Source organism: Primulina tabacum, chromosome 10, assembly GCF_025594145.1.
Source record: "Primulina tabacum isolate GXHZ01 chromosome 10, ASM2559414v2, whole genome shotgun sequence".
Classification (NCBI taxonomy): Eukaryota; Viridiplantae; Streptophyta; class Magnoliopsida; order Lamiales; family Gesneriaceae; genus Primulina; species Primulina tabacum.
Window position 1 is genome coordinate 25281629 of NC_134559.1, and position 72089 is coordinate 25353717.

General features: G+C 35.8%; 1 long non-coding RNA gene and 1 pseudogene across 2 annotated transcripts; one reads left to right on the forward strand and one right to left on the reverse strand.

Annotated features, from left to right (window-relative positions):
- Positions 1-31403: 31403 nt before the first annotated feature.
- On the reverse strand, positions 31404-38316 carry LOC142506172 (uncharacterized). 2 transcript variants are annotated; one of them, XR_012804528.1, is made up of 4 exons: positions 38031-38316; positions 37866-37936; positions 37145-37364; positions 31404-37028 (listed from the first exon to the last, which is right to left on the reverse strand). It is a non-coding gene; the product is annotated as an uncharacterized LOC142506172 (long non-coding RNA). The 2 variants fall into 2 exon arrangements; XR_012804527.1 differs by having other exon boundaries at positions 37008-37364; positions 38031-38309.
- A 32314-nt stretch (positions 38317-70630) lies between these two features.
- Positions 70631-72089, forward strand: part of LOC142506134 (thylakoid ADP,ATP carrier protein, chloroplastic-like) — a 4074-nt pseudogene continuing 2615 nt past the window's right edge.

The window sequence follows — 72089 nt, forward strand, 5'->3', positions numbered from 1 at the left end:
AGAGGAAGTTAGAAGATCACATGACTGTAAACTTAACTGAAAATTGCTCTGCATTGGTATCAAAAAATATCCCACCAAAACTAAAGGATCTAGGGAGTTTTTCTATTCCTTGCAAGATTAGTGATGTTATTTTTCATAAAGCTTTATGTGATCTTGGTGCAAGTATTAACCTTATGCCTTTATCTGTATTCAGGAAACTCTGATTGGGAGAGCCTAAGCCAACAAGGATGTCCTTGCAACTAGCAGACAGATCTGTCAAATATCCACAAGGAGTCATAGAGGATGTATTGGTGAAAGTGGACAAATTTATATTCCCTGCAGACTTTGTAGTGCTCGACATGGATGAGGATATGGAGATGCCCTTAATTCTAGGGAGACTGTTCCTTGAAACTGGCAAGGCCCTGATTGATATGCAGGAAGAGAATTTGAGATTGAGATTCGGAGAAAAAGAAATTACTTTTGACATCTTCAATGCTCTTAAGCACACACTGTGCACTGATGACTGATTTAAAATCGATGCTTTGGATTCACTTGTGAGTAATTTTGTGCAGTATGCTATGAAGGATCCATTAAAGCTACGCTCACGACTGAACTAAAGGAGGATGAGCTGGATGAAGAAAAATTTGAAATAGTTGCATATTTTAATGCCAGCCATCCATGGAAGAAGCAAGTGAGAATGAGACAAGAGGAATTGGGAGATCGAAGAGACTTAACCCCTCGGAAGTTAAGCATTGAAAAACCACCAACGCTTGAGCTCAAGCCATTGCCTCCGCACCTAAAGTACGTATACCTCGGTGAGAATAACAATCTATCTATCATTATTTCTGCTGCTTTGAAAGATGCAATTGAGGGAAAACTGTTGCAAGTTCTTAAAGAGCACAAGAGTGTGTTTTCCTGGAAGGTGGCAGACATCAAAGGAATAAGTCCATCAATCTGCATGCACAAATCCCGACGAAAAGAAGTATTCACCCCTCGTGCAACCAGAGAAGATTTAATCCAAAGATGCAAGAGGTAGTGAAGGCAGAAACTATCAAGATCCTTGATGCAGGTATTATCTATCCTATTTCAGATAATGCATGGGTAAGTCCTGTTCAGTGTGTGCCTAAGAAAGGTGGAATTACTGTCATCAAAAATGAAAATAATGAACTTATTCCCACTAGGACTGTTACAGGGTGGAGAGTGTGTATTGATTATAGGAAGTTGAATGATTCCACCCGTAAAGACCACTTTTCCCTTCCTTTTATTGATCAGATGTTAGAAAAACTAGCGGGGCATAAGTTTTCTTGTTTTCTATACGGGTATTCGGGATACAATCAAATCACTATTGCACCTGAGGACCAATAGAAAATCACTTTCACTTGTCCTTATGGCACTTTTTCTTTCCGACGTATGCCCTTTGGTCTTTGTAATGCCCCTGCTACTTTTCAGCGATGCATGACTTTAATATTCCATGATATGATTGAAACTTTTCTTGAAATATTTATGGATGACTTTTCTATCTTTGGTGCAACGTTTGTTGAGTGTTTGCAGAATCTAAATTCAGTGTTGAAAAGGTGCGAGGAGACAAACCTAGTGCTGAATTGGGAGAAGTCTCATTTCAATGGTACAAGAGAAGATTGTGCTAGGGCACATGATTTCTGAGCAGGGGATTGAGGTGCAGAAAGATAAAGTGGAGGTCATCAAGAACCTACCACCACCAGCATCAGTAAAGGGAGTTTGGAGTTTCCTACGACATGCCGGTTTTTACCTGCATTTCATTAGAGATTTTTCAAAATTTTTAAGCCCCTATCTTCCCTACTCATGAAAGATGTATCATTTGATTTCAATTCTGACAGTATGCATGCATACGAGAACCTAAAGGAGCGCTTGGTGATAGCTCTTGTGTTGGTGGCACCGGATTGGGATCTACCCTTTGAAGTAATGTATGACGCTAGTGATATTGCGGTCGGCGATGTCCTAGGCCAAAGGTGGAATAAGGTATTTCATACCATATACTATGCAAGAAAGACCTTAGATGAAGCATAATTGAATTATGCAACAACTGAGAAGGAATTACTTGCAGTAGTATTTGCACTCACTACAAAAAAATATATCATCAACAACACTCATACGATAACGGTTTTTATTAAAACCGTTGTGTTTTTTCTTTTAACAACGGTTTCAACAAAAACCGTTGTCGTAGCCTAAAAAACCCCGCTTATAGACAACGGTTTTTAAAAAACCGTTGTCTTTGATGTGTCTATGATAACGGTTTAGACAAGATAACCATTGTCTAAAAGCGTTTTTTTGGGCTACAACAACGGTTGTTACAACCGTTGTTTATGAGCGTTTTTTTAGGCTACAGTAACGGTTTTTAAAAACCGTTGTCTATATGTGTTTCTGTCAAGGGTCAAAGACAACGGTTTGTGTAAACCGATGTCTTTCAGTTGATTTTTTTCGTTGTTCTAATTTTTTTAAAAAATTCGGTTAAATTAAAATTTTAGCAATATTTAGCGACATAGCGACGGTATGAAACCGTCACTAATTTAAAATTAGCGATGGTTTTAACAAAAAACGTCGCTATATTTAGCGACGATTTTTATAAGACCGTCGCAATTAACCGTCGCTAAATATAGCAACGATTTTAAAAATGTACGGTTTCAATAAAACCGTCGCACTTTTAAACCGTCGCTAATTTAAAAATTACGACGTTTGTTTAAACAACCGTCGCTAATAGCGACGACTTAAGCTTAACCGTCGCTAATAGCGACGCATTAAGCTTATAAGCGACGGTTTAGGCCAAAATCGTCGCTAATAGCGATAGTTTAAACAAAAAGTGTCGCAAATTATCTATAAATATCCGCATCCTCGGTCATTTTCTTCACACAATAAGTTTTTCTCTCTTCTATGATTTTAATTTCGCTTCAATTCTTAGTGTTAAGATTATAAACATTATTAGTTTAGTAAGATTGTAAATTATTAAATTATAAAAGATAGTGTTAATTTTTCTCTCTTTCATGATTTATTAAATTATAAAATTAATTTTTTTTTATTTTACGTAAAACATTAGCGACGGAAATCATGTGAACAACCGTCGCTAATATAAAATACCTTCGCTAATTAACGACGGTTTTTATAAAATCATCGCACATTAGCGACTGTTTTTCAATATTTAGTTTAACAACAATTTTTCAATGCTACGACAACGGTATTTCACCGTCGACTTTAGACGTCTACGACAACGGGTTTTCACCGTTGTCTTTGAGAGCACCCTTTAACCATGGCCTTTAACATCGGTGTTACAAGACCTACGACAACGGTTTTTCACCGTCGTCTTTGAGCACACCTTTTAACTATAGGGGCTTTAACGACGGTTTTATTTGACCTAAGACAACGGTGAAAAATCGTTGTCTTTTGTCTTTTTTTAGTGACTTTATAAGTTTCATTCATACCTTGTTTTGTCGAAAGTCATTGTGTTTACTGACCACTCTGCACTTAAATATTTGGTTGCTAAGACAGGCAAAATCACGATTGCTTAGGTGGATTTTACTTCTTCAAGAGTTTGACCTAGAAATAAAAGATAAAAAACATGTGGAGAACGTGGTAACTGATCATATATCTATACTTGCGTATGTTGGCAAATAATGTAAATGATGAGATAGATGAATTGTTTCCTGATGAACAACTGTTATTGATGCAAAATTGTCCATGGTATGCATATTTCGCAAATTTTCTTGCCATAGGCTCCCCCAAAAAAAAAAAATTAAAATTTTACCAAAGAAAGAAATTATTTTCAGACATGAAATATTATTTTTGGGAGAAATATTTCTTGTTCAAAATATGTGTAGATGCCATGATAAGTAGATGTGTGGCGGAGGAAGAGATGAGGTAGATTATTAATCACTGTCATGACCACGAGGTAGGTGGTCATTTTGGACCCACACGAACGACATTCAAGGTACTTGAATGTGGCTTTTATTGGTCAACTCTATTTAATTATGCACGTTCGTTTGTTCTTGCTTGTGATAGATGCCAGCACACAGGTAACATTTCTAATCACCATGAGATGCCTTTAAATATTATTATTATCGAGTGTGAAGTCTTTGATGTTTGGGGAATAGATTTCATGGGGACTGTTTCCAACATCTTTTACAAAAAAAATACATTTTGGTTGCGGTTGGCTATGTCTCCAAGTGGGTGGAGGCGGAATCATATGCCACGAATGATGCTCACGTGATACTAAAATTTTTAAAGAAAAACATTTTCAATAGATTTGGAACACCACGAGCAATAATCAGTGATGGTGGCAATCATTTTTGAAATAAACTTTATGAAAAATTTTGGACAAATATGGGGTCACTGATAAAATCTCCACTGCCTATCACCCCCAAACAAGTGGTCAAGTTAAGGTGTCGAATCGAGAGATCAAGAGAATTCTGGAGAAGGCTGTGGGGGTGAAACGAAAGAAATGGTCGTTGAGGTTAGATGATGCACTTTTGGCGTATATGACTGCTTTTAAGACACCTATAGGCACTACACCTTATAGGATGCTTTTTGGTAAAGCGTGTCATTTACATATTGAGTTAGAGCATCGAGCTTATTGGGCAACTAAAGCACTGAACTTTGATTTTTCTCTTACAGGTGAACACATGTTGCTGCAATTGGACGAATTCAGAGGTCAAACCTATGAACTGGTGCTGACCTACAATAAACATACTAAGCAAGCACATGACAAACGCATTATCCCAAGGGAATTCAAAGAAGATGAAGCGGTGCTACAGTACAACTCAAAGTTGCGCTTATTTCCTGGAAAGCTTAAGTCAAGGTGGGCGGGACCATATATGATCACTAAGGTGTTCCCCTCGAGAGCTATAACTTTGAGAGATGGGTAGAATGAGCCGTTCATAGTCAATGCTCAACGACTGAAGCACTATTTAAGTGCCATAGTGGAGCCACAAATAGTAGTTACTCGATTCAAAAACTGTCAGAACTGAGAGGGATCTACAATCAGTTAGAGTAGGTGCCCGTCGAGCCAAGTGTTGGCCGAGGGTTCATGTTGAAACTCTATGTATAAACCATCTTTATTTTAATTATATTTTAAATTATTGTTTCGACACATCTTTATCCGTATACACATGCTTGTTGCATATATAAAGTCCTTGAATATACAAATAATAGAAAGAATATGAGATGCTCATATGATGAGTATCATGAAACTCATATTTGCAATACTTCATATTCTAAACAGTTCCTAGTCGATTCAACCGCCGCTAAAAGGATAAAGACAGCTCGAGTTGGAGACTAGTATCTGTGATGTGAGTACCATGTTTCATTGGTAGGGGACATTGTGATGTCCGAGCATGCAGATAGTTGCTCCTTGTAGAGTGCACTGAACAACCCTCCATAAAGGACTTTCCAAGTGGTTCTCACTTATCGAGTGGAAATGTCCTAGTTTATGGTCCGTACACCATTAGACCTTATGACCTGGGAGAACATTGAGACTCTATATGGTAGCATTGCACTTTGAATTGTTTACCGACCCTTATGGGATCATCAGGTGGCAAGGTTGGGTGTTCTGTCTAAACATATACGAGTCGATGCATTGTAATCGGGGATTCACCGCTTACCTTCGGGTATTGATATCCTATGTGATCTCATGTGTATGTAGTTTGAAATCTCTGATCAAAGTGTTGGCGGTAATTAAGAAAGGGGTTTCTTATATTACACCATCGATGCAACTACGACATGACACATAGTATCGATTTTTTGACAACTCTCGATATACCAATAGTTGTCGAATCGGTCGGGATAAATGAGATGAAGGGACCGTACTATGCGCTAACCATAATGGATTGGTTTTTGCAGGCACTATCATTTGATACCTAGGGAATCATGTAAGCGATGAGGCTAGGCGTTTAACATGATTGGTTGGGTACTATCAGACTTGAGTTCTGACGTTCTTATTATCAAGGAGTTGATTAGTAAGAATGGATCAACTTGAGTATGCTCATATAAGAACATGTTTAGTCCCGAATCACATTGAGATGTGAACCCATGGCTATTTGTCTCATTAAACCATTGAGAGTCACACAAGTGCTAACTTTCTAGATCCCGTTGAGAAGAAAAATAGTTTAATGTGTTGAACGACTTATAAAGGAGTTTATAAGCGCAAAGAAAAATAGAAAAATGACTTCTATAAGAAGATTATGGGGAATGTAACTTTTAATTTGTGGAAGTGTTCTTAAATCAAAAGATGACTCAAATAAATAATGTATTTGAAAATTGTGATTTTCATAAACATTATTATGGACTAAATTAAATTAATCCAAGTGTTTAACTAATTAAACACTAGTAGACCTAGTAGAGTCCAAATAATTAAATTTATTCAAGTGTTGAATTAATTAAATAACATTGGGTCTTGTAGATCCCAATAGAAAATAATTATTCAAATAGTGGGCTTGAGTAAAATCAAGTAAATTTTAATTGGTCTCAAATGTGTTTGAGATATTTAAATTTAAGTCCAAGTTCTTTGTAAATGTTACATGCCTAAATAAAATTGCATGCTTGGGAGGTGAAGGGTTGGAGGCAACTTTTTCAATAAACAAGGCATGACATGCACATGCAACTTTTTACTTTTCACACAACCAAAAAAAATTCTTCTCTCCTCCTTGCAATGCATATGGCCGAAACTTGTCCTCAATTTTTTCTCCATTTTTTGCTTCTCCAAGAAAAATACTCTAATTTTTCTAGTGCAAAATTAGAGTGGATCTACCTTGTTGGTGGTGGACCTAATTTGAAGGAAGTTGTCCATTCGAGCAAGGAGTGCTCTTGAAAGCTTGTAGATTGTCTACCCTCAAGAGCTAAGTTGTTTACAACTTAGTTAGAGCCAAAATATCAATCCTAGTGATTGATAGGAATGAAATTCTAAAACACACTATGTATGACATTTTTGTGTTTTTGTTATTTGCTACACAATATCTTGTGGTGCTCGGATTTTTCTTGTGAAAACATTATTTTTAAAACTTCTGTTGCGCTTTCGGACAACGTAACCGATCCCTTTTCACAATCTAGCTCTAGACTATAAATTAAGAACTAATCTTTTTCCCTTCCCACTCTTTTTTTTATTTTAATTAGTTGAGTTTTAAATTAAATTTTGGTTGTTTTTATTTAGTATTTCTTGATTTTTTAAAAAAATAAAAAAATTTGGAGAAATCAGAAGCAGAGGACCTCGCGCTAGGGCGGTATATTTTGACCGCCCCAGCGCGCCACACAGGTCTTTTGGGGACAGAGATCTTCGCACTAGGGTGGTATTTTATGACCGACCCAGTGCGACACACTGGTATCTCGGGACAGAGAGATTTGCGCTAGGGCTGTATAGTTCGACCGCCCCAGCGCGCCGCGTTATAAAGTCGTCTCTCCTCTTTCCTTCTCTCATTCTGCGCGTCAAATCCCCCCTCCCCTCCGTTTTTTATGTAACAATTCACCCTCACTCTCAACTTTTCACTCTCGATTTGGAGGTACTCCTCATTTCCTACGTTACCTCACCACTCAAGCATGTCGGTGACTCCATTCCCCTTTCAAAATTTGCAAGGCATTTATGGTGGCTAGTTCATCTCTCCCACATCCACATTCTTCCATGGCTCCCAAGAAATCTAAGGTAACACATGCCTCTTTATCTCCGTCGTCTCATAACAGGGGGAAATTTGTGAATGACGAGGCCTGAAATTGGTATGAACACGCCAAAGTGCATAGGTGCCCCATTCTCGAGCAGGGGTTTGATTTCTCCGCTAGATCGTTACATCTGCTGCATGATATTGAGGAACGAAGATGGGAATATTTTTGTGCTACACCCAAGGCTGTGGTGGTTCAAATCGTGCGTAAATTTTATGTCAACGAGGCTGAACGGACTGATGGAATGGCTATGGTTCGGGGTAAGTTAATTGCTTTTGATTCCGCCACCTTGAATGAATTGTTGGGTACCAATGTGGTTGATGAATCGGCTTTAGAGGAGTTAATAGCCAACCCGGATTTTGAGTTAATTATGCGAACAGTCTGTTACCCGGGGGCTATTTGGAAGACTCTGAGTTGTTTTCTCGAAAAATATTTGTTGTTTAGGCCCGCGATGTGGTATGCTTTTCTTTCCAAATGGTTGATGCCGGTGTCCCACACCAGTGACGTTCAGAAAGACCGAGCCACGATGGTCTATGCACTGATGATGGGTTTTCCGATAAATGTGGGCCAACTAATCTTCTCCCAAACTCAGCAGTCCATACACAGCTCCAACATTGCCCTATTTTTCTCCACTGTCATTACAGAGCTGTGTGTGCGAGCCGGGGTCGTCGTCAATGTGGATGATGAATTGTTGCAACCGATGAAGCCCATTGACGACTCGTGGATGAAGATGAAACGGGGTAAGTGCATTCTAGACTTTCCAGAGATGGTCGAGGATGAAGCCGCAGCTAGCCTCCCACCGCTACCCCCTTAGCCCATACGACGAGAAATTATTGATAAAGTTTACGAGTTTTGTGCTTTTGCGGTTCATCAAGATCAGTACAACACCGTCAACAACTCTTAAATGACATCGATGGATTCTTTGGTGCGCGGTATGGACTCGCACATGGGTCTTGACACCTCAGCCTATCCACCACCACTGTCATTTCCGCCTCCGTTCTCATTCCACTATGCTTATTCTCAGTCGGACGATTAGGAACTTGGAGTTGTGCCACCAAAGGACGACGAGGATGAGCAATGATCAGGGGAGTCTTCGTGTTTCCCTTTCTTTGCATTCATTTTATCTGTTTTCATTTCGATTGCATTCTGTTTAGCATCCATGTTAGTTCGCGCCATTTGTTTGTCTACCTGTTTGAGTGGTTTTGTGCACTGGGGACAATTTTATTTGGGGGGTGGGTTTTTATTTTGGTTATTTTGTGTTTAGGTTGTTTATTTAGTTCATTTTTCGTACCGCATTTGTCTCATGTTATTTGTATTGTCACTTGAGAAGTGGTCTATAGTTGGTGCTAGATTTGTATGTGGTAGCCAATGATGATGTTGAATGGGTCACATATACGCACGTCCATTTTTGTTACGACGCTAGTTTAGAACACGTGTTGTTCACAAATGAAAATCTTAATTGGATAATGAAATTTTCGGCATGTATGTTGGCAATAGAAGAATGCATGACATAGTGAACTTGGAAATTGTTTGTGGGGAATTTGAGATGCACTAGGTGACTTGAACTTGAACACGTATCTTGACACGAACACTGCCCAGCGACACGAGGATGAGTTAGGCACATTTCTGTTAGACCAATGCATTGGACTGAGCTTACTGATAATAATTGTGTTGCAATACTTGTTACCCATATATCTAGCCTTGTCTAGCCTCATTTATGTACCCTTGAGATTGGACTAAAGCCACACACCCATATTTCTTATTCCTATCCGAGGGAGTACAGAAAAATAAGAAAAGTATGATGCAAGAAAAAATTAAAAAAAAAAAAGAGAAAAAAAAGGAGATGTAAGGTATGGGGGAGCCAAAAAAGGAATGAAATTCTATTCCTAGGCTAAAAGGATGGAGATGCATGGAGTTGAAGAAAGTAAGATTCAAAATCTGAATGTGCTTAAATGATACACCACTGTACCTCCCTCATTTTCCCATTTCAGCCTAGTCGAGGTACCCCTATCATGTGTTGATTTATGCCTGACGAGTCCTAACTATCCGTGCTGCGAATCAGTAACTAGTGAAGAGGGATGTGAGAGAGGGATTGTTACACTGATGTGTTGATTGAAGTCTCTTATAGCGTTGAAAATTTTACTGTGGAAATGCATGATGCTTGAGCCAACATTGCACACACACACATTTTTAAATCCATGAAAGATTGTAGTGTTGAAACTTCGTGGTGAAATGCGGAACTAGCGTTTTCCGTTAGTGGATAAAATATGTGTTGATTTCATTGAGGCAGACCAGAACCATGAATGCACCTACATGCTACTTCTTGTGTTATTATGTCCTGCAACCTATTTTGATCGAGGGCGAGCAAAAGGTTAATATGAGGGGGTTGATAGAGGTCGTATTTACGTATTTTAGTGCATCGTGTGAGTCTTAGTTTGCATCGTTTTGGTTGCACATTTTGTTCATTTCATATTAAATTATTGCATATGATCACCGCTCACTAGATTGTATGAGTGTGCAGGAGAACGACGGAAAAGGAGAAAATTCAATCGGGAGTGAAACCGAGGACAGAGCACTTCACGCTGGGGCGGTAATTCTTGACCGCCCCAGTGCATGCAGAAGACAAGTAAGCAGTTTGAGAGAAGACCTCACGCTAGAAAATTGATATTTGACCTCCCCAGCGCGAGAGGCTGAAGAATCATGAGTTCAACATAAGACCTCACGCTAAGGTAGCAATATTTGACCGCCCCAGGGCGAGATGCAGGAGAAAAAATTATAGAAGACCTCGTGCTAAGACGGTAATTCTTGACCGCCTTAACGCGATTAAACAAGGAAATTTTCTAATTGGCTTGTTTCAAACTTGGAAGGTAGGAGGCTACATAAGAAAACCCTAGAGACGAAAATTAAGAGAATTCAGTAGTCAAAAAGTTGGGAGTGAAAAAAAGGATTGGAGCAAAGCTTGGAGCGAAGAATTCAAGATTTCCGAACATTGTTCTTCGTGTTTTCATCAAGTCTAGTATTTATAGCTTAAAACTTATTGTTTAAATATTGTTTTGCTTAGTTTGATCATGAATTATAGAAGCTAACTTTCATTATTTGTTGGGATTTAAGGGGATCCTATCACGACACCGTGTTTAGTTAATTTATTTATCGACTTTTGATTTACTCTTGATTGTGCTATTATTTTCATTATGTTGTTGAAGTGTAGCTAACTTTAATAACAATTTCATATTGCGAGTGAGTTCGAAAGAATAGCCCGTGATAGGAACGAGTAGCATATTCCGTGGATTTACAATTTACATAGAAATATGAATTTGGATACATGTCTATAGTCGTAGTCCAGTAGTTCGAAAGCTAAGTGATTTCATAGAACGACATACAATTCACCTTTGATACATAATTAAAGAGATTTAATTACTTCACTGGGTTGAATTATTTTGGCAAAGCTCGAGAGGGCGTGTTCAATTGGTTAGGAATTCCTGTCGAAAGCGTAGATAATTGTCGAATGAATTAAATAAATGAACGAGGGATAGGTAAACCGAGATTCCCAACAAATTCATTCCTCATTGAATCTTAAATCAATCATTTTAGCTTATTTCTTTCATCATTTAATCCGTGAATCATTTCATTGAGCTTTTATTTAATCATTGTAGTAGTAAACAATCATCCAAATTATCGTTGCTAAAGGTTTAATAACTGGGAATTAAAATTGCGAAATGCAGTCTCTAGAGGAACAATACTTGTACTCTTGTACACTATATTATTACTTGACATCGTGCACTTGGGATTATTTCGACCTTGAATATTATCGATTTATACCAAGGATTTTACAGTGCTAGTTTTTCTCGATCAATGGGAAAATATAGCAAAGCTGGATTGAGGTTTAACAATAATGTGTTTGAGTTGGAGAATCGTCCAACTCTAAATCTCAACCGATTATTTTTGTGAAAGAAAGTGTTGATACTGTTGTTCCAAAAGATACTCCTTTGGTCAAAACTGCTCAAAAGCCTAAACGAAATAGACAACGCTTTGCATGTCACTACTGTTTAAATGATGGTCATATCAAACCTTACTATTTTAAGTTGAGGGATGATTACATAAGCTATGAGGCAAATCAGATGTTGTACCAAGTGTTGCACAACACCAACTGCAACACCTTTGCCAAGAAACTTTCAGTGAAGAAGATTTGGGTTCCAAGGGCTGAAATTCGTTGTATTGATGTTTATACCTCCTTAAAAACTAATATTGCAGGTATTTGGTATTTTGATAGTGGGTGCTCACACCACATGACAGGTTCGAAGGACCACCTTACTAATTATGTTGAATTAAAAAGTGTCCGAGTAACCTATGGAGATGGTGCAAAATGAAATATTGCTGGAAAAGTGGCATTGAACATGGATGGACTTCCTAAGCTTCACAATATGCTTCATGTCGAGTGACTTAACTCAAATTTAATAAGCATTAGTCAATTATGTGATGATGATTTTCATGTTAAGTTTGACCAAAATACATGTGAAGTTTTTGATAAAGTTAATGTTTATGTTATGAGAGGTACTAGATGATCTGCTGATAACTGCTACCAACTGGGAGATGAACTTGCTTATAGACATACGGAGGTAAGTGAACGAGATTTGTGGCATCAAAAGTTGGGTCATGCAAACTTCAAGACACTGAATAATATAGGGAAATATGATGATGGGCGAGGTATGCCTAATTTAATCTCTGGAATACCTTATTTTTGTGAAGCATGCTAAAAAGGTAAGCAAACCCGTGTGCCACACCAAGTGTTACAACACTACGGGAAAACACGGTGTCTGGAACTTTTACACATCTTATGGGTCCAATAGAAGTTAAAAGCTTCGGAGATAAAATTTATTCATTTGTTTGTGTTGATGACTTTTCACGTTTTACATAGGTAAGATTTCGTAGAGAAAAATCAGATACTTTCATGCATTTAAAAAACTATTTGTTAGAATTACCAATCTGCACAATTTGAGGGTTGGTAAAATCAAAACTGACCACGGTAAAGAATTTGAAAACTCGTGTTTTTCATATTTATGTGATAAAATAAGTATATCAAATTAGTTTTCTGTCCCAAAGACTCATCAACAAAACGGCATTCCCGAGTTGAAAAACTGAAATCTGCAGGAGATGGCTCAGGTCATATTGAGTTTGAAAATATTTCAAAACATTTTTGAGTTGAGGCCTTAAACACAGCATGCCACATTTCAAATCGTGTGTATTTAAGGAGTGGTTCTATTATAACATCCTATGAGATCATCGTGGGAAAGAAGCCAAATCTAAATTATTTTCATATTTTTGGGTATGTATGTTATATGTTAAATGAACAAGATCACCTAGCCAAATTTGATTTCAAGACTGACAAATGTGCATTTCTCGGTTATTCAACGAATTGCCGTGATTATCGTATGTTTAATTTGAGAACTAGAACGCATATGAAGTCAATTAGTCTTGTGTTTGATGATCTTGGCATGAAATACGATCGAAGCTGATGCAGATGGTATCTTGGAAACATCTGAGTAACTGGTCAACACAGATGTTGTAACTGATGTTGTGACACCAGAGACACCACCTCCTCTGAGACGAACCTAATCCGAATATGATTATCAAAGCAATGAGACATAAGACAATTATGATGGTGTGAAAAATATTGGGAAAGATATTCCCAGCAAAATCCGGAAGGATAACCCCTCATTTCAAATCATAAGAGCTGTAAACGGAGACATGAAAACTCGATGAAAAGAGAAGGTTGATTACCGGAAGATTATTGGGTTAGTATGCATGACTCTCGTGTACTGTTAGGTTAGACACTCATGCTTTGTTTCACACATTGAACCAAAGAACATTAATGTGTTAGAGTAGTTGCCCGTCGAGCCAAGTGTTGGCCGAGGGTTCATGTTGAAACTCTATGTATAAACAATCTTTATTTTAATAATATTTGAAATTATTGTTTTGGCACATCTTTATCTATATACCCATGCTTGTTGCTTAGATAAAATCCTTGAATATATAAATAGCGGAAAGAATATGAGATGCTCATATGATGAGTATCATGAAACTCATATTTGCAATACTGTATATTCTAAACAGTTCCTAGTCGATTCATCCGCCGCTAAGAAGGATATAGGCCGCTCGAGTTCGAGACTAGTATCTGCGATGTGAGTACCATGTTTCATTGGTAGGAGACATTGTGATGTCCAAACATGCAGATAGGTGCTTCTAGTAGAGTGCACTGAACAAGCCTCCATAAAGGACTTTCCAAGTGGTTCTCACTTATCGAGTGGAAACGTCCTAGTTTATGGTTGTACACCATTAGTCCTTATGACTCGGGACAACATTGAGACTCTATATGCTAGCATTGCACTTTGACTTGTTTACCGACTCTCATGGGGTCATCAGGTGACAAGGTTGGGTGTTTTGTCGAAACATATAGGACTCGATGCATTGTAGTCAAAGATTCACCGTTTATCTTCGAGTATGGATATTCTACGTGATCTCGTGTATATGTAGTATAAAATCTCTTATCAGAGTATTGTGGTAATTATGAAATGAGTTTCATAGATTACATCATCGATGCAACTACGACATGACGCATAGTATCGATTCTTTGACAGCACTCGATATACCAATAGTTATCGAATCGGTCGGGTTATATGAGATGAAGGGACCGTACTGTACGTTAACCATAATAGAATGGTTCTTGCAGGCACTATCATTTTATACCTAGGGAATCATGTAAGCGATGCTACTAGGTGTTTGACATGATTGATTGGGTACTATCAGACTTGGGTTCGGACGTTCTTATTATCAAGGAGTTGATAATTAAGAATGAATCAATTGGGGTATGCTCATATAAGGACATGTTTAGTCCCGAATCACTTTAAGATGTGAACTCACGGCTAGTTGTATCAATGAACCATTGAGGGCCACACAAGTGCTAACTTTCTAGATCCCATTGAGAAGTAAAATAGTTCAATGTGTTGAACGGCTTATAAAGGTGTTTATAAGCACAAGGAAAAATTAGAAGCATGACTTCTATAAGGAAAATGTAACTTTTAGCTTGTGGTAGTGTTCCTAAATTAAAAGTTGGCCAAGTGAATAATGTATTTGAAAAATTGTGATTTTCATAAACAATATTATGGACTAAATTAAATTAATTCAAGTGTTGAATTAATTAAACATTAGTGGGACTAGTAGAGTCCAAATAATTAAATTAATTCAAGTGTTGAATTAATTAAACAATATTGGTCCTTGTAGAGCCCAATAGGAAATAATTATTCAACTAGTGGGCTTGAGTAAAATCAAGTAAAGTTTAAATGGTATCAAATATCTTTGAAACATTTAAATAAAATTTCATGGGCTTTGTAATTGTTACAAGCCCAAATAGAATTGCATGCTTGGGAGGTAAAGGGTTGGAGGCAACTTTTGAGTTAGTGGCATGGCATGCACATACAACTTTTTACTACAACTTTTTACACAACCAAGAAAAGGTCTCCCCTTCTCTCCAAAACACACAATGGCCAAAATTTTTGTATCATTATCTCCTTCATTTTGTTTCTCCAATTGTTGAGGATAGCACTCTCTTCTCAAAAGAAAAATCCTTTAATTTTTCTAGTGCAAAATTAGAGGGGATCTTCCTTGTTGGTGGTTGGCTTGATTTTTAGCAAGGAGTGCTCAAGGGAGGCTTGTTGATCAATCTACCACTCAAGAGCTAAGGTGTTTACATCTTAGTTGGAGCCATCATCAATCTTTTAAGATTGATAGGTAATTTTTCTTAAAACACCCTATGAATGTCATATTGTGTTTTATTGTGTTTGCTACACATCTTAGTGTTTAGGGTGCTCGGTTTTTGCTTGAAAATAATTTTTGAAACTTCCGTTGCGTATTTCGTGCACCTTAAACGATCCCTTTCAAGTGGTATCAGGGCTATGGATATTATTTTGTGTAGCATATACATGATATTATATTGAGGTCAATTTCTAACCGCATGAGACAATCAAAACAGCAAATCGAATGCCGGTTTTTTGGGGCATATTGGGCAGCAAGTTGCTACCCATTTCGGGCAGCTTGGGCTGCCTGAAATGGGAAGCAAGGGTATTCCCCGAACAACCCCTTCATTTTAATAAAAAAAAGCAAAAAATTTATGTTCATGTTGGCCGGAATTCAGCGACGGAGCTCCGGCGACGGCGATGACGACTAGGGTTTTCAAAAGTGTTTTGGAATATCAAAGTGTCATAGGCCTTGAAGTTGTTGGGCCATTAGATGGCTAATACAATTTTGTGAATTTAAATAGGCCAAAATATTTTTGGTGAAAAATGACTTTTTGGGCCCTTAAGTTTAAATCCACAAAAGTTGTACATATTTCTCATAAATTAAATAATTGAAGTTGGACTTTAATTATTTATAGTAAATGGTGATTTACAAAAAATTCGATTATAAATAAATTAATTAGAAAGTAGACAAAGGAGTTTGTATACTTTGTTAATTTAGTTTATAATCGTGGCGATTAGTGATTTGATCAAGATATATAATATTGGATCAATTGATTATTGTGATATTTAATTGATGGTGTATGATATGTGATATTATGCATGAAGAATGATCAAAAGCCCAAGCCCAATTTGCTAGGTGTATGCTAGAATATTTTGTGTTGAATGATTGTAATAATTATCAATTTATAAAGTGGGCTTGGTTTATGGCCTGTTCCCACCCCATTAGATGTATCCCTATTTTCCATGGATATTTAATTTTAAATATTAGTATAGTGGAAGATCAAGATTGGAAGATGGTGGCCTTGATGATTATGAAGATCGAAGACATGTAAATATTGGAAGCTCATGTAAAAGTTGCATTTGCATCCCATGTATTTCCCTAGGATTAGACCTATGCCCGTGTTTAGCTCACACGGGCCATTAGTATTGGGGCAAATCATCATCCTTGTTTTGTTTACTGTTTATAATATATGCATGATATTTTATAAATAATGAGTATGTGTGTTATTATTATGATAATAACAAATTTTCATGAATCCGGCAAACATATGATCAAACATGGCGAGCTTTTAAATAAAATTAATGATGAGACCTTTCAAAATTAAAAACTTTCATTTTGAATAAGATTCAAAATTAATATCAAGCCCAAAAAGGGGAATTATAAAAGTGTTTATAATTTTCATGTCTTCCATCGATAATGGGTGCATGATGAACGCTACCCGTGTTCAGGGCTCGACTCATTTTATTGGGGGAGCCCTGGACACCGGAAATTTGTGACACCCATTGACATGGTGATGTGAACTACGTGGAACTCCCATGATTTTGGCTCATATTATTGAGGGAACTCATGGCGACCGTCCATTAAGGTTCAACATCGATGGGTAACGCTTGACACATAAAAATGAACAACGTCATATTATTGATTCCTAATCAAACGTGAGACAAAAGTTTACGTAGAGGGTTGCATGAAGATGCAATTGGAAACTAACTTTTAGGAATTATGATTAGCTAATATTATTCGGGATCATAATTTGCTAATTGGACCTTACGTACCTACTGAGGAAAGGAGTTTCCCGTTTTCACTAGAGGGTAGTGAAAAATGTCAAAACAGTGGGAGCGAAAATTTATGAAGTAAAAGTCCATACTTTATATCTTACTAAACATGTTAAAATAGTCATTAACATTTATCTGTTTTACTTTTCAGTACAAATTTTGACAATGTCTTTGATTCGCATTCCGCTATCTGCAATACTCGACAAACACGTATTAATCGGACCTGATTACCTCAATTGGCTAAGAAATCTGAAAATCGTCTTGAATTCGGAAAGGATAGAGTATACACTTACTGAGTCGCCCCCTGTTGAGGCTCCGACTAGCTGCACTCCTGAGAAATTGCAGACTTACAAGGATAGGTGTGACCATGACTTGCGAGCTAAGTGTTATATGCAGGCTTCTATGAATGATGAGATCCAGAGGCGTTTTGAGGATGCAAAGAGTGTTGCTGACATTCATTTGCATCTCAAAGAGCTCTTTGGTGAGAAAACAGCGGCCTCTTAGGCATGCTACCGTCAAGGAGCTAATCACTTTACGCATGCGAGATGGGGATTCGGTCCATGAGCATGGTCTAAAGATTATTGGGCTCGTGGATAAGCTCGTTGGCATGGATCTTGCGTTGCCTTCGGAGTTGACCACCGACGTGTTGCTCTTGTCCCTGCCTAGCTCATTTGATCCTTTTGTGGTGAATTTCAACATGAACGAGCTAGATCCTACCCTTGAGGAGTTGGTGAACATGCTTGTGACCTTTGAAGCCACCATCAATAAGAGAAGTCGGTTCTTTATGTGTGTTCTTCATCTGGTGCGAAGACTGGTCCACATGGGAAGGGAAAGAAGAGTTCTTTCCAACGTCCCAAGAAGAACATGCCCTTGAAGAGGCAAGCTCCGAGTCCCGCTGTTGCAGCTACACCAGTTAAAGCTGACAAGACTGTTGATATATGTCATCACTGCAAGAAGCCTGGACATTGGTGGCGTAACTGCATAGAATAAATTGCCCAGAAGAGTTCTAGAAACGGTATGTTCTATATTAAAATAAACATTTCAATTAACTCTACTTCTTGGGTATTGGATACCGGATGTGGCTCACATCTCTGTAATGATTTGCAGGTAATGGGAAGAAGTAGGAGACTTAGGGAAGGTGAGACCTTCTTGAGGATGGCAATGGAGCAAGAGTTGCTGCCAAGGCCGTAGGAGATGTTTACTTGCTTTTGAACAATGATTTTAAGTTAATTTTAAGAGATGTTTTGTTTGTACCTGATTTGGTGAAAAACATTGTTTCCATTTCTCTGTTTGATAAAGATAGATATTCTTGTTTACTTAGCATGTTTGCAACATTTACAAGAATGAATGTTTAATAGGTACGGGTGAACTTGAAAACGATCTCTACAACTTAAAATTGAAATATATTCCACTAAACAATGTCTAAGCAATAACAACAACAAACAAGAAAAAACAAGATACTCTAAATTCAGCACAATTATGGCATGCTCGATTAGGACATATTTCCCTAAGAAGGATGAACAAGCTAGTGGGAGTCGGCATGTTTGATATGTCTGATATTAATTCTCTCCCAACTTATGAATCCTGTCAAAAAGGAAAGATGACCAAAATTACCTTTAAGGGCCATGTGGAGCGAGCCAAAAGGTTATTGGATTTGATCCATACCGATGTGTGCGGTCCGCTTAGCATCACCAGTAAGCATGGACATGCCTACTTCATCACCTTTACCGATGATTTTTCGAGGTATGGGTGTGTGTATTTGATGAAATACAAGTCTGAAGCCTTTGAAAGGTTCAAAGAATTCTGAAGTGAATTAGAGAAACAGTTGGGACGAAGCATCAAGTCACTTCGATGGGATCGAGGTGGTAAGTACTTGAGTGCCGAGTTCCAAGAGTATCTTAGGGAGAATGTGATTCTCTCGCAGTGGACTCCATCTGCTACACCATAGTTGAATGGTGTTTCGGAGCGTCGTAACCGGACTTTGATGGACATGGTTCGGTCTATGATGGGGTTCACGGAGTTGCCGCCATCCTTTTGGGGATATGCGCTTGAGACAGCGGCACTGTTGTTGAACAATGTCCATTCAAAGGCAGTTGATTAGACTCCATATGAGATATGGATGGGTAAGCCTCCCAAATATTCTTATCTTAAAATATGGGGATGACCTGCTTTTGTGAAGCAGACAGTAGAAGATAAATTGGATAGTCGATTTATTTTATGTTACTTTGTGGGATATCCAAGGAATTCAGTTGGATATTATTTCTATCATCCCCAAGAAACAAAAGTGTTTGTTTCTAGGAATGCAACCTTTTTGGAAAAAAAATTTCTATTGGATAGAAAAGGGGAGATGATAGAACTCGAAGAGGTTCGAGAGACACACACAATTGAAGAACCCACACCCAAAGAGCCAAGAGAGGAGATACAAGCTCCTAGAAGATCCGAGAGAGTCTAGAGACCACATATGTGGTATGGTCTGCTTCTTGAAGAGGGCCATGATGAGCCTAACCATGGATGTGATCCATTGACTTCAAGGAAGCGTTATCTGATGCCGATTCATCCAAGTGGCTTGAAGCAATGGAATCTGAGATGAATTCCATGCATTCGTAACCAAGTGTGGAATCTCGTGGATCCACCTGAGGTAACTGTTCCCATAGGGTGTAAATGGATTTACAAGAGGAAACTTGGGGCGGATGGGAAGGTATTGACCTTCAAGGCGCGATTGGTAGCAAAAGGATATACTCAAAGACAAGGAGTTGACTTTGAGGAAACCTTTTCTCCAGTTGCAATGTTCAAGTCTATAAGGATATTGCTAACCATAGATGCATGATATGACCATGAGATATGACAGATGGATGTCAAGACAGCCTTTCTTAATGGGGATATTAAGGAAGAGATTTACATGTCTCAACCTGAAGGGTTTACATCTGTCGAAAGTGAGCATATGGTATACAAACTTTAGAGATCTATTTATGGTCTAAAGCAGGCATCTAGAGTTAGAACTTTAGATTCGATAGTGCAATTAAAGAGTTTGGTTTTACTAAGAATCCTGAGGAACCCTGTGTGTATAAGAAGGTCAGTAGGAGTGCTGTGACATTCCTGGTGCTTTATATTGATGACATTCTACTCATTGGGAATGATGTAGGAATGTTGCAATCAACTAAAATATGGTTAGCGAGTAAGTTCTCGATGCAGAACTTGGGTGAAGCATCTTTTGTATTGGGAATACATATCTATAGAGATAGATCGAGAAGATTACTTGGTCTCACCCAGTCCACATACATTGATACCATCGTGAAGCGGTTCTCGATGGATGATTCCAAGAGAGGACGTCTACCAATGTGTCATGGCGTCTCCCTATCCAAGTCTATGTCTCCCAAGACTGATGCAGAGATAGCGGCGATGAAACGCATTCTGTATGCATCCGCAATTGGTAGCATCATGTATGGAATGATATCTACACGTCTTGACGTGGCTTTTGCACTAAGTGTAGCGAGTAGATATCAATAGAACCATGGTCTTCCACACTAGAAAGCTGTGAAAAGCATCCTCAAGTATTTGAGAAGGACCAATAAGTTGTTCTTGGTCTATGAAGTGGAGAAATGAAATTGGAAGGCTATACCGACTCTAGCTTCCAAAGCGATATCGTTGACTCGAAGTCAACCTCTGGGTTCATATTCATGCTCAATGGTGCTGATGTCTCTTGGAAGAGTTCCAAGCAAGACAGTACTGCGGAATCCATCACTGAGCAGAATACATTGTTGCATCAGCTGCAGCAAAGGAAGTTGTTTGGATAATGAATTTCGTCCAAGAGTTGGGCGTCATTCCTAATGGAGTTGCTTTTGTCCCAGTGTTTTGTGACAACACGGGAACTATAGCTCAAGCAAAGGAGCCAAGGTCTCATCAGAAATCTAAATATGTATTGAGAAAGTACCACATCCTCCAAGAGATTGTGGAAAGAGGAGAAGTGTCGATTGACAAAGTCGGCTCCGCAGATAATGTTGCTGATCTGCTAACTAAGCATTTACCTAGACCATTATTCGAGAAGCATCGCGAATCGATTGTTGAAGCATATGGGTAGTTGGCTCTAGTGCAAGTTGAGATTGTTAGAGTCGGTGCCCGTCGAGCCAAGTGTTGGCCGATGGTTCATTTTGAAACTCTATGTATAAACAATCTTTATTTTAATAATATTTGAAATTATTATTTTGGCACATCTTTATCTGTATACTCATGCTTGTTGCATAGATAAAAGTCCATGAATATACAAATAGTAGAAGAATATGAGATGCTCATATGATGAGTATCATGAAACTCATATTTGCAATACTGTATATTCTAAACAGTTCCTAGTCGATTCAGTCGTCGCTAAGAAGGATATAGGCCGCTCGAGTTGGAGACTAGTATCTGCGATGTGAGTACCATGTTTCATTGGTAGGAGACATTGTGATGTCCAAACATGCAGATAGGTGCTCCTTGTAGAGTGCACTGAACAACCCTCCATAAAGGACTTTCCATGTGGTTCTCACTTATCGAGTGGAAATGTCCTAGTTTATGGTTGTACACCATTAGTCCTTATGACTCGGGACAACATTGAGACTCTATATGCTAGCATTGCACTTTGACTTATTTACCAACTCTCATGGGGTCATCAGGTGGCAAGGTTGGGTTTTTTGTCGAAACATATAGGAGTCGATGCATATTAGTCGGGGATTTACCGCTTACCTTCAGGTATGGATATCCTATATGATCTCATGTATATGTAGTATGAAATCTCTTATCAGAGTATGGTGGTAATTATGAAAGAGGTTTCATAGATTATACTATCGATGCGACTACGACATGACGCATAGTATCGATTCTTTTATAGCTCTCGATATACCAATAGTTGTCGAATCGGTCGGGATATATGAGATGAAGGGACCGTACTGTACGCTAACCATAATAGAATTGTTCTTGCAGGCACTATCATTTGATACTTAGGGAATCATGTAAGCGATGCTGCTAGGCGTTTAACATGATTGGTTGGGTAATATCAGACTTGAGTTCTGACGTTCTTATTATCAAGGAGTTGATAATTAAGAATGGAGCAATTGGGGTATGCTCATATAAGGACTTGTTTAGTCCCGAATCACATTAAGATGTGAACTCACGGCTAGTTGTATCAATAAACCATTGAGGGCCACACAAGTGCTAACTTTCTAGATCCCATTGAGAAGTAAAATAGTTCAATGTGTTGAACGGCTTATAAAAGAGTTTATAAGCACAAGGAAAAATTAGAAACATGACTTCTATAAGGAAAATGTAACTTTTAGCTTGTGGGAGTGTTCCTAAATTAAAAGTTGGCAAAGTGAATAATGTATTTGAAAATTTGTGATTTTCATAAACAATATTATGGACTAAATTAAATTAATTCAAGTGTTGAATTAATTAAACACTAGTGGGACTAGTAGAGTCCAAATAATTAAATTAATTCAAGTGTTGAATTAATTAAACAATATTGGGCCTTGTAGAGCCCAATAGGAAATAATTATTCAACTAATGGGCTTGAGTAAAATCAAGTAAAGTTTAAATGGTATCAAATATGTTTGAAATATTTAAATAAAAGCCCAAGAGCTTTGTAATTGTTACAAGCCCAAACAGAATTGCATGCTTGGGAGGTGAAGGGTTGGAGGCAACTTTTGAGTTAGTGGCATGGCATGCACATGCAACTTTTTACACAACCAAGAAAAGGTCTCCCCTTCTCTCCAAAACACACAATGGCCGAAATTTTTGTAGCATTATCTCCTTCATTTTGCTTCTTCAATTGTTCAAAACACACAATGGCCGAAATTTTTGTAGCATTATCTCCTTCATTTTGCTTCTTCAATTGTTGAGGATAGCACTCTATTCTCAAAAGAAAAATCCTCTAATTTTTCTAGTACAAAATTAGAGGGGATCTTCCTTGTTGGTGGTGTGCTTGATTTTGAGCAAGGAGTGCTCAAGGGAGGCTTGTAAATCAATCTACCATTCAAGAGCTAATGTGTTTACATCTTAGTTGAAGCCATCAACAATCTTTTAATATTGATAGGTAATTTTTCTTAAAACACCCTTTGAATGTCATATTGTGTTTTATTGTATTTGCTACACATCTTATTGTTTAGGGTGCTCAGTTTTTGCTAGAAATTTTTGAAACTTTCGTTACGTATTTCGGGCACCTTAAACGATCCCTTTCATAATGAAGATTTAAATGATGAATTTTGATTAATGTTATGCATGAAGAACTTGAACAGGTTGTCGGCAATGATGTGTGAGATCTAGTTACAGGCCTGAACTTGTTAATGTAATTAGAACAAAATAGATTTTTAAGAACAAAACTGATGAATTAGGGAATGTTGTTAGAAATAAAGCTCGGTTGGTTGCTCAAGTGTATACACAGGTTGAGGGGTTGATTTTAATGAAACATTTGCTCTTATAGCCCGCATTGAGTCAGTTCGACTGTTGCTTGCCATTGCAAGTTATATTGGAATTAAACTTTATCAAATTGATGTGAAAAGTGCTTTTTTAATAGCATTTTGAGTAGGGAAGCTTATGTGAGTCAACTGAAAGGATTTGATTATCCACATCACTTGTAACATGTTTACAAGCTGAAGCATTGTATGGACAAAAACATGCTCCACATGCGTGCAGTGTAGGTTGACTGATTATCTACTTAAGATTGACTTCAAACAAGATGAGGTCGATAAAAATATTTTTATTGAAAGATCGAAGGATGATATACTCATATGTCAAATTTATGTTGATGACATAAATTTTTGTGGTTCTTCTAAGAAGCATGTTGATAACCTTTTTGAATGTATATCTTCAATATTTGAAATGAGCATGGTAAGTAGTTAAGTTTTTTCTTGGTCTTCAAATAAATCAATTACGTTATGAAATTTTTTTGTGTCAAAGAAAGTATGCTAAAACTCATGTGAAGAAATTCTCAAATGAACATGCTAAACATATGAAAACTCCTATGGGATCGAGTCAAAAACTGGGTAAGGATGATATTGCTGAAGGTGTTGAAAACACCATGTACCACAACATCATTAGAAGTATTCTTTATTTAATTGTGAGTCATCTAAATATAATGTTCAACATCTGTTTATGTGCTAGATATGAAGTTAATCCTATGATCACACACTCAAAAGGCTGTAAAACAAATTTTGAGATACATTGCAATGATTGTAGATCTAGAATTATGGTACACAAAGAAAACTAACACCAATTTAGTTGGGTTTAGTGATGCTGATTGGGATGATATGAAAAATACCACTGAGGAAATCTTTTCCCCAATGGTATTTTTCCTAGGCAATAATTTGGTGTCATGGTAGAGAAGAAAGAAAAATTGTTTCTCTCTTTCAACTCTTTTCCCCAGTGGTATTTTTCCTAGGCAATAATTTGGTGTCATGGTAGAGAAGAAAGCAAAATTTTTTCTCTCTTTCAACTGCTGAATCTAAATATGTGGCAGCTGGTAGCTTCTCTTCACAACTCTTGTGTATTAACCAAATGGTAAAGGACTATGGTTTCCACAGAGACCTTGATTGTTTACTGCAACAACTCGAGTGCAACTGAAATTTCAAAAAATCCAATAAAATACTCTCGCACAAAACACATTGACATCACACATTACTTTATTCGAGATTTTGTTGAAAATGGAATAATACAAATGAAATTTGTTGGAACTGATAACCAACTGGCATATATTTTCACTAAACCATTAGATTTTGAGAGATTTTTCAACTTTAGGAAGTCTTTCAGTTTGTGTCCATAATAATCACTCACTAATGTTGTCTCGGATGCTATAACATCTAGCACAACACCCAACATGCATAAGCTTTTATAGGATGATAGACATATTGCATTAAATCAGTCATCCTATTATGTGAAATGTTTATACTGTGATGGCTATTTCTTGATGTGCTTTCCGTTTTCAGTTTTATTTCAATCAACACACTTGACCACGAGATGTGCTCTGACTAAGTCATGAAGTAGTTGAGGGATGTTCCTATACTTCATGATCTTGTCTCATGTGAAAAATGACATGCGAAGATTGAGCAAAAAAAATAAAAATAAAATAAAATAAAAAAAGAAGGATTTTGTTCTGTATCATAAGAAAAAGAATGGAAAAAGCTACTTAAGAAAGTCCAGTGTAGACTGTTCTTTTAGTGTGAGAGCTACCTCTTCTGAATCAAAAACGAAAATCATAACAGAAGAAATAGAAAAAGCTATCTAAAAGAGTCCAATTAAGACCGTTCTTCTAGTGTGAGAGCTACTACTTCTATTTAAATATTAAAAAAAAAGTATAAATGATCTACGTGTGTGTGCAAGAAAATCAAAATTCTTTTTGAATTTGAAAGTGCTGCTAGTGAAATGTTACCCCCACCGCATATAAACACCTCATAATTTGATCTGATGCCTGACATTTCTTTAATATATCATATTCTAGACATAATTAAGACGTGCGTGTCAATGGTTATGTGATTTTTTTCTTGATCAATGTGTTATCATATTTGAACTTGGGACATTTGCATGAAACTTTAATCTTCCTGATTTTGAATATCTGTGATTTCTCGTGGATTAGTGGGTTGAGATGATGAGGCGTGAAATATGTATGATTTTCTTGAAATATGTCGGTTCGTATTTTTTTACCGTTGTGTGAGAGTAAAACTGGATTAATTTTGGGTATATTTTTCAGTAGGAGAATCTTTGTTACCATTGGAAGCTTTACTATTTAAATTCTTGCACAATTTTGTTATTACTAATTAACTTTTCTCTCTACTCGAACTCTATTTGCTTGCTTTTTTCTTGCTCTCATTCTTCGTGTTCTCTGAACGAATTCTTTTTCAAATTATCTCGATTTTCATATGTAATCTTCATTTACATTTTATAGATAGCTGGAACTGGATACCATCCTCTTGATATTTGAAGGAAAATGGATGCAAGCGTCGGTGTTTCACCCCGTGTGGCAACACCTCCTATAGAACCCCTTACTGTTGATTCTCTTCAAATGGTTGTGGTCACCGAAGACCAAATTCTGATTGAAGTCATTGCCCCTGGGGAGCCAGTTAATGCAATTGATGTGGAAAATCTGCCGGATTTTGAAGTGATGAATCGTGTCTTCCCTATTCCTCCGCAGCCAAGATGATCAATGAGTCAAGCAGGTATGACCCTGATTTTGTCCCATCCAAGAAGTTCCAAGGATTCTCCTCCACTGCCAATATTCTGGATCCTGATATTTCATCTGGAGATGACCTTGATGATGAAAATTTTGAGTTGGTCTCTAGATCAAAAGTTGTTGCGGCTGAAAAGAAGATGACCCCTACTATGAAAGAAGTTTGGTTTTTGAAGAACCAACTACCCCTTCTGAGGACGAAGAGTCCTTGGAAAGTTTCTTGCATGGTTAAGAGAAGAAAAAGTCTTGAATAAAGCCACATCAGAGGCTGATGAACGAGATGAAGAAATGTTTCAAGAGTTCGAAGAAAATCTCCCAAACAATTCTAATGGTTCTACTTCTAATTCAACTCCTGAATCTGACTCTGATGAATATTCTTGTGGTGATGAAGAAAAGTGATGATGCAGATGTTGGTCCTAATGTTGAGGACGATGTTGTCGACACCATGGCAGCAGCGATACTACAGAATATGACTTAAGTAAGTCATTTTCCACAAAGTTTTATTCTTAAGTTTCTCTCGCTTTGTGACCCCTCTACGACAATCAAGGACTAACCGATGAGAAGAACATTGATGCTGACTGACTTCTTTCCTTACAAATCGACGGCTGCTGTCAATGGTGACTGCAGTAGCACCATACTGCAGAAGGCCAATTCTGGAATTTTACTCAAATCTCTCATCCATCGTGGGTGATGAAAGATCTCCAAAGTTTTGACGAGTGTTTGTCCGTGATAGAGTCTACAACTTCAATCCTTCGGTTATCAATGCATTTTACAACGATATTAATTTACTATTGTCATCACTGGAGGACTTATTAAGATTTTTCCAGACCATCCCAAACGGATGTTTGCAACAAATTTAGCGTTTTTTATTCAGTGCTACACAAAACGGGCATTCGAAATTGGACTCCTTCAATGAATACAACAATAGTTACTAGACCACATACATTTGTTCTATTTGCAACTAGTATTGGGATTACCTTTAATTTTGGGAAGCTGGTGTTCCAAACAGTTCTTAAATTTTCTGAAGGTGGACTGAAATAAAAAAGCTATCATTTTCATCTTTAATCTACGGAATTCTAAAATCTCAAGATTTATCAGAGACATTGATGAAGATATTTTTGATGTTGGTGAAAAATGGAAGATTGTCCCAGCTTACTTTAAGGGGAATAAGAAGCTGGACCTTCAATTATTTGCTACTAATGTTGCTCCCGACGTTGGCAACACGGCCTCTTCATCTACTATGATCCCTGCTGACTTTATGATATTTTCTCCTTATATTCTACAGGCTCAAATTGAGTTTGACTTGAAGCAAATCAGCAATGAAAAGGACCTTATCGTGTACTATGAAAATTAAATAGATGAGTACGGTTTACTTCTGGAAGCGACGTATATTCTGGTAAAAATGAGGAAGTAGGAGAAGTTGCAACAAAAATGGAAGGAGAAGCAGACAGTGAAGAAGAAAGAGTTACATATGAGCTCACCGATGGAGTTGGAGTTAAAAATACTCAATTTTATTTATGTTTACTTATCTCTCTGCTCGTTGTTAGCTTTTAGTAATGATGTTTAGTTGTTGGTGGTGTTATGATCTTATTGAATAAACTGCTAGATGTTCTGGTTTCCCGTGTTGCAACACCTCTAACAACACTGCTCTAACAACATATGATTTAACATGGTTGAATTCAGGGGGAGACGATTCTCTAACTTAGGGGGAGTTATATGCTAACTAAATGAAGTTTTGCTGATTAACATTTTTGTGTTTTTTCCTCAGAAAGGCAAAAGGGAGTAATTGAAAAGAATATAATTTATTTTTTATTAAAAATTTTCTTTTGATAATATTGTGTTAATTGAATTATAGAGTTTTGTCTTTCTAGACCATGGATATTTATGATAAGAACTTTAGATATTATATTATTGTTTAAAAAGTTTATTTTCTAATAAAACTCTTGTTTCCATATCTTATAGGATTGTTTTTTAAGGAATAAAATCTATGACAAAAGAAGCATATAAATAAAAAAATATAGATGTTGTGGAACGTGAGCGAGAGAGAGAGAGAGTGTGTGTGTGTGTGATGTCGCAGGAGAGAAAGCACGAAAATTGAAGATTTACATCGAAGAGATCAAGTTCTCAAGCCAAGATGTATTGTTGTGCTGTCGTGGAGTGTTGAAGACACGCAGACACAATGCTTCATCACAGTGCTAATTAGTGTGTTGTTCATCAAGAAGATTTTCGGCTTCACAAACGCTGCCTCCATAGTTTTGTTCATTTAGTTTAATAATGTTTTGAATGCACTATGTTCCCTCACTCTGTTAAGAGAGTTAGCTTTTCTATATTCACTAGTATTAATTTGGTAATTTGACAATTTTTCAAGTGAATTTTTTGCTCTGAGACACCGCACATATGTGTAGACTTGTGCATAATTCCCTGTGTCTTGTTTTACTACATAAAGTTTTGTTTGTTGAAATATTCTGCTGCATGTTATGTTTGGTGTTACAATATCGTACAACACTTAACTCTGAAACACACAGTCACTTAAATGCACAATACTTTTATGTCATACAAACCAAATCTCACGTTTTTCTAACCCAAGGCCAAAATAAAGAAAAATTTAATGTCATAATTTTATTAATCTTTTTCAAAAAAATTAAACAAATATAATGCGTTCAATAAATATTAATTACAAACTAGCTAGCGTAGGGGTGGTATAATATATCGTACCGAAAAATACATACTACATACCGTACCGAAATTTTCATTATGTAAAATTAACATATTGATTATAACAAAATGTAGTATATATAATTAGCATACCGATTATATCAAAAAATAAAACATTTTATCTGAACAATAAAGGTCATTTGCCACAATTGCTACACATGGATATAAATATTCTCTTGTTTATTACATTTTTTAAACAAAATCAATAGTTTATTTCTATAAGAGTATGGAGATTAAACTTGTCCTCCTCTGTAAGTCTTCTTTGGTTTAGGTCCTGTACTCGGGCTTGGTTTCTGCAAAGAATTCTTCATTTTTTAAAATCAAAATTTGAAGTTGAGCTTGAGCTTGAAATTGAGGTTGTGGTTGAGGGAGTTCGTGATTATGGTATTCCACTAGTTGATTATTCGAATGTCGTTGAACGATATACAGTGGATAGTGAATCATTAGATGGTGAAGAAGTTTCTACTGTATATGCTATGGAGGTGGAGAGTAGACATGGTGAAACTTTGGTTTATTAATGTGTTGAGAAAAAATGTATATCTCTTGTTCAATTGAATCCAAAGGTAGTTCTTGAGGATCAATTGAAATTTATTGAACTGATTGGAAAGAAATGTGAAATGGCCGAAAGAAAGAGTGAACAAACAGCGAGGTGGGCATAGAAAGAAAAAAAATATGAAAAAGAAAAAGAATCCAAACAAAGATAAAAGAAAAATATATTGATGGTCCAAAAAGTGAGGGTGAGAAAGAATTGATTTTATACAAACCCATTCAAATAACTTTGTGCAAAGAGGTTTTATTCTCATTGTGATGATATAGTCGGTTCAATCTCGAGCATTATTAATTTTTCTTTCCAGGATTATGGAGATGTCATGATGAGAAAGCAAACGAGTGTCGGTGATGGAGGAATGCCAGGTGTTGATTTGCATAGTTTCAAAAGCAATCAAGGTGAGGTAAGAGTAGTTGACAACACAACAACTATGAGGTATGTCTTGCTTCCTTACCTTAATTATATGTTGTCGTGTTTCTAAGATTTTGGAGGAAGTTTTGTAAATGCGATATTTAAGAGATATGACTTTGATTTAAATTGTCTCTAAATTTCATGGAGGTGAGAGTGGTGAGACATTGCATGCATTAAGTTAAAATGTTATTGATTTTGGTTTCTCACAAGTTGCAAAATTAATGAGACTTAGTAGTAGTAATGACTCGTATGAATTAGAATTAAAATCTTGTTATGTGTTAAATGATTGCATGGATGGTTCATTTGGCATGTTCTATTTGCATGATTGTTACTTGTTTGGTGATTATATGATAATTTCTATGTTCATGATTAATATTTGTTTAAAGAGAATGAAATTTTCATTCTATATTCATTGCATGAGCTATTTGACAATGAGTCACATTGTTGTGATTTGATCATTGATGTAATGCATGATTATATGTGTTGGTCGCATATGAAATGAGTTGAGTGGGGGGGTTGTGACAGGTGCACTGCATATAGGAGATTGTCATTTTGGCTAGGTTCTTATATCATGCATAAACTATATCTTATTCCTAGTGAGCAAATTTCGTACATTTGAATGGAATTTGTTATTATTGTTAACTAGGTTTAAGTAGAGGAATCTAATTTTTGTGATGCATAATGATGTTTTATTATTATCGTTGTGTGTCATTTGCTATTTATCAGCTGCTGTAATTTATGAAATAATGATGAATGCAACCGTGGAGTTGAGATTTCTAGGGCTGATGGAGCGAGTGTATGATAGTGCCTACAAGGTAAAGTTGAAAGGTAAGCATGTTGATAATGTAATTCTTTTAAATGTTAACTTGCTTGATTTTTGTATAGGTAGCAAAGATTTGAGGATAAATCTTTTTGAAGAAGAGGAGTATGACATGAATCTGATTGGGCATTACGAGCTAACTTTTGGTAGGAGTTTCTAGAAGCGATGTTGTCTCAATACTACAAGCTTGAAGGTAATTGAAGATGAAGAATCAAACATATTCAAGCGATTGAAGGAGTTCAAGGAAGTATTAAATCAAGACGCATCGAGCAACCAAGCATTCGAGTTCGAAATTACCTCTGAAGGCATCCCAAGCGCGTCTCAGCGATATTTTGCGTAACCACGGCGCCCCAACAAGTTCTACTCGGTTAGAAGTTCAGAAATTCATGATTTGACCAAATTAATTTTATTGTGTTCAGTAGAAAAACAATTTAGTTACTTTTTAAATATATATATTATATATAGATATATATATATATATATATGGGTGAAAATTGTATAATAAATTTTTTTTTTTGAATGGGGTGCATCGAAAATTTATTTGCAGTAGAAGCACTAAATAATTATATGTAACGTTTTAACCAATACCTCAAATTTGTATGATAATCATATTGAAGATTTAAACATTTCGTCCCGCCTAAACTCATCGTTACATCCTCTAATCTTGAAGTTGTAAACATATCCGATAAAGAAATATGGATGAAAAAAACTCTATCGCTGAAATATGCCTACTCAGATTCAAGCAATATCAACAGGAAGAACACAAAAAGTATCTACCTAACAAGATCCCCCAATAAATTTTATGAATTCAACATATTTAGACAACTTTGCTATGATTATTGACACCAGCGGCAAGAACTTAACCAGCACATGTCTTTCACTTTGTTCAAAACAAAGTGATTTATTAGATGGATATTATACTGAATTTGGCTACTGTCAAACTCTGATACCAAAAGGTTTAAATAATTTACATTGAAACTCGTGAGTTTTGAATATCATACTAAAGTTTGAAGTTTTGATGCTTGTGGGTACTCTCTTCTCGGGGATCATGATGTGTTTAAGTTTCGAGTTTCATACTTCTCCGTTGAGAATTTTCAGAACAAGAAAATTCAGGAAGTTGCTATCTTGATTGATTGGTGGTTTGGGAGTGAAAAATATGATGAAGCTGAGGAATCTGCTGTTTTTGCTTGTAGAAAAAATAGTTTTTGTGTTGATTCAAGCATTGGTCTTGGAGGATACCGATATAATTACACAGCAAGGTAAGAAGACAATCCATATCTTAGTCTAGGCTGCACAGAATAGTTTATGTTTTTTTATTTATTTATATTGATATTTGAAATAGTTTATTTGAAGGAATAATTACAATTGATTAGCCAACCTACATTATTTATATTCAGTTTAACCCACCAAACATCAAATCTTGATTTCTTGACATCTATGTTAACATGCATTCTTGGGATTTAAGTATATGGAAGATGAATCGATATAAATATGTTAAAGAAGAAGTTCGAATTTGAGTTCACTTACAAGTTTTTTTCCATGACAATATGACATATCAATTTTTTTTTGTCTTGCCACATGTTGCATATGTTGTAAACTCGTAGAGAGATCTTGGAATAATTAAAAAATAATGTTTTCTTTCCAAGTTGCTCCCACCAGACATCTCTTCATTCTTTGTGACATATATAAATGAATGTAATGACAATCGATGCGATGCAAATGGTATTTGTTCGAATATTCAGATAAGTTTTAACTATGCTTGCAAAAAGAGGTACTCTAGTGATGGGAGAAAGGATGGACATGGATGTATTCTTGTAAATTCTCAGTTTCCAATAATGAAACCCCTCATAGGTAATTTATTTTGCATGCTTGTACCATAATATTGTGAAATCATATATATATATATATATATATATATATTTGTGTGTTTATATAAAATATATAAAAGTAAGATTTAAGAAAAATGATCACCCCAACCGACCAAATTTTACACCTTTTTCTTGTTCTCGATCTTCATGCATAATTTTCATGTTGTCACTTGATATTTTAGGTTTCAGTATTGGACTACTATTCATTTTTAATGTTATCACCTGGCTTTATTATGAAATGAAGAAAATAAAACTTGTTAAAATGAGAGAGATTCTTCCGACAAAATGGTGGACTCTTTTTGAAGCAACATACTTCATCTCTTGAGTATGGAGTCGAGTCGAGTCGAGTAAGATAGTATCTACTAAGGAGCTAGGAAAGCCCCTAACAACTACTCTGAAAATCAGATCTTTGGCAGAGGCTTTTGTGACGTAATATACAAAGGAATTATACCATATCAACGGGTAGTCGCTATCAAAAAATCAAGAATCATCGACCAAAACCAAATCGAACAATTTATAAATGAGGTGTTCGTTTTTGACTCGAGTAATCCATCAAAATGTCGTTAAGCTTTTAGGATGTTGCTTAGAGAGCGATGTTCTTTATTTATTTATGTCCTAATGATAATGATGTGTTGTGGCAGGTTGTGGCGGGCCCATCTCAACCAGCCAAATTACGTGACATAAACCAATAAAATAACTTCACTATCTTAGCAACATCCTAAAATCTTAACGACATTTTGATGTTTTACTCGAGTAAAAAAGGAAAACCTCGTTTATACATTGTTCTATTTGGTTTTGGTCGATGATTCTTGATTTCTTGATAGCGACTACAAGTTGATCGGGTATAATTCCTTTGTATACTATACCACAACATCCCTTGCCAAGTATCCGGTCTCTAGAGTAGTTGTTAGTGGTTTTTCTAGCTCCTTGGTAGATAATATATTACTCGACTCGAATCCACACTCAAGAGATGAAGTCTGCTGCTTCAAAAAGAGCCCACGATTTTGTCGAAAGAATTTCTCTCTCATTTTAACAAGTTTTCTTTTCTTCATTCAATAATAAAGTCATGTCATAACAATAAAATGGATAGTAGTCCAATACTGAAACCTAAAATAGCAAGTGACAACATCAAAATTATGCATGAAGAGAACAAGAAAAAGGTGTAAAAGTAGGTCTGTTGGGGTGATCGCTTATCTTCAATCTTAACTTTAATATTTTATGTATTACACACACAAACATATGTATACTATATGATTTCACAATATTGTGGTACAAGCATGTAAAATAAATTACCTATGGGGGATTTCATTATTGGAAACTGAGAATTTATAGGAATACATCTATCTCTATCCTTTCTCCCGTCACCAGAGTATCTCTTTTTAAAAGCATAGTTAAAACTTCTCTGAATGTTCGAACAAATACCATTTGCATCGCAATCATTACGTTCATTTATATATGTCACAAAGAATGACAATAGGTCTGATAGGAACAACTTGGAAAGAAAACAACATTATTTTTGAATTATTCCAAGATCTCTCTATGGGTTTACGACATATGTTGCAAGACAAAAAAGAAATTGATCTGTCATATTGTCATGGACAAAAATTTGTAATTGAACTCAAATTCGAACTTGTTCTATAACATATTTATATCGATTCCTATTCCCTATACTTAAATCTCAAGCATGCATGTTAACATAATATCAGGAAATCAACTTTTTGTGTTTGGGTGGGTTAACTAAATATAAATCATGTAGGGCTAACCAATCGTAATTATTTCTTCAAATAAACTACTCCAAATATCAATATACAACAAATAGAGAAACATAAAATATCATGTCCAGCATAGACTAAGATATAGATTGTCTTCGTACCTTGCTGTGCAATTACATTGGTATCTTCCAAGACCGATGCTTAAATCAACACAAAAAACTATTTTTGTACAAGTAAAAACAGAAGATTTCTCAGCTTCTTCACATTTTTCAGGTCCAAGCCAACAATCAATCAAGATAGAAATTTCCAGAATTTTCTTGTTCTGAGTATTTCTTATCCGAGAAATCCAAAACTTGAAACTTAAGCACATAATGATCCCCGAGAAGAGAGTACCCACAAGCATCAAAACTCAAACTTTAGTATGATATTCAAGACCCATGAGTTTCAACGTAAAAATTTTTAAACCTTTTGGAATCAGAGTTCTACAGCAGCCAATTCCAGTACAATATCCATCTAATAAATCACTTTGTTTTGAATAAGGTGAAAGAAATGTGTTGGTTAAGATCCTGCCGCTGCTGCCAATAATCATAGCAAAGTTTTCTAAATCTATTGAACACATATAAGTTATAGGGGGGCCTTGTTAGGTAGATACATACTGGGTTCTTCCTGTTGATGTTTTCTGATTTTAAGTAGCATCTTCTAGCGACAAATTTTTTTTATCCAGATTTCTTAATCGGATATGTTGACAACTTCAAGATTAGAGAATTTAATGATGAGTTTATGTGGGACGAAATGATTAAATCTTCAAGATGATTATCATACAAATTTGAGGTATTAGTTAAAGCGTTACATGTAATTATTTAATGCTTCTATTGCAAATAAATTTTCGATACAACTTTCACCCATTCAAAAAAAATATTATTGTAGAGTTTTCACCCATACATATTTAATAAATTGTTTTTCTACTAAACACAATAAAATGTGTGGAATAGTAGGTATGATAATTTAAATTTTAGAAATTGGAATTGTTACATATTCCTTGAAAACTTAGCCTAGGTTATAGGTCGCCTTTCAATTTGCTCATTTTAAAATTAAATCCAAAATTTGTACAACCTAACATGTCTTAGATTTTGTTTTCATGTGAATCATCTTGGAAAAATATATAAGCATTTTTTTTAAAAAAATAATATTTTATGGAGAAATAAAACTTTGTTGATTAATGTTTTGAAATTTCTGTACATTCACGAGTTTCTTCTAACTTAATTCTCATGTTTTTCGGATTTAAACTAATAATGATAAGGAAAGACTATATTGAGGATATAAAAAGTAGTTAAATTGATTAATGATGATGAAGAGAATTTAATTTCAAGACAGATTTCTGAATTCAGAAAAATTTACTTCTCTTGAGAAAAGCAAAAAATGTACTCGCAGATCCTTGTTACAAATTCTTTACCACATGGTTCTCTTTTTACAAATTTTTGTCAAGTAATGATGATGACCTTGTAACCATAGCGAATAGCATTAATGATCCTTAAAAATAGTAATATAAACAATGATGAGGTCTCGCCGTGGCAAGTTGTCTATCCTTGGCATATGCATTCTTACAAAAGAATCAAATAAAGGTCACCATTAAATTTTCTTGCCTCGTATGATCCATTATAATCACACAAAATTAGTCGGAATCATATGTTTAGATTGTAACAAAAGAAACCACAATCGATTCCGGTTCAAATAAAATAAAAACAAACTAGACAATGGTTCTTAAAGCTTGTCTTTAATTAAAAAAACGTTCATAGACAACACACTTTTTTAATAAAAATGTAGTCTTCTGACTGTTATCTATGACCATTTTTCTTGTTGTGTCTCTCAAATATTTAAACTGAAATTGTGGATTCTAGTCAATGAATCTAAAGGTTGATGGGTTTAAATGGTTCATTTTTTATGTTTGGAGCACGTAGACATGAGTTGTGTGAACTTTACCAAAGCAACAAATTGGTTACAGGTCATCAGCACACTCCTTTCTTTAATAAATCTACATTTCACCCTTGTGGTCTTGGTAGCATTCATCTTTAGATCATGTCAACCTTTCTTTTTTGGCGGTTCTTGATCTTTCTGACATCGAGTTTCGATCTACTGCTATTTCAAGTTGGATTTTCCAACTCAAAGAGCTCATTTTTTTCTCGATATTAGCCTATGTGTTTTCACGATACAGGTCCAAGTGTTAGCAACATTACCAAGCTTCAAACAGCTATCTTCCAGGAATCATTTCAATGCCACAATATCATATTGATTTTACCTAAGCAATCATCTTCGGTATACTAACATGGAACATGTTTATTTTCATGGTATGATTTTAGAATCCATATCTAAGCTCCCTAAAAAGCCTCGATATATCCTTCATTCGACTTTTAGGGAAAATACCACGAAAACTTTCAAAGATACTAATGTTAAATATTGAAAATGGGCAATATTTAACATTAGTATACAATGATTTTTGCCCGTTGTCCTTGACATTAAAAAACAATGGGTTAAAATCGTTGTCAAACCGTCTTCTTCAACTTAAAAGACAATGATTTAAAACTGTTGTAAAACGTTGTCTTTGAGCGTACTAATAACAACAGCATCAGTTACAACAATTTTGACCCCCTAAAAAAAACGGATAAACTCCATTGTCGTTAAACGTTTTTGTTGCAGTTAGATTTCGTATATCATAAGGAATGTTTTCGTGAAATCCCTGTTCCCTTAAATTAAAATTCACGAATGAAGGAAAGAATTGTTGCTCCCAGATAATTCTGGCTCGAGTCAAGATATTGAAGACTGAAGAGAGAGGGATTAAACGCTTTACCTGAGTTTCCCAAACTATGTCTCAGGTGAAGTTCAAGCTGCTGCAATCAAATTGATCGGCAGGAAGATAGTAAATTGGATGGATTAGAATAGGTATGATGCATGATTTTTGCAACATATTTATAAACAAATCACTCAATTGATTTTCAACCCAACTCCATCTGAAAAACTTGGTCCCCATCTTCATTTTCTAGTGATCAATGGAACGCAGAATTTCTTGGCGTTTATTTACTAATTATGCTTTTAAAAGGCTTATATTTATATGAAAAATTATGTAAACCCGTCTCTGAATGACTAAGGAAGGGAAGCTTGGTTTAAAAGAAGCAACAATTGAAAGAAAAAAAGGGAAAAATTAGGGTTCGTAAAAAAGAACACATTTGGTTCTTATGGAAACTAAATCATTTTAAATCGTATAACTTAGCCCAATTTATTTTTCCAAAAAATATCAATGGGACTAATATTTACAAATAATTAACTGGTCAATAATAAGAAAGTAGCAACACGTAAATTAAATACTCAGATAATCAGAGAAAGAAACTCACTTTGAGCTAGCCTCCTCCATCTAACAGCTCTTGGCTTCAAAAAAATCAAATCCAAACAAAACCCTTTTCGCCTGAACACCAAATATAAAAATTAATCGACAAATCAAACTCCAAAAACAAAAACCAGACACGAAGAAATATGAAGCATGAGCATCTTGAAATCACCTCTGATGCGTATAAATATGCATGCTTCCTGTGTCTCTTCTTCTTTCGTCGATCTCTCTCTTTTTTTCTGTTTTTTTTTTTTTTTTGGGTGAATTTTGCAAGGTGCGGGAAGCTTTACAACAAGAAACAAGCAGAGAATAATGAAAAGTGTGCTGGAGAGAACCGGGATGGGTGCACACCGTCTGGTTTGTGCTTGTTCTTAATTAGGTATGAAAAGAAACCGTGTGTAGACCTGTCAATTTGTAATTGGCGTGCATGAGTACCCGTGTACGTAACACAAATATTGATATAAATGACGATTTTAAAAATAAATTATATATTTATATGTTCAGGAATCTATGTCCGTAAAATAGATTGAAACGGCGGATATTTATAACGAAAAATAATATTTTTTTAACAAATGAGGTCGAATAGGAAATCTGTCTCCAAATGTCAATGGATAATGTATGTTTCTTATAAATAATTTGAGCTAAAAATATATTTATTTTTTCTTGGAGTATACTAGATATATTATGTGAATTTTTTATATATACTACGGATCGAGACACACGTGAATGCATGTGTTCCGTAAAAGAAATAAAGTATTTTTAAATTTTAAAATAAAAATTATTAATTTTTGAAATTGAAATTGTAGAAGAGAAAAAATATATATATATAATCAGCAATAAGATATTCGGCTAAGTAATGATTTTATTGATTTGGGAAATACTACTTATCGCACAGTCATGAAATTGACTATAAGTAGAGCTTAGAATTAATTACGCGCTAATTAAGTGATTACGTGAGCATCTCATATTTCTATATCAGATGTTCTCATATAAAACTACACAGATAATAAAATTTTCGTTATAGCAATGACAAAGTCGTACATACATATAAAGGTTTCATTAAACTTTATAATATGGGGATCACAAATAATTGCATAATATTATTTAAAAAATAATGATAAAAACAAAACTTTTATAAAATGATTTCACATGATAATTTTATGAAATGAATCTCTTATTCTATCTTATCAATTTTCGTCTGAAATTCTTGTGATTCCACTCCAATTCACAAATGCAAGGGTAAAAATGTCCAGAAAGAGTTTTATTTATTGTCCAAAATAACATAATTACTTTTGGAGAATCAAATTGACCCTAAGACCAAATTTTGGATTCTAATTAAATGAAACATAATATAACACAAAATATGAGTTTAAAAAACACAAAAAAAAAAATGAATTTTTTTAGGCTAAATTCCAATAATCACTTTGTTTAGTTATTACAAACACAAAAATGATTTTACCATTTAAATTTATTTCAAAAGATATCTTAATATCATCAAAGCATCCAAAAAATCTTAATTTTACTTTTGTTATGAATTTATTTGGTTAAATCCCTTAAACTATTTAAACATAATTTGTCTCTTTACGATTTTTGTTGACCCACGATTATACTATAGGTCATACAAACGCATTGTCCTAAGTATGGACATTAATTAGAATTAATTGTAAGCAACCTTACATACTATTAAAACATTATAGTTTGATATTTTGCTAACTTGTCTTTCGTCCATAAAAGTTTAAAACCAGTACTATTTTATTTTTGGTTCTACATAATTTCTGAATAACGATACAAATACAGTATATTTCTGAATAACAATTAAAATTATCTGTACGCCAAGCATTAAACGCAGGATATCATTTCCTACACATGCATACTGACGTATTCATTAAATGGTCCGGCTCGAATGCTTTTTTCCATCAAAATTAAAGGATCTTCGGTGGGGTGTCACTGTCAATTACAAACTTGGTTGAAATGTACATATCAATCAACAATTATTTTCCTAATAAACTTAGACATTTCAATTAATATCACACCGATAATCAATTCCAAAATACACAGTGTTCTATTTTTGGGGGACTTGAGATTTTGGAGCTTTATATATTCCCCGTGCTTAAGATCTGGTGCGTTACTAAGCGACCAATATTAAGTCCATACGACTTCTGAAACGTCTGCTATTCGGTTTCTTAGCTTGTACTAGAAATATTTTTTTTTTAAATACCATTACTAGCATCGGCCGAACACTTGCATAAAATAATTAAAGTATTTTTTACGTCGTTTTAAAATAACTCAACCAACTGACATTTAAAATCCAAAAGAAATAGTTTAAAACATAAAATCGTCAAACGTTTTACCAACCTAAAAACACCATTTGAAAAGTATAGTTCATACTATAACCTCTCAAAAACCCCTCATAAACATAAATATAAGTCATAAAATATATTTAACGTAATCTTAAAATCATAAATCATCAACTAGTGCGGAAAACTAGTGTCGGTCATCGGGTTATGTGCACCTTCAGTCCAGCAAAGTCAACCATCAAGACCTCCCTTAACATTATTATCATAATCACCTGCATCAATCATACCTAGTGAGTCTAAAGACTCAACACACCATAATCTTGATAACAAGTAATACATATACAGATCACATGCAACAGTGAAAAATACTTGTACTTAAAATATCGTTTTCATGAAGATGCATAAACTTTAAGTATAACATTTTCGTAAACATTTTCATGATGCATAAACTTTAAACAAAAACATTTTCATGATGCATTTTCATTAACATTTTTGTATCCTCATAAACATATTCATATGAACATGCCAAACTTAAACCTCAACCTTTTTCTTTTCCTCATTTCATAATATATATCATTTCATCATGAGCATATACATTTTTCTTTTTTATTGAATTCAGATCATTAATTTTGACTTTCCTCATCCTCAAAAATTCGATGGATCCATCTAAATGTAATCACAGTGCTGGGCGGCGGGGACATCAGCGACACTCTCACCCGTCAACTGAGCCTTGGTCTATCCTCATCGAATGGAAATACGATCGTCGGGCTCCCTCTGAGGCCTTCTCCCATAGACAAGCGCCCTCTGGGGCCTTCTCCCACGAATGAGTTCCCTCTTGTTCTCCCGTAAATGGTCTCCTTCTGAGGCCTTTTCTCACGATATCCCCATTCTTATCCTCATATCCTCAATAGTTACAATTACTTCACCTCCTCCAATGTTTAACATTTTCATCACTTTATAAAATCATGCATTTTAATATCATTTCCCTTTTAAAAACAAGCATGCAACATATCTTTTAACGTTATCACTTTATCATAAAAATCCATAATCGTTTAAAATAAACATTTTGACATATTAAATCATAAAATTTAACATTTTGACATGTTAAAGCATATACATTTAAAATGACATTTTGACATATTAAATCATAACAATTCCATAAACATTTAAAATAAATATTTTAACATATAAAAATCCATAAATTTTAAAATAAACATCTTGGCATATTATATCATAAAACATCCATAAAAACTTGAAATAATCATATTACCATATAAAACAGCATTCAGGACACTGCCATGACGTTTACTAATTTTTAGGTGTAAAATTACCATTTTACACCTAGACGTAAAATTTCACGTTTTTGATATTTTCTTATTTTCATTGACTCTAATATGTCCCAAATAATTATTTAATATTACAAGAATTTTATCATTTTTTATTTAGCTTAAATCGAGGACTTTTAATTTAATCTGTAAATATAACATATTAAGGAGTTTTAATCCGAATTAAACTAAACCTTAATATAAAATTCTCAAATTAAAAACTTAGACTTTTAATAATTATTTGAGCTTAAATATAATTTTCCATAATTTTATTAAGCTTAAAATAGGATTTTCAATTAATTCTTTAATTATTGTTTCGTGCGGTGATAAAATACCGGATAAATCCAAAAGTCATTATTTTGATCCTAATCTTTAAACATAGCATTTTTATTATTTATTCTACCCTTGTGAGCCCTGAACCACACTCGTGGACCCATGGTTCCAATTTTAATCTTTAAAATCTCGTTTTATACACATTATCAAACCACCCGAGCCATCTCCCGATTTACTCGAGCCACGACCGAACCACCTCAAGCCAAACTCTAGCCAACCCACCTAGGGATCCCTTACTGATCAAGCTCAGCCCAAAGAACTAGCCCTGGCCCGCTCAAAAACCTCCTGGAACTCGACCCCAATTCTGCATGTGTTGTGCGTGTGTATCCTAGGGACCTTAGGACTCCTATCTAGACTAGGACCCTGTTGGGTGTAATAATTGTCCTTGTTTGATAGAGCGATCAAACCATGGTGCTTGAGCTGTTGTGCGGTTTAAATATTTGAGTTGCACCATTTTCCACCAGCTATAGATTTTGGTAAAGAGGTAAGCACTCGGTCCTAGAATTGGTATCAGAGCCAAGGTCACGGGTTCGATTCCCATTGATTGCAAGGAGTGCAATTATTGGGAGGGAGATTGTTGGGTGCAATAATTGTCCTTGCTTGGTAGAGTGATCGAACCATGGTGCTTGAGCTACTGTGCGGTTTAAAAATTTGAGTTGCACCATTACCACCAGCTATAGCTTTTGGTAAAGCGGTAAGCACTCGGTCCTACAGACCCCTTGCACTCGGTTCTACAGACCCCTTCCAGCCCTGAACCACTTGACCCCTCGTGACCCTATCCATCCCTGACCACACCCAGACTCGACCCACACCAGCCCAAGCCCCTGGACGTGAGTAGCGAACAACTGAACCAGTGGCAGCAGCCATCGCGCCTTGCTTCCCTCATGTTCTCTCGTTTCCTCTCGAGCCAGCAGAAACCCAAGACACACCAGCCCCTTTCCACACCCTAATGCACCCTCTTAGGACCCTAAGGACCTAACCTAGCCTAGCTCAGAGCCCCCCTGGCCGAGCCCCTTAACCTTGCACAAGCTTAACACCTGCGCTACCCCTTGATCACCTCTCAGGTTGGAGTCCTAGCTTGCTAGGAATCCTCCCCAGCCCTGGTCTCGAGTCCTAGTGTGGCTAGGACTCTTCCCTAGACCCCTCACGTGATTCTAGCCCAGCCCTGGTCCAGCCGAACCCAAGCCAAGCAACCAAGTCTCCAAAACCGTGCCTCACATACTCCATGACAGAATTATGGTTCCAGCTTTGTTTTCTAGCTTGTTGCAGTGTTTTTGGTGTGTTATTAGGACCCTAAATCTCGTGTAAAACCATTCCTTAACATCCTAATACATGGCAGCCCCTTTAACAACACAATAATCATGTTTTTAAATCAACACACAAGTTTTAAAAATCATATAATATGCATGTACGAAAATCTTCAAGTTGTATGCCTTGTTTTCTTTCAAAACATGTTCAAATAAATATTATGATGTGATAGATGTTTGAAGGAAAGAAATATGGCGTGCCTTTGCATTTTAAACGCACGAAAACATTGGCGATTGAAGAACGGCGACGAAGAGACGATGGCTTGCTTTTACCCTTAAATTTTCGAAAGTTTCTCCTCAATAATCTAGTGTGTGCCAAGAAGTTGAGTTTTGAGAGAATTTTGATTGTATTGGGGATGTGGGCGTGTATTAGGTTGGGAATATAGGGTGGGTTTTATTTTAAATAATGCTTAAAATCCTAATCAAACTCTAATTGCTAGCTTAGGCCCATTAACCATGTTAATTAGGCTCATTTAGCACATTACTGTTTAATTAAAATATTTTGTTTAGAAAAGTTTGTGAATTTATTAGCCGGGTTGCCAATAGGTTCGCATTTTTGTTGAAAATCCAACATCAATAAAAATTACGTCTCGGCGTATAAAATCACCTCAAAACTCCTTATTTTCAAAAATATGAAAAAATATCACCCATATTTTTAAATAATTAAGAAACAATTATTTAATAAAAACATTTTCTATTTTTCAGTCATCGTTCTCCGTTCCTCGATCGCAACTCGAATAACCTTTAAAAACTACATTTTAATGCAAAAATGTAGAAAATTATATTTTAAACATGTAAATATGCACAACATATTTAATCTATGCAATTAAAACATTTAACTAAAATACAAAGAAATTTAATAACTTATATGCATGTGGTTCAAGTGGACCTTAAAATTTTCGGGGCGTTACAACGTTTTTTGGATCCAAACACAAATCACAATTGGGTAACCAGGTTTGGTTTTTTTTTTTTCTATAGGCCTTGAACCTTTTAGAAGGTTTCCTTATTATTATTATTTTTAAAGAAATTTTGCCCACCATATGTTAAGCACAACACTGACAGTAACAACTTTTGGTCTATCATGATACACCAAATTTTTTTTTTCCAAAATAACCTTTTCTCATAATACTGTTGTATTTTAAACGAAGCAAAATAAAAATTAATTAAGTAAAACCTTATTATTAACTTCAAATATTACTTTAGTATCGTGATATTTCACATAAAAACTAATTTTATATGGACAAATATTTTATATTCAAATTAAATTTCTTGTACTGGGATTGCATGTAAAAATTTTCCAATACTAATTCAAACGTCCACTACTCGTTTTTCTATAAAATATACTAGAATTTTTTTTCCTTTCTAATTCATTCGGCCGAAACACTTAACATTTAAAATATCAATACTATGCACCATTTAAAAATATTCAACTAACTATTACTTGAAAATCTCAAAAGAAAGTAATTCAAAGCATAAAGTCATAAAACGTCAACCAACCTAAACTAAAATTATTTCAAAAAAAAAATTAACTCAAATATCCTCTCAAAAACCTTTCAAAGCATCAAAAGTCATAAAAATCTTTAAATAATCATAAACATAGTTTCGTTTGCGGAAAACTAACGACTGTCATCGAGTTGTGTGCACTTCAGTCCAGCAAGATCAACCATCAAGACCTCGATTATTATCGAGCTCACATGCATCGATCACACCTACTCACCTAGTGAGTCTATTGACTCAGCAAATCTTAACCATGATAACAAGTAATACATATACAATCACATGCAACAGTGAAAATACTTTTAATAAAATAGTTTTTCATGAATATGCATAAACTCAAACATTTTTCTTTCAAGATGCATAAACTCAAACATTTTTCTTTCAAGATATCATATCATTTTTCCTTTCATCATATCATATCATGTTTCCTTTCATCATATACGTATACGAGTCATTTTCATTGAATTCGGATCCTTAATTATGACTTTCATATCAGTTGTAGGTCCATGGATCCATCTACGTATAACCATGGTACCAAGCGGCGGGGACATCAGCTGACACGCGCACCCGTCGACTGAGCCTTGGCCTATCATATCATCATATCATGTCGATGAAATACGATCGTCGACCTCCCTCTGGGGCCTTTTTCCATAATCGGGCTCTCTCTGGGGCCTTTTCTCTCACGATATCTCCAATCATATCATCGTATCATCGTAATAGTCACAATCAATTCACCTCCATCAAATTTTCATCTTTCCATCACTTATAAAAATTCATGCATATATAAATCATTTTTCTTTTAAATCAAGTATGCAACACGTCTTTTAGCATTAACTTTTCATCATAAAATTCCATAAATATTTGAAATAAAAATATATAACATTTATTACAGCATTCAAGGCACTGCCAAGACGTCTAACATTTTTCAGGTGTAAAATGACCGTTTTGCCCCTGAAACTCTAACTTTCCCAATTTATCCTTAGACCTTAAAATGACGACCCAAATCAGTTCCAAACTTAACATAACACCTTAAAATATACTCATAAATATTTCTTAGACGTAAAACTAAGCTTCTCGTAATTTCTCAATTCGTTTTTAAACTTAGACGTACATCCCGATTTTGACTCTTATGGACTCGAAATTTAACCAAACTTTACCAAATTTGAATCAAAACTTAATAACACCTAACTATACCATATACAACCCAAATGAAGCCAATTAAGACCTTTGAAAAAGCCTAGAACCTTGCTGGAATTTCTGCACCTACTATCTCAAACCCTAGCTTGCATAGACCTTCATGCCCCTCGACTCCAGCCCTTAACCGCCATTTGCAGACCTTAACTCACCATCCTAGGACCATGACCAAAATTTAGACAAGCTACTGGAACCGCAACAATTGTGCCCACCTAGAACTCAAGTTCGAAACCCTAGGACTCTAGAATCCCATATTTTCGTTCATCCTCTTGCCCTAACTTTTTCAGCCCTTAAACATGCATTTCATGACCCTTAAACATGTGGAAAAATGTCTCATCCAGTAAACCTACCATGACAGCCCCTTTGTGCATCATTAACATAAGTTTTAGATCATAAAAACACAAGTTTTGTCCATGACATGTCATAAAAACGAAAATATAAAAAGTGTATCATGTTTTTCATGCAATCATATATAAACACATGAAATTGTGTGAAAGATGAGTGAAGGAAGATTAAGGCGTGCCTTTGCGTATTTGACGCACGAAAAACAACTTGCGATGAGAGGGACGATGGCGGAGATACAAGAGAAGAAGCTTGCTGAATTTTTCTTCAAACCTTGCATAAATTTCCTTCCAATTCGTGTGGTCGTGTGTTGCTGATGGAGAAGAAGAGTCCTGGTAATATTTTAGGTGAATGGGCGTGAATTGTGTGGGGTATTGGGGAGTGTTTTTGGCTTTTTATTTTAATTAAAACACTATGTGCAAGTTTAGATCCATTAACCTAGTATATTAGGCTCATTAAGCCCATTAATTAATATTTAAAATATTTTTTTAGAAAAGTTGTGAAAATATTAGCCGAGTTCTCGAAAAGTTCATATTTTCGTCGAAAATTGAATACCGTTTAAAAATACTACTCGGCGTATAAAAACAACTCAAAACACCCCATTTTCAATAATTCCATTTAAAATACACTACTCATTAAACCATTAAAAATAATCATTTAATAAAATATTTCTCTCATATGGTCCATCGGTCTCCGTTCTTCGATCGCGTCTCGAATAATCTTTAAAACACAGTTTTATGCATTCATGTAGAAAAGTGCTTTTTAAAGATGTAAACATGCACACCATATTTAATTAATGAAATCAAAACCATTTAATTAAAATACATAAGAAATTTGATAACTTGCATGCATGTGGTTCACGTGGGCCTTCAAATTTTTGGGACGTTAAAATATACCCCTTTAAATTGAATTTTGTCTCCGAAATTCACTTATCCTCGATAATCAAAAGTTTAGACTTAATTATAGTATCCCAATAATCCATGCTTACGTTGCGCCGCTCTGATAAATAAGTTTTAGAATATCCTTATGTCTCCTCAATCTTAATTAAATTTGCCTTCAAGATCATCATTTGCGAACCGCAACTTACAACAACTGAAGATCATGTGCTGGTGCCTTTGAAGGCATTTGAAACACAATATTCTCCAATGAGCTGCAATAGCTCGTGTTCTAAGAATGTTAATATCGATGAATTAAATCGAGTTTGGTTAAAAACCAAGCGGAAGAAACACGAAGTAATATTTTGTGAAGAAGACTGTTAAATTAGAAAATATTTTAACTTATGTAAACTGAATAACTGACGGATGCTCTAACTGATCAAGTCAGTTTGAAAACAGCAGTTAACCAGTTAAATACACAAGATATGTTATGAATGTTCAGAGACTTTAACTGCTCCTACGTCACCCCTTCTACCACCTTGGGTATGATCCACTAGAAGACTTTGATTTATACAACTACTTGTACAAACACACCCAACTTAGGACTTACCCACTGCCTAACTGAACTCCTAGTCTAAACTCAAGGCAGCACCTTTAAGCCAACACTTCTTTAACGTCTATGTAAGAAAGACTACATACACAAGTTTAACGTCTTTGTACAAGACTGTATTTGGGAGGTGGTGAGTATGTCCGTGTGTGAGAACTGAACAAGGATGTTCTCACACACTGAGGGAAGTGAGCTTCTAAACTAAGCTGATAAAGCTTGAGTATTCCCTCTGGGCTGAATGCTTCTTCAAAGCTGACAGATAAATAAGTGTGTCCTTTCTTTTACCACACTCTCACTGGTGTTTTCATTGTTGCTCTTGTGTCTTTTTGTTTTTTATATCTTTCGTCTTCACTGATCTTCTCTTTATATATGAGGGAAACTGATCGTACAGTGAGACTCAATTATTGTATCTATTGCATTTTGAATTCGTTCCTTGGACTCTGTGTCTCGAATTTTCGACTGCCTTTCTGAAACGTTTGTTTTAATGCTATGATATTTCTTCACTGATCTTCACGCTCTATTTATAGGCGCGAAGTTTGATCGTACAGTGAGACTCAATTATTGTATCTGTTGCATTTTAAATCTGTTCCACGAAATTTGTCTTGTTCTTTCTGGAACACTTTTGTCTTTAACATCTGATGCAACGTCCATTATTGTCCTTTGACTAGGACAAATGTTTTTGTACCTTTGCGCACAGCTGGATTCCACTTATATCAGATTGTCTTGATCTGCAACTGATTGCTCCTAACTCATGTTCTGAACTGGTCAGTTGAACTGGTCTTTAGTTGGGCTGGTGAAATCAGTTGACGCGTCAGTTGAACTGATATTCAGTTGGGCTCTTCATCAGTTGAACACTCATTCAGCTGGCCGGACTTCTGAGGTTCTCCTGCTGAGCCACTTATCAACAGAACAATTAGTTGAACTCATTTACGACACATCAGTTGAACTGGTTCAGTTTGGTTGATCAGTTGATAATTTCAGTTGGTGTCTTCGACAGCTTCAGTTTTGGTTCGTAACTGATTATTTCAGTTTCAGTTATCTGCGCACTAAGGTAGATTTTTAAAAACAAACAAACAAGTTTTTTTCACATCAAAATTAAGATTGCGAACATGAAATGTTCCAATATTCTTTATTGTCCTTTGACTGGACAATTGCTTTGTACCTTTGTGTATAGTTGGAATCCACTGAATGAGTTTGTCTTCATCTACAATTGAAAGATTCTTAACTGAAACTCCGAACTAGTCAGCTGAACTGATCTTCAGTTGGGCTGGTGAAATCAGTTGACTCGTCTGTTGAATTGATTTCACTCTCATTCAGTTGAACTGATCAGCTGGATTTCTTCATCAGTTGAACACTCTTTCGGCTGGCCGGGCTTCTGAGTTTCTCCTACTGAATCACCTATCAACTGGACAAGAAGCTGAACTACTCATTTGATGTATCAGTTTGCCTGATTCAGTTTGTGCGACCAGTTGGGTTTTCAGTTTCCGATGTAAACAGCTCGTAATTGATCATAGCTTCTCCACACTAAGGTAAAACATTAGTAACACAAAATAACAAGTTTTGTTAACATCAAAATTAAGATTGCAAACTTGAAAAGTTCTAACAACAACCTATGGCGACTTAGTTCTATTTTATTATAACCTCGAATTTCGACTTTTCTTATAATCCCGATATTAGAAATGGCTGGCCAAACTTATCGTATATTACTTTTCTTATATTATACCCAAGATTTTCATCAACATATTATATTTCAACGTTAAAATCCCAAAAGCATCTTTTCTTAATTTTATTGAACTCAAGGTATGCTAAGGCTTTAAATCCAAAGATTAGGATATATGCATTTCAACTTAAGAGATCTTAACACCAAAATTTACTAATCGACTTCTATCCTGAGTAATACACTTAATAGTTAAACCTTATCTCAATCCCATGATAATATTAGTCTAATATCCTTGAATTCAATCTTTATTTTACGACACCAAACTAACATAACATAATTATTTACAAGTACATCACAATTATAAAATTTCTGCAAACTTAAATTTCACCCCGAATTTTCATATAATACATATCTCATAAACTTGTAATTCACACTTACACAACCCAAATAGTCTTAGATAATACAATTTCAACACACATATCCACTTAATCCCAAGTTTCTTAATGAATTTCAAAAATTACTCTAGGCATGATGTTTATCTCACTTCTTACACGCGTCTTTCAAATAACATAATCATCAATCAAACCCAACCTTCTAAAAAAAATTACCCTGACAAATGTATAATTTTAACTCTTAAGATCATGACTAAAACTTATAATATATCAAACCTTAAGTTCCCAAAAATATGTTAACATAATGTATAATCATATAAGTTAACTAATTGATCATTTTTACCTTAAATTGTCGTTACTAAATTTTTAATTTGCCCCAATATTATTCCATAATGCTTAGATTTTCAAGCCCAATATTTATTCATTCTACAATGGCCTTGATATTCATTCCTTATAGCATTATAACCAAGATATCTCAATGTTCTAAATATCCCTTCCAACCAAAATCATCGAAAATTCCAATCATTTAAACCATTCGATTCTCATTTATTGCTAAACTAGTCCCCAAATTTCTTAGCTATTGTAAAATTAATTCCTAATTTCCTCGAAAATTATCCAGTCGATCCTTAATTTCGAAAATTCTACAAATAACCATAAGTTATTGGAATTCTTAATTTCATTCTCTAGGTTTCCCGTAACATAAAGTTCAATAATTTTAAGCTTATTAAACCCAACATCAATTCTCATAACCAATTTTACTTTTCCATCAAAACCTAAAATCTCAAATTATACATTTTTATACTTCTAAAGACCGACGCAGTCTTATGATCATTATTCCTTATATGTAATTCTCAAAAATTAACTAAATTAGTAACCATAAATCATTGGTATTTTCTTAGAAATCTACATGTCCCAAAAGCATTCATAACCTTCATGATTAATTTATGACCCAAAAAGAAGAACGTCAGTATTAAAACTCAAAAATCAATATGGTCAAATCATTTTCAACATTTCATAACGCCCATTAACCCCAATTCTTAAACATGTCTAATTTCACTACAAAGTCAGTATGCTATAATTTCTAATTCTATATCATAACATGCATAAAAATTCTAAAGCATCTAATCTTTTAGCGTGAGAAGAATCATGCGACCATGCAAGTTTATTCATAAAAATCATTTATCATGCACTTAAACATAAATTTTTTTAACTTCAAAAATTGTTTAAACATGTAGCTTGAACGTATGTACCATGTAAGCATAGGTCATAACATTAAAACATTTAAACTTACAGACTTGAGGCTTGACGACTGAGCTTTCCGGAATTGGTGATGGCACAATCTTTTGCAGGAACATTGCTCTGATACCAACTGAAATGTCCACTTATCGTTTTTCTTTAAAATATACTAGAAAATATTTTCTCTTTCTAATTCATTCGACCGGAACACTAAACATTTAAAAAATGAATACTTTTTACCATTTAAAAATAAACCAACCAACTATATTTGAAAATCTCATAAAGTCGTAAAACGTCAACCAACCTAAACTAAAATTATTTCACAAATAAACTTAACTCTAACATCCTCTCAAAAAACTCTCAAAGCATCATAAGTAATAAAAATCTTTAATAATCATAAATCATAAACATAGTTTCGTTTGCGGAAAACTAGCGACGATCCTCGGGTTGTGTGCACCTTCAGTCCAGCAAGATCAACCATCAAAACCTCCATTATTATCAAGCTCACCTAAATCGATCACAACTAGTGAATCTATTGACTCAGCAAACCTTAACCATAATAACAATTAATACATATACAATCACATGCAACAGTGAAAATAATTTTAATAAAATAGCTTTTCATGAATATGCATAAACTTAAACATTTTTCTTTCAACATATCATATCATCTTTCCTTTCATCATATCATACCATGTTTTCTTTCATCATGTACATATAAGTGTTCCTTTCATTGAATTCAGATCCTTAATTGTGACTTTCGTATCAGCTGTAGGTCGCTGGATCTATCTACGTACAACCAAGGTACCAGGCGACGGGAACATCAGCGACACTCGCACCCATCAACTGAGCCTTAGCCTATCATATCATCATATCATGTCGATGGAAATACGATCAGTCGGCCTCCCTATGGGGCCTTCTTCCGTAATCGGGCTCCCTCTAGGGCTTTTTCTCCTCACGATATCTCCAATCATATCATCGTATTAGTCACAATCAATTCACCTCCTTCAATTTTTTATCTTTCCATCACTTTAAAAAATTCATGCTTATATAAATCATTTTTCTTTTAAACCAAGCATGCAACATGTCTTTTAGCGTTAACCTTTCAGCCTAAAATTTCATAAACATTTAAAATAAAAATTTTAACATTTATTACAGCATTCAGGGTACTGTCAGGACGTATAGACATTTTTCAGGTATAAAATAACCGTTTTGCCCCTGAAACCTTAACTTTCTCAATTTATCGTTAGACCTTAAAAGAAGACTCAAATCATTCCAAACTTAACATAACATCTTAATTACGCCCATAAATATTTCTTAGATGTAAAATTAAGGTTCTCGACTAATTTCTCAATTCGTTTTTAAACTTAGACGTACATCCCGATTTCGACTCGTATGAACTCGAAACTTAACCAAACTTTACCAAATTTGAACCAAAGCTCAATAACACCTAACTATACCATACACAACAAAAATCAAGCCAATTAAGACCTTTGAACAAACCTATAACCTTGCTGGAATTTATGTACCTACTATCTCGAATCCTAGCTTGCATATACCTTCATGTCCCTCGACTCCAACCCTTAACCTCCATGTCCAGACCTTAACTCACCATCCTAGGACCATGACTGAACCCTAGACAAGCTACTAGAACCGTCTATACAGCTCCTGCACTTGCAAGCTCCTCAACTGTAGCCTACATGCCTTGCTCCCCCAAGCCTTTCGTTACAGCCCCTTCCCATTCAAACCAGCCTTTCCTCCCTCAGCCTAGGGCCCAAACTCAGCCCCTTAGGACCCCTGGACATGTCCATATAGCAGCCAGCAGCCCCACCATTCAAGGAACCGAAAACCGAAACCCTAGCTTCCCCTCAGACCCCAAAACATGCAGCTATCTCCTAGCTTGCGTCCAGCCCTGGCACAACCCATCTAGGACCATGTCTAGACTCCGTTGGGACCCTTGACCACATAACAAATAGCCGCAACAGCTGTGCCCACCTAGAACCCAAGTTCGAAACCCTAGTACTCTAGAATCCCATACTTTCTTTCATCTTTTTGCCCTAACTTTTCCAGCCCTTAAACATGCATCTCATGACCCTGAATTTTTCTTCAAACCTTGCATAAATTTCCTTCCAATTCGTGTTGTGTGTGTTTCTGATAGAGAAGAAGAGTCCTAGTATTATTTTAGGTGAAGGGGCGTGAGTTGTGTGGAGTATTGGGAGAGGGGGTGTTTGGCTTTTTATTTTAATTAAAACACTATATGCAAATTTAGGCTCATTATCCTAGTATATTAGGCCCATTAAGCCCATTAGTTAATATTTAAAATATTTTTTAGGGAAATTTGTAAAAATATTAGATGAGTTCTCGAAAGTTCATATTTTTGTCGAAATTGAATACCGTTTAAAAATACGACTCGGCGTGTAAAACACCTCAAAACACACCATTTTCGAAGAATTTCATTTAAAATACACTACACATTACACCATTAAAAATAATCATTTAATAAAATATTTCTCTCATATGGTCCCCGGGTCTCCGTTCCTCGATCACGTCTCGAATAATCTTTAAAACACATTTTTATGCATTCATGTAGAAAATTGCATTTTAAACATGTAAACATACACATCATATTTAATTCATGCAATTAAAACTATTTAATTAAAATACATAAGAAATTTGATAACTTTCATGTATGTGGTTCACATGGACTTTCAAAGTTTTGGGACGTTACATTAGTTATGCAAAATCACGAGAAACTGAATTTGGTATGACAAAACCACATCAATTATCTTTTCTATTTTACCCTTATACATTATTTATCAAGTAGTGATGTTACCAGGTAAATTGGGTGAGTTGGGTGGGTAATTTATCTGGTCAGAGCGTGTTCCTTTCCTGAGAATACTAGTAACCGGGCAAAAGGATCCTGGGTTGAGTGACCTACACACTTGGAAAGCAAAGAACGTTAGTGGGGTGCTGGAAAGGTTTTCGGCGTAGCTACTCCGACACTTAAATCAATCGAATATTCACGCAAATAAAATGAGAGTACTACATATGGAGTATATAGCGAGTGTTTGTGATAAATTTAGTGAATTTCGTCATTTATGATTAAGCAAACCTTGGTATTTATAGGGGAAAAAGTAACGATGATCTTGTTTTCAGTGTTCGGCTACACCTTATGGCAAGATGGCTGTCATGACATGCTCCCTGACATTGTTAAATCCGACACCCCATACCGCTTCTGATCTTGTCACATCACCCTCGCATGCGCTGAATGAAAAGCTAAAGATTTTGGGGTACAGTCTTGACGATGTGAGGAATGGTCATCGTTATGTGAGGACACGGCAAAGTCCTTGATTCACTAAGTCTTCTTATTTGCTCGGGCTAAACTGAGAGCTCGGGCTCGTTTTAGTAGGTTCTAGTCTGAACAGCTTCCCTAGTTGTTGCAAACCCAGGATGGTCTATAAAAGAGCACTTTTTTTACCCAGGCTACTTCTTACCCCGCCTTTCTTTATTTTCCCAATCTATCCTCCTGCCCAAGTCCTAGGATGACTTAGATGGCATGGGCTCTTCCCGAGGTATCACCAGTCAATCCTTAAATAGTCGGGCTTCCCCATCCCGAGTGGTCAGGTGGGACTAGGGCGGGAAACCAAAATCCTTGTTAGTGATGGCATGGTAACTGCAGAACTCTCACTCACTGCTTGGGTGCTGCGGAGGGCGCCATGGTTGTATTTGTTATGGAAAAGGATAAATATCCAGCTTGTTCTATACATTTGGATACTAAGCGTTTTTCTGCTGTCTACATTATACGTGATATCATGGATTAATATTTCACGCTCAAGTGTGTTTCATAGTAAAAATTTTCTGAAATGGTTTTTTTAGATTTCATATATTTGATATTTTAACACAAGCAATATACTCTTGAGATAACTTATAATAGGTTTTTCATTCGCGTCGATATTTGGCCCATTAAATATGATCATTCTTGCTAGTTTGAGCCATTTCAACCCTCCGGACCCCCACTGAGTTTTATCTTCCCAACAATTGCTCTGATATCATGAAAGATGTGAAAATGGGTAGGCAAATCTATTCCCGCCACGCCAATTGACATGTTCTGGCGGGTTGCAGGCAAGCTCGCCCCACCTACTAAATATAAATAAAAATTGTCGGACCAACCTACCTTGTCATGCCTAATAGGCATGTTGGCTGTAACATCTACTCGTTTTAAAAGCGCGGAAATAATTTTTTTTTAAATAAAAGCTCGCATTTTCGAAATAACATTTAAAAATGATCTTAAGTATTTGACAATAAAAATAGTGCGTAAATATAAACGAGTAAAAATTGTGAAATTCATCAGCGTATCAAAACCAGCGCATAAAAATGTTCATATCATCTCAAATCTCATAAAACAAAATGCGGAAAACATGTGGTCCTCGAGTCGTGTCGCCCACCAGGTCCGTTGACTCAGAGCCCAGCACCTCCAGTCTCCTCGACATCGAACACCTGCATCACACACGCCTAGTGAGTCTAAAGACTCAACACACATGTACCAGTAATAACAAGTACATATACGTAGCACACAGCAGTGAAAAATATCATACTCAACATAACTTTCATGAACTAAAAAGCGTAACGTAAACGTGTCGTATAAAATCATGTCGTGTCAAATCACATCATGTCAAATCATGTCATGTCGTATCATCATATACGTGTCAAAACAGCTCATCAAATCAACATAAACTTAAAGATTTTCATTTAATTGAATTCAGTTCATTAGTTGTGACTTTCGTATCAGCTCTATCGATGGATCCATCTATAAAAACTGTGGTACCCGGTGGCGGGGGACATCAGCGACAACATTACCCGCCCACTGAGCCCGGGCCTCAGCTCATCATATCTCATGTCATCGTATACATATACATCGTAAGTCACAACCAATTCCCTTCCTTCAAAAATATCATCATTTTCATCACTTAATAAAACATTCGTATGCGTAACTTTTCCTTTAAACCAAGCATGCAACGTATTTATCATAATTGCGTAAAAATCGTAAAAATGATGCATAAACATTTAAAATATCATATATTTGTGCTCAGGGCGCTGTCAAGACCTAAAATCTCACTCCGAGTGCAAAATGACTATTTTGCCCATGGAAACCCAAAAATTATCGTTTCACCCTGGACCTCTAAAAATTGACTCGAAGTTTACCAAACTCCTTAAAATGTCCCCAAACATTTTTAAAAGTATTCCTATACATAAACCTGAGCCAAAATCAAACTTAACTGATTCGTTTTAAAACTTTGACCTAGGTCCCGGTTTTAAACCGAATCGACTCGAAGCACTACCAAATTCTTCCCAATATTCTACCCTATCATAAAAACACTAAAATGATCTTAAAATTATCACACCCAGTTCAAAACTCTCGGCACAAAAATCTCCATCCTACCAAAAACTCTCGGCCCTACCCTCAACCACTCTCTTGTGCACTCATTCCCCAACACATCACCAACCTCTTAAATACTTTGGTTCACTACTATCCTCACGTGTCCCTTACTTAGCCACCTAAGAATGAGTCACCACCGAAACCATGGGACTCCTCTAGCACCCACTTAACCAATCCTACTGCTACTCCAACCCCACGATGCATATCCCAACCCTCGGCCGCTCACTACCTTCGCTCCACCACAGCACCAGCAACTCACGGCTCACTCCAGGACCTGTCACGGACCCAGGTGGGTCAGCTCCAAGGCCAAGGACGAGCCATGCACCGCTGCGACTCCCATTCGCTCGATCTACACTCAAAAACGTGGCCCCTCTTCACAGCTCTTCGATCGGCCCTCTTACCACGAGCAAGCTTCTGTTCAAGCCTACTAACCCTTCCTCCTCGACGCTTATGACCCCTCAGGGCCCTCATCAGCAACCCCTTACACGAGGAAATCAAACGTGAGATGCAAGAAGGAGATATATGCATGGATCAAAACACACAAGCCTTACAAACTTGGATCTGCACACACACCGAATGAAAATACATATACATCATGTTGTTTGTGGTATTCAAATATGAGAGGAAAAGCAAGAAGAAAACAAAGAATATGGCTTTGTAGAGGCAAGTGTTGAACACTTTCTCCTTAAGAAGAATTTGCCCCTCACAATGTACTAGAGGTTGTGGCAATCTTCTCCCAAGATACAACTACAACACTTGAATAATGAGCACTCAAATATTCAAGTTCTATCACAAAGAAATGGATGAACTCTCTCTTGTAGAAGAAGGAAAGAAGAAGAAGATGCAAAGAGATGATATGTTGTGTATGTTATGTTTGATTTTCAAAATATCAAACATATAATGTTTTCCATGTAAAAGACATGATCTTTCATTCATAGGGGTGTCCCTTGACCCTTGTAACTGACCACAATCATCAAACAATGCCAAAGGAAATGAAAAAACATCAGAAAATTCGAAAAAATTGAAGGGACGCGTCTGTGCGCGCAGGGGCGCACGCCCACTCGCACGTTGTCGAGCAGCGCTCGGCAGCTCTCGGCAGCGACTGCCGAGCATCGCTCGGCAGCGCCTGCCGAGAGCGCCCGGCAGGCGTGCGCACCCGCACGCAGAAACACGCGCGCACCTGCGCGCAGATCCGCGCGCAGGTGCGCGCCTGCTACTGTTCACGCGCCATTTTTTTTTTTTTCGATTTTCGTCCCATACATGTTCTGACTACTCGTTTAAGTTTCTTTCAACATTCGAAGAACTCGTTTCGAGTTTAATTCAGAACCACCGAACTTAATATTCGTTCATTAAGCTTCGTTCTTCGTTTCGAATTTTCCAATCAAACACATTGATTTATTTGCTTAATTTTCATTCATTAAGCACCAAAATTCCAACAATCCCCCACATGAATGAAATTAATGCATGAATGCTCGTGATGCATAAGAGAGAATATATACGAAAAATTATCTCATCAGGAGAGGTGGCTTTTGGCTTTGAACCTTCCCTGGTGGAATACAATCGGATTTACTAGGCCACGAAGTGAACATGATGTCTTGAACTTCTTGGCGGTTCATGTAAACCCAGACAACTGTACCCACAAGATAACCTTTCTTCCAATTCCATTTTGTGTTATCGGTTGTGTCCGTTTTGGCCATGGAACACATCTTGGCTTCATACGTGTTTCATCGAGGCGGCCATGTCCTCACACGTACATAGGTGATCTCCTTGTAAAAGGGTATCTTACTTACCCCGCTTTTGTAAGCTACGGAATCATTAAAAGTACAAAACTTAACCTCACTACCTTTGTAGGCAACTTCACTCATCGTCTTAGGAATGAGGAGTGATTCCTCAAGTTCTCATAATTTAGTTGTCCCATTGAACCAAGATCTTGGGATCTCCAATCTACAAGGTTGTGTTTCCACTATGAAAACTTTATTTGGTAGGTTTTAAGCTCATTCCTCTTGACAGACAGTACATTTGATCTCTATTTAATGCTTTTGTAAGCGGATCCGCTAAGTTATCCTTTGATTTAATATAATCAACAGATATAACTACATTAGAGATCAACTGTCGCACAGTATTATGTCTTCGATGAATATGTCGAGACTTGCCATTGTACATACTGTTTTGTGCCCTTGCAATTGTCGACTGACTGTCGCAATGTATCAAGATTGCTGGCACTGGACTTGTCAACATGGAATGTCCTCTAGAAAGTTGCGAAGTCACTCAGCTTCTTCTGCAGCTTTATCTAGCGCTATGAACTCCGATTCCATAGTAGATCTAGCAATGCAAGTTTGTTTCGATGACCTCCACGAGACTGATCCTCCACCAATGCTAAATACATAGCCACTGGTGGATTTGGAGTCATTGGTGTCAGAAATCCAATTTGCATCACAGTATCCTTCAAGTACTGCAGGATACCTTGTGTAATTTAGTCCATATTCTGAGGTGTGCTTTAAATATCTAAGCACCCTTGTCAACGCCTTCCAATGTGCATCACTAGGATTACTTGTAAACCGACTTAACTTGTTAACCGCACAAGCGATGTCAGGTCTAGTACAATTAGTGATGTACATCAGGCTTCCAATAATTTTAGAGTATTCCAGTTGAGAAACTGGTTCTCCACGATTCTTCGCCAAATGGACATTCACGTCTAAAGGCGTTTTTACTGGGTAGAGTCATAAGCGTTAAACTTCTTTAACACTGTTTCTACATAATGAGATTGAGATAAGACTATTGCTTCTGAAGTTCTAAAGATTTTAATCCCTAGAATTACATCAGCTATACCCTTATCTTTCATATCAAAATGTTTTGTCAATATTTTCTTTGTACCCTTAATCAACTCTTGGTTATTCCCCATTATTAGCATGTCATCCACATATATACATACAATCACATAAGATTCTCGAGTGCCTTTAATGTAAACACATTTGTCACATTCATTAATCTTAAATCCATTTGACAATACTACCTTGTCAAATTTTTCGTGCCACTGCTTGGGCGCTTGTTTAAGTCCATATAGAGACTTAATTAAACGACAGACCTTTCTTTCTTGTCCTTTAACAATGAAGCCTTCAGGTTGCTCCATATATATTTCTTCTTCAAGTTCACCATTTAAGAATGCTGTTTTAACATTCATTTGATGTATCTCAAGGTTATGCAAAGCTGCAATAGCAATGAGCACACAAATGGATGTTATTCTTGAAACTGGTGAATACGTGTCGAAGAAATCATGACCTTCTCTTTGTCTATATCCTTTGGCCACAAGCGTGGCTTTGTATTTTTCAATACTTCCATCAACTCTCATTTTCTTTTTCAATATCCATTTGCATCCCAATGGCTTGGTACCTGGTGGAAGATCCACTAGTTCCCAAGTATGATTTTGCAAAATAGAATCCATTTCTGAGTTGATGGCTTCTTTCCAATAAGGAGCTTCAGGGCTAGCCAGAGCATCTTTTATGTTCTTTGGTTCATTCTCCAACATAAAAGTATGGAAGTCTAGACCAAAGGACTTTGAGATTCTAGCCCTTTTGCTTCTTCTTGGCTCTTGCTCTTTTGAAGAGTCTTCCAATGGTATAGCATTTTCATTTAGAGTTGGATCATGTGTAGGTACTTGACCATCATGCTCCATCTCAATTTTCCGCTTACTAGAACCATTTTCTTTCCTCTCTTTACAAGGAAATATATTTTCAAAAAATACTGCATTTCTTGATTCAATTGTCATGCCCATATTCATTTCTGCATTTCAGATTTGTGCACTATAAACCTATAGGCACTACTATTATGTGCATATCCGATGAATATGCAGTCGACCGTCTTTGGTCCAATTCGCTCTTGTATTAGGCTTTGGTATTTCAACCTTAGCTAGACACTCCCACACTTTGAGGTACTTGTAGGAAGGTTTGTGACCTTTCCACAATTCATAAGGTGACTTGTCATTTTTCTTATGGGGTATCTTGTTCAGGATGTGATTAGCTGATAGTATTGCTTCCCCCCACAAGTTTTGGGGTAGTCCTGAACTTATTAACATAGCATTCATCATATCTTTCAGAGTTCGATTCTTTCTTTCGGCAATGACATTCGATTGTGGTGAATAAGGAGCAGTCGTTTCATGAATTATACCCACAGATGTGCAGAATTCATCAAACGGCGCTCCGTATTCGCCCCCTCTATAGCTTCGAACCCTCTTTATTTGTTTGCCTAGTTGATTCTCAACTTCGGTCTTATAACATTTGAATGCTTCAAGAGCTTCATCTTTCGACCTCAAAAGATATATGTAACAGTATCTTGTATTATCATCAATGAATGTCACGTAGTATCTTTTCCCTCCTTTGGTTTGTACAAACTTTAAATCACCAAGATCGGTGTGTATTAATTCTAGAGGAGTTGTATATCTTTCAATCGAGTGGTAAGCGCTTTGGTCATTTTTGCTTCAACACATATCTCGCATTTTTGTGTTGGATCGACGTTGTGTTTAGGCAATAATTAAAGTTTCATTAAACGTTGCAAGGTATTAAAATTTACGTGTCCTAAACGAACATGCCATAAATGAGAACACTCAAGCAAGTAAATAGAACTTTTTCCTTTATTACTTTCAACAACATTTTGGCGTATAGCCATTACATTCAACTTGAAAAGGTTCTCATCGAGATATCCTTTTCCAATAAAATGACCATTCTTGGTCAATACAACTTTGTTAGATTCAAATACTAGTCTAAACCCATGTTTGACCAACAGAGACCCCGACACGAGGTTCTTTCCTATGTTCGGTACATGAAGTACATCAACAAGGGTTACTTGCAAACCCGATGTCATCTTCAATATGACATTTCCGGTGCCCACAACCTCAGATGTAGCGGAGTTCCCCATGTATAGTTTTCTCCAGTCGATGGAGTGTATGTGGAGAATATCCCCTTGTTGGAGCATATGTGTCGAGTTGCTCCCGTATCAAACCACCATTCATTGGAGTTTTCCACCAAATTGGCCTCCAAAATAACTGCAGACAAATTAAGTTCAGAAAAATCAAATAGTACCGACCTTACTTGAACTACGTTGGCTTGAGGATTTTCCTTCTTTGGCTTCCTACAATCCTTAGCCATGTGATTCGGTTTTCCGCAGTTATAACAAGTGCCTTTGAACTTCTTCTTGTTTGGTGGTTGTTGGTCTTGTTGTGGTTGCTTTTCAAACTTTCTTTTCTTCCCTTTGAAACTTGTTTCAACAACGTTCACCCTTGCTGCCATTCCACTTGCCTTGGCCTCGGTGCTCTTGTTGTCCTCTTCTATCCTCAATCTCACAATGAGATCCTCCAATCCCATCTCCTTTCTTTTGTGCTTCAAATAATTCTTGAAGTCCTTCCACAACGGAGAGAGTTTCTCAATCATTGCAGCAACTTGGAAAGATTCGCTTAAACTCATTCATTCCTCATGAATCTCGTTCAAGATAAGTTGTAGTTCTTGCACTTGACTCATCACAAATTTTGAGTCTATCATCTTGAAGTCCAGAAATCTCCCAACAATGAATTTCTTCAAACCCGCATCCTTCGCCCTGTATTCCTTATCAAGCATATCTCAAAGTTCCTTGGCGGTCTTTACTTGACAATACACATTGTACAATGCATTGTCAAGTCCATTTAGGATGTAGTTCTTGCATAGGAAATCACTTTGGTTCTATGCATCCAAAGCGGCCCTCGTGTTGGTATCTGTCTCGTTTTCAGCAACGGTGGGAGGATCCTCCTTCAAGAACCTTGACAAACTCAAGGTTGTGAGATAGAATAGCATCTTTTGTTGCCATCTTTTGAAATCCGCACCAGAAAACTTCTCCGGTTTCTCTCCTTGTGCAATGGTTGCATGTGGTGTTGTAGATGATGATGCCATTGAAAACCTTCTTGCAAATAATCAAAAGTCCAAAAATTCTTCTTAAGATTGTTGTTTGTGGTATTCAAATATGAGAGAAAAGCAAGAAGAAAACAAAGAATATGGCTTTGTAGAGGCAAGTGTTGAACACTTTCTCCTTAAGAAGAATTTGCCCCTCACAATGTGCTAGAGGTTGTGGCAATCTTCTCCCAAGATACATCTACAACACTTGAATAATGAGCACTCAAATATTCAAGTTCTATCACAAAGAAATGGATGAACTCTCTCTTGTAGAAGAAGGAAGAAGAAGAAGATGCAAAGAGATGATATGTTGTGTATGTTATGTTTGATTTTCAAAATATCAAACATATAATGTTTTCCATGTAAAAGACATGATCTTTCATTCATAGGGGTGTCCCTTGGCCCTTGTAACTGACCACAATCATCAATCAATGCCAAAGGAAATGAAAAAACATCAGAAAATTCGAAAAAATCCGAAGGGACGCGTCTGTGCGCTCAGGGGCGCACGCCCGCTCTCACGCCGCCGAGCAGCGCTCGGCAGCTCTCAGCAGCGCCTGCCGAGAGCGCTCGGCATGCGCGCGCACATGCGCGCAGATCTGCGCGCAGGTGCGCGCCTACTACTGTTCATGCGCCAATTTTTTTTTTTTCGATTTTCGTCCCATACATGTTCTGACTACTCGTTTAAGTTTCTTTCAACATTCGAAGAACTCGTTTCGAGTTTAATTCAGAACCACCGAACTTAATATTCGTTCATTAAGTTTCGTTCTTCGTTTCGAATTTTCCAATCAAACACATTGATTTATTTGCTTAATTTTCATTCATTAAGCACCAAAATTCCAACACATCACACATTATCCGAATACATATACGCATGAATGATGCAGAAATAAGGATACAATGCGTGCCTAATGTTTGCTTAAGGAAAAACGATCGAGGAACCAACAACCGAATGAAGAAGATCTTTGCTTGAGGAGGAAAATGGCTTCACCGAAATGTTCACTACAACAATAAATGGCTATTGTGACACTTTTTTGTTGACACTTTTAATTAAATGTTGTTACAAATACTTAATAATGACACTTGTAAAAAATTAATAATGTGTAAAATAAAAAAACATATTAGATTAGTTATCATGACATTTTTAATTGATGTCATCTTTTATATGGAGGGAAACAATTACTTTTCCCACATCGTAAAAAATCGTTAAAAAACTAAAAAATTTCACTATAAATAAGTGTGAGAATATTTGGGTTAGATAAATATTGGAGGAGGGAAAATAATTGTCTCCCTCCATATAAAAAATGACATCAATTAAAAATGTCAGGATAACTAATCTAATATGTTTTTTTATTCTCACATTTATTTTATCTAATTTTCCCTCCTCCTATATTTATCCAACCCAAATATTCCCACATTTGTTATTGTCACTATAAATAACATACACGACACTTTTAGTTGTCATTATAAATGATTTTAACTGACATATAAATTTGTCATTATTACTATAATAACAAGGCATCTATAAATGTATTTAAACATGAGTTTTCCTTACATTTAAAATTGTCATAATATGAATAATTAGTAACACGTATGAAGTTGTCATTAACATCTTATAATGACATTAAAAATGTCAGTAAGTTTAAGACGACATTGGAATAGATGACATTTGTTGGAGGTGTCACTAAAACTTAAATGTCACTAAATATTGAATATGATGACATTTATGAATGTCACCATAAGCATTTATTCTTGTAGTGGTTGCAGTATGAAATCACGAGGATGAATGTGAGTGGAGGGGGTGGGCGGCTGATGAAGGGTGATTAGGTTAGTGGGGAGTTAAGGGAATAATTAGGAGTTAATTAAGTAGATAATAATTTAGCTAATGGCCCCTATTTTTATTTAAGGATAAAAATAAATAAATAAATAAGCCCAATAAATCCAAAAGTGGGCTCATTAAATTCAAACGCACTCCCGAAAAATATTTCGTGTTGGAAAGATTTTGAAATATTAGCCGAACCCTTAAAAAGTCCCCCGATTCAATAAAATTCAGGTATCGATAAAAATAAAAATCATACGGGTAAAAATACCCAATAAAATCCTATTTTTGAAAATACTCTTAAAAAACACCTTATTTTAATTAATAAAAATTAATCATATAATAAACATAATTTTCCTGAAAATTCTCCGGTCTCCGTTCCTCGTTCGGGCGTGAAATACACCTAAAAACTCTAATGCATGAACTTTTAAATTTCATGAATTCAATCCTACCTGCATGAATTATGCATAAAATCATAAAAATAATTAAACACAAATTAATGAAATAAATATGCATTTAATGCTTTAAAACAATTTAATAAAATACCAATTTAATAACTCGCATGCATGTAGTTCACGTGGACCTTCAAATTTTCGGGACGTTACATGTTGGGTTGGTCATTTCCCAACCTGCCCAAATTGCTGATCAGCACCCAACCCGTCATTTCTCGTTGATCCGTTTTGACAAGTCTAATATAAACAAAAATGATTATGTTTATCAAGTTTAATGTTCTAGAGTATGTGCCAAGCGAGCCAACTTGTAGCTTGTGCTTTATTAACTCTTATATAAAAACAATCTTTATTTTAATAACATTTTATAATTTTATCCAATTATGACATTTACTTCATCTGTATACTCATGTAAGCTCCATAGATAAATCTCTTGAATATACTAAAGGTATCATGAGATCTGCCTCGCAACGTAAGATAATGAAACTTATTAAAAAGTGTATCGTATAATCTAAACATGTTTATTGAAACGTCTGCTATTTGTTTTCTTAAAATGTACTAGAAATTATTTTTTTTCCAAACCTCACATAGCATTCGGCCGAACCATAATATATTTTTGACATTATTGTAAAATAAGTCAACTAACTATAATTTGAAAACCAAATGAATTAATTTAGCATAAACTTTCCCAACATTTTATTAAACATAACAATACCATTTGAAAAGTATAGTCCATACTATAACCTCTCAAAACCACTCATAAATAAATCGTCGTAAAAATATCTTTAACATCACTTAAAATCATCAGTCATAACTAGTGCAGAAAACTATTGTCGGTCGTCGGGTTATGTGCACCTTCAGCCCAGCAAAGTCAACCATCAAGACCTCCAGTAACATTATTATCATAATCACCTAGCATCAATCACACCTAGTGAGTCTAAAGACTCAACACGTCATATTCTTGATAACAAGTACTACATATACAGATCACATACGACAGTGAAAAATACTTATACTTTAAAATATCGTTTTCATGAAGATGCATAAACTTAAAACATAACGTTTTCGTAAACATTTTCATGATGCTAAAACTTTAAATAAATTTTTTTCATAATCTTATGCATAAACATTTTCATACACGTTTTCATATAAATATAAACATATTCATATTTGTATCCATATTCATATCAACATTTTTCATATCATCATATTCATATTCGTGTTTGTTGAATTCAGATCGTGATTGTGACTCGTATTCTTAAACGTATTGGGCGATGGATCCATCTAGAGAAAACCACATTACTGGGCGACGGGGACACCAGCGACACTCTCACCGGTCAACTGGGCATTGGCCAACGTATTAACATTTTCTTATTCGTATCCAAGGAAACACGATCGTCGGGCTCCCACTGGGACCATAACCCTCACGATATTTCCAACATATCATCGTATTTAGTCACAATCCCTTCACGTCCTTCAATATTTCGTATTTCCATCACTTAATAAAAACATGCATATGATATCGTTTTTATTTTAAACCAAGCATGCAACATATCTTTTAACGTTTTCGTTTAATAATAAAACCTATAAACATTTTAAAAGAAACCTTTTAACATATAAAAGTTCATAAATCTTTTAAATAAACATTTCAACATCATAAACATTGAAAATATGCATTTAAATTATAAACATTTAAAATAAACATTTTAACATATTAAATTATAACCTTTTAAAATAACATTTTGACATAGTAAATCATGAACATTTAAAATCAATGTCATAAAAATTCATAAACATTTTAAATAATCATATTAGCATGTAAAACAACATTCAAGACACTGTCATGACGTTTACTAATTTCTAGGTGTAAAATGATTGTTTTACCCAAAAACGTAATATTTCACGTTTTTTAGTTTTTTTAATTTCTTTGACTCTAACATGTCCCAAATAATTATTTAAGCTTACATGAATTTTCTCATATTTTTATTTAGCTTAAATCGATGACTTTTAAATTAATCTTTAAATATAACGTATTAATACGTTTTAATCCCGAATTAAATCAAACCTTAATATAAAATTCTCAAATTACAAACTTAGACTTTTAATAATTATTTGAGCTTAAATATAATTTTCCATAATTTTATGAAGCTTAAAACTAGGCTTTTCAATTAACTCGTTAATTAATGTTTCGTGCGGCGATTAAATCCCGAATAACTCCAAAACTCATTATTTTGATCCCAAATTTTAAACATAACATTTTTATTATTTATTATACCCTTCCAAGTCATGATCCACACCCTTGGACACATGGATTCAATTTTAGCCTTTTAATTTTTGTTTTTGACACCTTATCGAACATACCGAGCCATCTCCTAATTTACCTGAGCCACGCCCAAGCTTACTCAAGCCAAACCCTAGCCAACCCACCTAGGGACCCTACTAACAAAGCCCAGCCCATTAACCAACCCTTAGAACCAAGTTACAGCCCCTACATTCTGGACCCGAATGCTTGCTTGTGTGTGTTAGTGTCCTAGGTGTATTAGGTTTCCTAGTCAACTAGGACACCTCCAGCCCTTAACCACTTGACCCTTCATGACCCTAACCTTCCTTGGACCACGCCCAGACCAAGCCCAGACCAACCCAGCCCCTATACCCTGTGCACGAGCCACCTGAATCAGAAGACACAAGCAGCGTGCTTGTGCTTCTTAACGCCAACTCGAACCAGCAGCCAGCCTAGCCACTCCAGCCCCTGGCCCGACCCCTGCCCATCAACCTAGGAACCTGATGAACCACCTAGCCCAGCCCCAAACCGAGCCATAGCCCATGGAACTCTCGGCCCCCTCCTGAAACCTGTGCGTGAAGACTCCCTTCACGCAGGGACTCTTCCAGCCTACTTAGCGCGAGCCCTAGCCCCCTAGGACTTTACCAGGACCTTTCCCCTGACCCTCCTCGAGCCCCAGCCAGCCCTGGACAAGCCCCAAGGCCCCATGCAAAACAATCGAGCCCCATGAATCCCACATGCACACAAAGGCAACTCCAAACTCACGTTCTTACCTTGCTGCCCTCGGTTGTCCAGTTTGTTTCTTTCGTTTGCAGCATTTTCATGTGTTCTAAGACCCCTAAACTTGTGTAAAACTTGACCCTAACACTTCCTAATCATGGCAGCACCATAGATACATGAATTTCATGAATTTTGGATCAACATACATGTTTTTAAAACCATACAATATGCATATGCGAAAATATTAAAGTGTGTGTTTTGTTTTTCTTTCAAAACATGTTCAAATAAATATTATGGTGTGATAGATGTTTGAAAGAAAGAAATATGGCGTGCTTTTACTTTTTTAACGCACGAATATCCGTTGACGAAGCGAAGAACGGCGACGAGAAACCTTGGGTTAATTTTCCTTGAATTTTCAAAGCTTTTCCCTTGATTTTTCTTTTGTTTGTGCCGTGTATTTTGAAGAGTTTTGGGGTGCCAAAAATCTGAAAGTGGCCGTGTAACAATGGTGGGGGGTGGGTTTTAATATATATTATAGTTAATTAATCACTAATTAGGCTTAGGCCCATTAAGTAGGTAATTTAGGCTCATTAATGCTTAATTAGAATATTTAGAAATAATTTTGTTTAATAAAGTTTGTGAATTTATTAACCGGGTTGCCAAAAAATTCTTATTTTTGTTGAAAATCCAACACCGATAAAAATTACGCACCGGTGTATAAAATCATCTCAAAACCCCATATTTTAAAAAATAAGAAAAAACATCACCCATAACTTAAATAATTAAAATAATTATTTAATAAAAACATTTTCTATTTTTCAGCCATCAGTATTCGTTCCTCGATCGCAACTCGAATAACCTTTTAAAAATACATTTTGATGCAACCATGTAGAAAAATATATTTTAAACATGCGAATGTGCACAACATAATTAATGTATGCAATTAAAACAATTAATTAAAATACAAGAGAATTTAATAATTGCATGCATTTGGTTCGCGTGGACCTTCAAATTTTTGGGGCATTACAATTATAGTCAAATTAGCCACCTAAAATAAGTATAAAGATCGCTTCAGCTTAAAACTAAAATATCTTATGTAAACTCCAGGTTTAATTGGCAAAGGTATGGAAATGTCCATTCATACAAATGAATGATCATTTGATGATGTAGTAAACAACTCTCCCTCAAACTGTCCAAGTGGTTATCACTTACCGATTGGAATATTACGTGATTTCGGTTGTACATCATTAGTCCTTTGACCCGAGAAAATGTAGATCCTCTACGTACTAGCATGTACTTTAATCCATTTACCGACTCTATTGACTGTCATCAGGTGACGAGGTTGGGTGTAGCTCGAAATACGTAGGACCAAATGAATGTAGTCGGTGATTCACTATTTGCCAATAGATGAAGATATCCTATGTGATCTGATGAGTTAATAATAAGAAGAGTCTCTGGCCAAAGCAAGACATGTGCTTTAGGGAAATATGTATTCCTAGTTGCATATAACATGTCACTATTATTACCCAAATATATTACAATTTCATCGAATTCAAATGCAACTCTCAATATACCAATAGTTTCATATTCGATCAGGATATATGAGTTGAAAGACCGTACTGTACACTAACAATAACTTAAGGTTCTTGCAGACATTATCAATGATACCTGGAGATCATGAGACGATGTTACTAGATGCTCTTACCATGATCAGATGAGTGTAATTAGACTTGAGTTCTGACATTTTTTATCAAGGAGTTGATGAATAGAATGAGGCAAATTAGGGTAAGCCTGAATAAGAATAAATGTTATCTGAATCACAAGAAGTTGTGATCCTACGGCTAGTTGTATCCCTGAACTATTGAGGGTCACATAACTATCGCATTTTATATTTCCGCTGTGATTGTCAAGTTTAAATAGTTGAATTTGGATATTATAGTTTGATAGAGATCAAATATATTGCTTATAAATGAGTTTATAAGTTGATTCCACGTATTAGAAGTTATGGAAGTTATCTTAATTGCTAATTAAGTGAGGAGAGTATAACTGCTTGTTTTGTTGAATGAGTTCACAAAAATGGAAGCCCTGCAAAAATGAATTAGCGAATATTTTGACCTTCGAAATTTTCGATTTTTATTATATGAACAAGATGGAATCCTGACGGAAGTAGGATTATGAATCATAATAGGATAAGGACTCCTGATATGATCAGGAATCGAGTCTTTTAAGTATTTTATTGAGGGTCATGTGAAAGAAATCTTAACAATGATTTAATTTTACATATATCTCTATAAATGTATTCCTATGTTCGAACTTTAATTTTGGTAGTAAAGCGAGGCTCCACAGAAACTCCCACCATTTCTCCATATAAATTTCCGGCTGATTGTCCGGGAGTCAAAAAAAAAAGAAAACCTCATTGAATTCTATAGCCATCTCGGACCGACTAATGGCCCTTCGAATCAAACCTCCAAAAATTGGGAATCACTTGTAGAGGTTATCACGAAGAGGAATCTGGAGAATTTCCCCCGCAATGAAATCATCCAAGTCGTTCTTAGTTAGTTCAACATCCCATGAGCCATCCTTAGTATGAAAATATTAATTAAAAAACTTTGCTTGAAGTGTGGACTTATAAAGTTGAAGTCGAGAACCAGATCTACAAAATTAAACAAATACACAAGTTATATTAAATTAAAAAGCATGAAATTTGGTGGAGTGGGAGGGGAAGGTAATAACTCATCTATACTAGAGAAAAATGAGAGAAATTGCTGAAAAAACAAATGTTACTTAAATCACAAAACAGTCATTCATTTCTTGTAAACATTGCTCATTATATCGATCATCACTTCAAAAATTAAGAAAAAAAATGTATTCGCAAATTAGTTATTTATATAATAAAATTTTATTAATTTCAAATATAAAATTATTATACTACTTATTTTGATGGATCTTACTTAGTTAATAGTCATGCGATAATGGGCCCAATAGAAAGACCACTAGTGAAGCCCATTCCATAATTGGATGGATCAGCCCAATTTCTTCTTGTCTGCCCGCCCATTGGAGGCAGCGCAACAAGGTCAAGAACTGTGAAGTGTCCTGAAAAGATGTGTAGCGAACGACCTACACTGCTATGGCGAAGAATTCCGGGTCTTGACCCGAACGACGATACCAAACCCGACCAATGCGATTCCAAATGGTTCATTGCAGGCTGCCATGGCAGTGGCGGTAGGCGTGATTTTTCCTGTATTTCGGTCTCGGAGAAGAGGGAGGGGAAGGACTTCTCGACGACGTCGACTCAGCTTATCAAGCATCCGTTGGCTTTGGATGCGTTGGTTCCTAAAGACGCCGCGCTATTCTCCGCCGGAGCTGCCGACAAAACAGTCAACTCGCCACTGGACCGTATTAAACTACTTATGCAGGTTTTCTTTCTGCCAAAATTGTGTGGTTTGTTGATTCTACCTGGATTTCATATGCATTTTTACGATAACAATTTTGCTACTGAAATTTTGCTTGTCATTTAATTTTCTCGGTTATTTCAAGTACCTGAATGATGCTTTATTAAAATATTAATTCTTCATGTTTTGCTTTCCACTGATTTTTGATTCAGTAAAATTAGGGTGTTATGGTGTGTATTCAATAATATTTTTGCCACAGCAAGATTAGAAAGTGGTAATGCATTATCCTCAACAACAGATTATTTCAAGTAATTTTCTTCTGTAGATTATATGTAAGAATTCGTAAAATGTCGAGTTAAAATTAGAGTGCTTCATGTGTCAGTGTAATAGTTGCATTGTCCGCAGCGACGGAGCCAGCAAATTCAATTAAGAGGGGCGAAAATGATTTTTAAAAATAATTAATTATCAAAATTATACAAGTATAGCATTTCACCTATACGTATAAAATAGTTATTATTATTATATTTGTATTATGTTCATATCACTTTTCTTGTTTTTTATTAATAAAAGAATTTTTATTGAGCTGTATCGGTGGTTGAGATGGAGGGAGGGGGGCGGTGTGGGTAAATTATTTAGAAAAAAAACTGTTATTGAAAATTTGGAGGATAACATACTAGAGATGGGTAAAGTTGAGGAGGGCGGGTGCAAACACGGCTCTCCGGTTTCATATCATGCAGCAACTGGGACGTATTAATGTTTCCTAACGAATTAGTTTCCTGCTGATAAAGTAAGACCTTTGTATTCCTATATGGTGAAGAGTTCAGTTTTACTTCATTATTTGTACATTAAAATTAAGCAATGAATCTGAAGATCTTTCCTTATTGTGATTTGTCTTTGTTTTATATACTAAAAGTCTAAAAGATGACATCTTGAGTTTCGAAAAAAAGGATGAATTTTTGTTTTGATGTTTATCTGTTTTTTCTCTAATTTTATGCAGACTCATGGACTCAGAGCTGGACAAGAAGGTATGAAGACTGGAATAGGATTTATTGAGGTATCTCTGTTGAATACATGCCCCCATAGCTTTTTGCCTAACAAGATTCCGCATTTTACATTGTTTATATGAGGACCAGAACGAATACGTACTTTTCCCTTT